General features: G+C 42.6%; 1 protein-coding gene across 5 annotated transcripts; it reads right to left on the bottom strand.

The window, feature by feature from the left end:
- Positions 1-14,319: 14,319 nt before the first annotated feature.
- BRD1 (bromodomain containing 1) lies at positions 14,320-68,770 on the bottom strand. Of its 5 annotated transcripts, none has more exons than XM_073652133.1 (13): positions 68,571-68,770; positions 62,494-63,867; positions 59,329-59,485; positions 56,713-56,844; positions 55,725-55,853; positions 55,282-55,594; positions 54,679-54,942; positions 39,405-39,899; positions 26,361-26,496; positions 21,293-21,423; positions 18,943-19,052; positions 18,653-18,807; positions 14,321-15,911 (listed from the first exon to the last, which is right to left on the bottom strand). In XM_073652133.1, exons 2-13 carry the CDS (start codon positions 63,855-63,857, stop codon positions 15,728-15,730), a joined length of 3,570 nt encoding a protein of 1,189 aa, XP_073508234.1. In that variant the 5' UTR covers positions 63,858-63,867; positions 68,571-68,770; the 3' UTR covers positions 14,321-15,727. The 5 variants fall into 5 exon arrangements, with proteins under 5 accessions (XP_073508237.1, XP_073508234.1, XP_073508233.1 ...); XM_073652132.1 differs by having other exon boundaries at positions 14,323-15,911; positions 68,411-68,769; XM_073652136.1 differs by lacking the exon at positions 39,405-39,899 and having other exon boundaries at positions 14,320-15,911; positions 68,411-68,769.
- Between the last annotated feature and the right edge of the window lie 3,319 nt (positions 68,771-72,089).

The following is a 72,089-nucleotide window of genomic DNA, read 5'->3' as shown; positions in this document are numbered from 1 at the left end:
TGTACTAAGTCAGGAAAGAGTTAATTGATCAAGACTGTAAGAAGAGTAATATTGACCCCCTGATGTGTCCTTCTGCACCACCCCAAGAGGGGTGTACTAGTGTGCCACAATCCATCCAGGGGGCGTGGGGGGTTCCCTTACACGCTGTGCACAGATTGCTCTTATAAAAAGGTAAATAAGTGGAATCATAAATGTATTTATATTAAAAATGGTATGGTTTCTTGTTACAGAAATAAAAAAGAAAACCAAAATATTCTATTAAATTAAATGGTAGCCATGAACTGGAGATTAATGATTTGGCTAGTACTCGCTGACAACATGGCACCTGTAGTCTGGTGGAAAGTGAATTTTAAGTCTGTATTAGTATGAATCCAGTCCTATATTCTATACCATTGTTATAGATGCAGAAATAACGGGTATCAGTGCTTTGTAAGAACACTAATTGAATTCTGCATTTCGAACACTAGAGGGCAATAGTGTTCTTGTACAGAGCTGACTTTTCTCCATTTTCCTACAAAGATGACCTACAGCTTTGCAAACTACATTAACATTGCACTATGGAACCTTACGAAATTAATTATTAGTCCAGGCTTTGAGCAGCATTTAGCCGGAAATTTAAAGCCATAAATCAGACATGTTCCTAATATCAGGGAAAAGCAGATTACTGGGAATTAGAGGGCTGCTGCTCTCTATGCTATACAGCCGAGAAGGCTGCAAAAAAGTGAAAGTCCCATAGTGTGACAATGTGCAAAAGTAATAAAAAAGTCAGAAAGTGAATTTTTTTTTATAATATATATATATATATATATATATATATATATATATATATATATATATATATATATATATATATATATATATATATATATATATATACAAATACATACATACAGTACAGACCAAAAGTTTGGACACACCTTCTCATTTAAAGATTTTTCTGTATTTTCATGACTATGAAAAATGTACATTCACACTGAAGGCATCAAAACTATGAATTAACACATGTGGAATTATATACTTAACAAAAAAGTGTGAAACAACTGAAAATATGTCTTATATTCTAGGTTCTTCAAAGTAGCCACCTTTTGCTTTGATGACTGCTTTGCACACTCTTGGCATTCTCTTGATGAGCTTAAATAGGTAGTCACCGGAATTGGTTTTCACTTCACAGGTGTGCCCTGTCAGGTTTAATAAGTGGGATTTCTTGCCTTATAAATGGGGTTGGGACCATCAGTTGTGTTGTGCAGAAGTCTGGTGGATACACAGCTGATCGTCCTACTGAATAGACTGTTAGAATTTGTGTTATGGCAAGAAAAAAGCAGCTAAGTAAAGAAAAACGAGTGGCCATCATTACTTTAAGAAATGAAGGTCAGTTAGTCTGAAAAATTGGGAAAACTTTGAAAGCGTTCCCAAGCAAGTGCAGTTGCAAAAACCATCAAGCGCTACGAAGAAACTGGCTCACATGAGGACTGCCCCAGGAAAGGAAGACCAAGAGTCACCTCTGCTTCTGAGGATAAGTTTATCCGAGTCACCAGCAACAGAAATCGCAGGCTAACAGCAGCTCAGATTAGAGACCAGGTCAATGCCACAAAGAGTTATAGCAGCAGACACATCTCTTCAACAACTGTTAAGAGGAGACTTTGTGCAGCAGGCCTTCATGGTAAAATAGCTGCTAGGAAACCACTGCTAAGGACAGGCAACAAGCAGAAGATACTTGTTTGGGCTAAAGAACACAAGGAATGGACATTAGACCAGTGGAAATCTGTGCTTTGGTCTGATGAGTCCAAATCTGAGATCTTTGGTTCCAACCACCGTGTCTTTGTGCGATACAGAAAAGGTGAACGGATGGACTCTACATGCCTGGTTCCCACCGTGAAGCATGGAGGAGGAGGTGTGATGGTGTGGGGTTGCTTTGCTGGTGACACTGTTGGTGATTTATTCAAAATTGAAGGCATACTGAACCAGCATGGCTACCACAGCATCTTGCAGCGGCATGCTATTCCATCAGGCTTGCATTTAGTTGGACCATCATTTATTTTTCATAAGGACAATTACCCCAAACACACCTCCAGGCTGTGTAAGGGCTATTTGACCAAGAAGGAGAGTGATGGGGTGCTACGCTAGATGACCTGGCCTCCACAGTCACCAGACCTGAACCCAATCGAGATGGTTTGGGGTGAGCTGGACCGCAGAGTGAAGGAAAAAAGGGCCAACAAGTGCTAAGCATCTTTGGGAACTCCTTCAAAATTGTTGGAAGACCATTTCCGGTGACTACCTCTTGAAGCTCATCAAGAGAATGCCAAGAGTGTGCAAAGCAGTCATCAAAGCAAAAGGTGGCTACTTTGAAGAACCTAGAATATAAGACATATTTTCAGTTGTTTCACACTTTTTTGTTAAGTATATAATTCCACATGTGTTAATTCATAGTTTTGATGCCTTCAGTGTGAATGTACAATTTTCATAGTCATGAAAATACAGAAAAATCTTTAAATGAGAAGGTGTGTCCAAACTTTTGGTCTGTACTGTATATAGTGCCCATAAATAAATAAATAATCTTCTAAAAAAAATAATAAAAAAAAGCAATAAAAGTATACGTATTTGGTATCGCCGCGTCCGGAACGACCTGACCTATAAAACTGTCTGACTAGTTAACCCCTTTAGTGAACACTGTAAAAAAAAAAATATTTTTCCACAAAATAATATTTATTGCATAAAAGCGCCAAAACATTAAAAAACAATATAAATGTGGTACCGCTGTAAACGTACTGACCCGAAGAATAAAGCTGCTCAATTTTACCACACGCAGAACGGCATAAAAAAAAAAAAAAAACAATTCCTGAATTGTTGGTTTTTGTTTATTCTGCCTCCCAAAAATCGGAATCAAAAAATGTCACGTGACCGAAAATGGTACCAATAAAAACGTCAACTTCTCCCGCAAAAAACAAACCCTCACATAACTGTCGGTGGAAATATTAAAAAAATTATAGCTCATTATCATGTTGGAACGAACGTCCAAGTACGTTTCATGCACAGCTTCCGGGCTGATGAGTACAAATTTGCCTCAAGTATTTGCTGATAATGTGCTGCATTAATCTTTCACCAAGTTTCCTGTGCCTTTGTAGCTCACACATCCCCAAAACATAGATACTTTGTGGCATTTGTGCAGTAATGGCTTTCTTCTGGCGACTCGACCATGCAGCCCATTTTTCTTCAAGTACCTCCTTATTGTGCATCTTGAAGCAGCCACACCGCTAGTTTTCAGAGAGTCCTGAATTTCAGTTGATGTTATTTGTGGGTTTTTCTTTGCATCCCGAACAATTTTCCTGGCAGTTGTGGCCGAAATTTTTGTTGGTCTGCCTGACCGTGGTTTGGTTTTTACAGAGCCCCTGATTTTTCATTTGTTAATCATAGTTTGAACGCTGCTGACTGCCATTATCAATTCCTTGGATATTTTTTTTGTATCCCTTTCCTGGGTTATACAGTTCAACTATCTTTTCCCATAGATCCGTTGACAATTCTTTTACTTTCCCCATGACTCACAATCCAGAAACGTTAGTGGCTGGATGCAAGAGTCTGTCTGGATCCCAGAAACTCACTCAGGTTTTATGCACACGCACTGATTACAAGCAAACAGGTCACAGGTGAGGATGTTACCTTTAGTAGCCATTCAAACCCACTTGTGTCAAATTCTGTGCATGTTATCAGGCCAAAATCACCAGGGTATGTGAACTTTTGATCAGGGTCATTTGGATGTTTTTGGTTGTCATTAAGATTTAAAAAGAGAAAACACAGTAGTTTGACAATAAATGGCTTCACCCAACCAATAACCATGAGTGGAGAAAAAGGTTTTTGTTATCATTCATATTCTCTGACACAAGGCCAAGAAAGTAACAATTCTGCAGCAATGAACAGACTCAGACCCTATCGTTGTGTATTGAAGCATTTATTGATCTGTGACATCATCTATCACAAATGGCAGCATTTCGGGGGCCAGCTGTGTATAAAACTGTTACTCGTCACTGTAATCCTGCCTGGGATTATAACTTTTCCAATATGAAAAGCGAGTAGGAGTCTTTCAAGAAGGGAAAAAAAATGCCAGATTACCATTTTTATTTTTTTAATAAATATATGAAAATAAAAAAAAATATTGCCAAAATAAAAAAAATTCTACATAAAAATACATTTAAACAAAAAGTCATTTTGTGATGACTCGTACAAGTGTAATCCGTGGTAGTCACAGATAACACTCATACCTATGATATTCTATGGGGCTGTGCACGTCCGATTCTTTTCTCGTTCTGAGTGTTCCGCAGAAAAACTCACATTTTTCTCTAAGTGCGGTCAGATTTTCACTATGAGTGGAGAAAATTTTTTTTCTCTCTCCATGTCCGAGAAAAAACGATTCCAGTCAGAGCACAATAATTTCACTGTTTTTCTCAGATATGGAGAGCACAGTCGTGGGACCTTACCATCATCGTGGTTACGGCAACGCTTATTCAGTCTGGGCATGGAGACCTAAGTGGCTTGTGAACAAAGTGAAGTGAAAAAAAAAGGGAGTAGTTGCATGTGAATGTGCATCTGTGGACCGGATGAGCGCTGTGTTTTAACACTTTTCATTGTGTTATTTGACAAGATTTTTGTTTTCTGCAATTTGTGTTATAACTACTGTCACAGTTTAAAACTTTTTTTTTTCTGTGCGCTGTGTGTAAAAGGAACCGGACATCTGGATCAACAGCTATAAACATATTACACGGCTGTCTGTAGATTGAGGCCAATTACAGGCAAACCTATAGTTTCAGGAAAGTTTACAGCATAAAGGGAAACTCAACTTTTTGGCATATATGCTAAGGACTTTGATCCACTGTTTTTTTTTTTACCTGTATAAAACTAGTGAGTGGCTGAAGGAGGGTCAGGTCATTGCTTCACGGCTTTTGAAACGAAGTGTTTAAAAAAAAAAAAGCTTATGAAGACTGAACATATGCACAGCAAGTTGTTATGACATTACAGTGCACATATTGATTCTTTTTAAAAAAAAAATGTAAGTGCTTTTAAAGGCAGAATCCATCTGGAAATGGTTGTTCTGTGCACTTACCCTTCTAGGTGAAAGCCAGCACACTTTTACTGAGGATCAAAGTTATTAAACTAACCTGATTAATTTTTATGAAGCGTTAAATAGAAACCCAGAAAGAAGGCTAGCTGTGGATATAGCGTTTTTTGGACCTTGTAAAGGTATTTGATACTGTCCCACAGACTCCTAATGGGTAAATAAAGTTCTAAAGGCTGAGAAAATAAGGTTTGTAAGTGGATTGAACACTGGTTAAAAGGAGTTATAGCAAATGATTGTTACTCTAAATGGTCTCATTATAAGGAGTTCAGTGCGGTGTCCAAAATTATTCGACTTACTGTATTTATTAACAGAAGATGGGATTAATTGTATTGTTTCTATTTCTGCAGAAGACAGTTATGTAGTATAGCTCAGTCTATGGAAGAAGCTCATACGTTACACGCTGACTTGGACAAACTGAGGGTTTGAATCTCATCTGCCAAGTGGATGTCCAATGTCGATATACGTAAAGCGATGCATCTGCGTACTAATAAATTGAGAGCACCATATGTTTTAGGTGGAGTAAAAGTAGAAGTCACTTGTAGAGAAAAATCTAGGTTTACTTGCAGATCCCAAACTAAGGCCCCCTTCACACATCTGTTGTTTATATCCGTATGCGTTGTTTTTTTTTTTTAAGGACAGCCGATAAGGTCATACGCACACCCATTGTATTCAATACGCACACGAGGTTTTAAAAACCCGCAGACATGTCAGGTTTTTTTTGGGGCACAGCACGGACAAAATGAGTGCTGCACACATGGACACTGATGACATCCGTGTGTCATCAGCGTGACACGTACCGGTACCCGGAGAAAAGGAAGTACAATTTGCTCTCATCATTGCCGCCTGGTCTCGCTGAGATCAGTGCAACCAGGAGACACTGATGGTAGTTGCATTCAGCACCCGCTGTGTAAAATTAAGAATTAAAGGGAACCAGTCATGTCCTATCTACTATGTGAACTGCCCTCATAGGGTTGTTAGTGATGCAGTGTGCTTTTTTTCATTAAAATTGGTGGTAATATAATGAGTATACTTATATCCTACTTGTTCTTTCAGTAGGTAGGATTATAAATATATAAAATGTTATATACTCATTATATTACCACCAATTTTAATGAAAAAAAGCGTATTAGTGATGCACATTGCATCACTAACAATGCAATGGGGGCAGTTTACATAGTAGACAGGACATGACAGGTTCCCTTTAAATAAAATAAATGGTGCGGGCTTCCGCCGATTATCCATAACCAGAAGAGGGAAAGCCGACCGCCGGAGGCTGATGTTAATAGCCAGGGAAAGTGACTATTAGCCAAAAAATGTTCCCTGTCCATTAATATCAGCTCACAGCTGTTTGATTAGCATTTACTGGCTAGATTACAGGGGACATTGGCTTCAATGGGTTAAGCGTAAAGGTGAGCATAATTGTTTATTTTTTTGTGTAAAACAGGGTGTTGACTTTTCTTTCAAATAAAGGATTTTATTCTTGCTGTGTGTTTATTTCAAAACTTACTATGGGTTAGTAATGGGGACGTCTTATAGACTTCCAACGTTATTACCCACTTGCCATCGGACCAGGGCAAGTGGGAAGAGCAAGGCTAAGCGCCAAAATTATTGATGTGCCATTTCTGGGGCAGCTGAGGGATGATCTTATTAGCCTTGGGGAGGTGGGCAAAATCCATGGCTCCTTCCCTGGCTATTAATATCAGCCCACAGCGGTTTAGACTTTGCTGGTTAGAATTTATAAGGGGACATTGCGTCAATTTTTTCTGGGGTCTCCCTGTAATCTAGCCAGTAAACACTAACCAAACAGCTGTGGACTGTTATTAATAGCCAGGGAACATTTTTGGCTAATGGCCCATTTCCCTGGCAAGAAATATCAACCCCTAGTGGTCGGCTTTCCCTCTGCTTGTTATGAATAATCGGTGGGAGCCCACACCATTTTTTCTTTATTTATTAATTTTACACAGGATGTACATGGCAGGTGCTGAATACAACTGATCTCAGCGTGACCAGGGAACAATGAGAGCTGCCTTTATCAGGTGGCACCTGGGATTAGCGCCAACTGTACCGCCTTTGCCAGGCGCCAGTATGTGTCATATATGTACATACAGATGGCACATGGACACGAACCTCACCAGTACTGTTTTTTCCTGTACAGGAATCACCAGGACATGTGATGGAGGCCTAAATAACAGCATAAAAGAGGTATGAAGTTGCGGGACAGGGATGTAATACTACAACTTTATGAAGCGTTAGGGAGACATTATCTGGAACATGTTGTCTAGGTTCTGGGCACCAGTTCATCATAACAATGTCCTAACGTAGTTAGAAGTACAAACAAAAAAGCTACAAAACTGATAACTTCGATCCTCCACGCCCCTTATGAGGAAAGATTAAAAGAATTACATTTATTTAGTCTTGAGAAGAGACAAATAAGGGAGAACATGATTAACTTCAAAGCTGTTTCATGCAAGACAAGTGGGAACTTCTCTATCTGGAGAAAAAACAAACAAACAGTTCAGTCTCAATAACAGGAAATACTTCATTACAACTAATACTATTAAACTGTGGAATGGCCTCTTCTCAGGAGCTAGTTGACCATTTCAAAAAGGGCTTCGATTTTTTTTTCTTTAGAATAGGGGTGGGGAACTTTTTTTCTGCCAAGGCCATTTGGAAATTTCTATCATCATTCAGGAGCCGCATAAAATTATAACCATGAAAATTACCCTGCTATATTTGGTAAAACAATTAATTAACTCACTCCTAATGTGGTGGCTGGAGCTCCTTCTCTTTGGTGCGGCTTTGATGTTATGTGATATTGACCATGCTGTTTCGCAGGACTGCTTTTCCAGGTTTGCGTCGATCTGGAGTGCAGTCAACGCTTTGTAATAATATGTTTTGTAAAGCACATACATCACATAGGAGACACTGGGACTGCAGTATATACATCACATAGGAGACGCTGGGACTGCAGTACATACATCACATAGGAGACGCTGGGGTCATAGGCATCACTGGGGAGGGATAGGAAGCATAGACGTCACTGGTGAGGGCTGGGAAGCATATACATTACTGGGGAGCATGGACATCACTGGGAGCATATACATCATTGGGGATGGCTGGGGGGCATATACATCACTGGGGACAGAGGGGCTGCTGCTGCCCTCTTCATCTGTGGGACAGGAACATATTGTGCACTAACCTCCGCCCACAAAGTACATCCTCACGGTGCCAGAGTGAGGATGTAATCCTTTAATGTATGCACACGCAGTGTTCAGTAGTGAACGCTGTGTGTGTCACAGTGCAAGAGGGAGTTTTAAAAGGAAGGCAGCTGGCACAATGCAGCTGCCGGCCTGAGCACTGCTGCCCCAGGAATCCGACAAAGCATTTGCAAAATGCGCATTGGGTCCTTGGTGGGCGAGTAACTAACTTGAAATGTTCTTTACATGATTGTCTTAAGTATCCCCCAGTCAGAAAACATCTTATTTGTGTACGTTTACTTACCTGATAATAGAATGCACTATTATACACTGCTCAAAAAAATAAAGGGAACACTCAAATAACACATCCTAGATCTGAATGAATGAAATATTCTCATTGAATACTTTGTTCTGTACAAAGTTGAATGTGCTGACAACAAAATCACACAAAAATCATCAATGGAAATCAAATTTATTAACCAACGGAGGCCTGGATTTGGAGTCACCCCCAAAATTAAAGTGGAAAAACACTACAGGCTGATCCAACTTTGATCTAATGTCCTTAAAACAAGTCAAAATGAGGCTCAGTATTGTGTGTGGCCTCCACGTGCCTGTATAACCTCCCTACAACGACTGGGCATGCTCCAGATGAGGTTGCGGATGGTCTCCTGTGGGATCTCCTCCCAGACCTGGACTAAAGCGTCCGCAAACTCCTGGACAGTCTGTGGTGCAACGTGACGTTGGTGGATGGAGCGAGACATGATGTCCCAGATGTGCTCAATCGGATTCAGGTCTGGGGAACGTGCGGGCCCAGTCCATAGCTTCAATGCCTTCATCTTGCAGGAACTGCTGACACACTCCAGCCACATGAGGTCTGGCATTGTCCAGAATTAGGAGTAACCCAGGGCCAACCGCACCAGCATATGGTCTCACAAGGGGTCGGATGATCTCATCTCGGTACCTAATGGCAGTCAGGCTACCTCTGGCGAGCACATGGAGGGCTGTGTGGACCTCCAAAGAAATGCCACCCCACACCATTACTGACCCACTGCCAAACCAGTCATGCTGAAGGATGTTGCAGGCAGAAGAACTCTCCACGGCATCTCCAGACTCTGTCACGTCTGCCACATGTGCTCAGTGTGAACCTGCTTTCATCTGTGAAGAGCACAGGGCGCCAGTGGCGACTTTGCCAATCCTGGTGTTCTGTGGCAAATGCCAAGCGCCCTGCACGGTGTTGGGCTGTGAGCACAACCCCCATCTGTGTACGTCGGGCCCTCATACCACCCTCATGGAGTCAGTTTCTAACTGTTTGGGCAGACACATGGACATTTGTGGCCTGCTGGCGGTCATTTTGCAGGGCTCTGGCAGTGCTCCTCATGCACAAAGGCGGAGATAGGAGTCCTGCTGCTGGGTTGTTGCCCTTCTACGGCCCCCTCCACGTCTCCTGGTAGCGCCTCCAGCCTCTGGACACTACTCTGACAGACACAGCAAACCTTCTTGTCACAGCTCGCATTGATGTGCCATCCTGGATAAGCTGCACTTCCTGAGCAACTTCTGTGGGTTGTAGAGTCCGTCTCAAGCTACCACGAGTGTGAAAGCACAACCAACATTCAGAAGTGACCAAAACATCAGCCAGAAAGTATTGGTACTGAGATGTGGTCTGTGGTCCCCAGCTGCAGAACCACTCCTTTATTGAGGGTGTCTTGATAATTGCCAAAAATTTCCATCTATTGTCTATTCCATTTGCACAACAGCATGTGAAATTGATTGTCAATCAGTGTTGTTTCCTAAGTGGACAGTTTGATTTCACAGAAGTTTGATGTATTCTGTTTAAGTGTTCCCTTTATTTTTTTGAGCAGTGTACATTTATTATATGAAATGTTTATCACTCAGCTTATGTACTCTCTATACCATATTACTCTATTTAATGTGGGGTCCCCCTCGGCTATTCACCCACCATTGTATGTATTTTTGTGTCTGTATTCTGGATTTTTATTAAACCTTTTTATTATCTATTAAAGTAAATATCTTTTTAAATTTATTAAGATGACTTTAATCCTGGCATTTTTTCTTTAGAATTTATGCATAGCTGTAAATGCCTTTCGGGGCACTTTACCCATACCAGGGGCCGTTTTGCAGGTTTTTGATATTGAAGTATAAGCAGGTATTAAGAATCACCCCCAAAGGGCAGAAAGGTCTTACAAGTTAAATTGAATGTGTGCAATGCCATCTGTATGTAATTTGAAGATTATAACGGGGTTAGCAGGGCCTTAACGTTGTGTTTTGATGGTACAGCAGGCTGTTCAAGAGTCAGAAACAAAGGTTATCAAGGGTCCCCATATCTCATGCAGAGTGTATCCTATGTCAATAGTGCAGTTTTAGTTAAAAGGGAGTGCTCTTACTAAAAGGAAAAAAAAAATGCATAAATTTGGGGCTAAAAATCATTTTTGCAATTGGGTCTCAGTAAACATTTTGCACCGTTGGCCTCCTATGGCCGATGGATTACACTGTCTATTGCTGGCTGAAAAATTACCGTAGTTAACGGGGTTGGCCAATTATCTTTATTTTAACAGATGTGTTGGGGACATGATTTTATGGCACTTACTATTACAAAATTTAAATTAACAAGAATTCAAAGACAGATAAATCTAATTATTAAACAGTTGTCCAGCTGACAGTTGACTATAAAATAGCGTTATTTAAAGAACACTTCTTCCCATTTCATGCTGTCAGCAATGACACTACATAGAAGGGAAATGTCATAAGACAGAGAAAAAAATTTAGATTTCTCAAGAAAAGGTGAAAGTTACATGAAAATCAGCAAAGCTTTACTTACCAGAATATTGTAAAAAAAAAAAAAAAAAAAGTGATACATTTTGACAAAGATGGAACAGCTATTATCTCACAGCGACATGTAGGCCAACCACAGAAGTCAACACCTAAACAAGAAAATCTGATAGGGGTTGAAGAAAATCGACATGCAAGTTCACTGAAGTTAAAGTAGAAAGCCAAACCGGAGTGTGCGTTTCACGTGACACGGCATACACTGCACAGGAATGGTATGCATGAGTGTCATACACAGAGAAAGCCTCTCACAGCCCATACACAAAAAGCTCACCAACAATTTGCCAGCGCCCATGCTGAAATATATGAAGGTAAACATAAGATGGTGGCGCTTCAGGTGGCCCTTTGAACAGCAGCAAGAAGGACAACTACCACAGTTGTCTATTGTCAAAGGAGTGAAAGAGTAGGTAGACTTGGGCTGGTATCAAAGGCAGAGCGCAAAGATGGACCAGATAATAAGGATAAAAGAATATTAAAATAAAAGCTCTAAAATAGATCAATAATAGAACACTGGATAAAATTAAGAGAGGATATAAAGCATTAGGAGTCGAGTGAGGAAGAATCATCGTGGTCCAACGTGGTCCTGATATATTGGAGTGGAGGCTGTTTGCGCAGAATGATTGTTCTGGGAAAGAAATTGATATAGGTAAAATGGCGTATCTAATAGGAATATTTATGGTCTTTTGTAATGCCACATTACCTGATCGTAATGAAGAAGGGAGGGATGGGTCCAACCTGATTAGGGGTCCCCGGCGGGTGGTGGAGCTGTGGATACCAGGCAATACGTAATGACGATGGATAATAGGGAGGCCAATAAGTAGAACCTCAATTACCTTGTGGAGGAAGGTTTCGATGGGGTTCGGTGGTTAATTAGGAGGAATCATATTTGAGTTGTTCATACAATAGTGGTGGTATCCTGTGGAAAAAAGAAAGGAGGGGGGGGGGGGTTATAGAATGCACTCAGTTGATATACATTTATAAGACAGACCAGTTAGTCAAGCAGGGATAGTTACCTTAGGTTGTCAACTTATGGGATTTTGAGGGGTGGCCCAGTGTGCAGTAGGAGTCAGAGGATGGTATATCATAGTTCGGGTGTATATGACACCCGGTGGAAACAGACTCGAAAGCTCCTCGGTGCGGTATATATTGATCCGAGCGGCAATGAGGAGGCACCAGTTGGTGCTGTCCTTAGCAACAGCTTGTGGTGGGCTGTTCGAGGTCTCCCCTTAGGGAGTTAAATACTCCCTTGCAAGTGACGGTAATTAGGATGACTGGCAGGTGAGGCTGGTAGAGCGCAGCCGTGCTCATCTGTGACCCGTGAGCGGCAGAAGGCGGTGTCTGCAGGCTACAGTACCTTTGAGTTCCCAGTCAGTGGAAGAGTCGAGATTGCCAGAGGTAGGCAAGGGCTGCGGTACTGGTGTGCAGCGTTCCTTGCGGCATATGTGAAGAAGCGATGTGCCGGAGGCAGGCAGTGGCTGCGGTCTTGGTGTGCAGCGTTCCTTGCGACGACGTGTGGAGAAGCGTAGAAAGAGGAGGGGAGGAGCCGGGTCCCGACCAGAAACCTGCTGCTAAAGCCAGTCCTCAGGGAACTGCGTGCCGTGAAGGACCTTCGTAGCTCCCGAGGGTGGTCGAGGACCTGAGTGACGACATGTCACGTGACTGAGTATGGGTAAGGCAGCCTAGGAGGGTCAAAGTAACTGACACGTTTTGGAAACGACGGTTTCCTTCCTCAGAGTATGTTCCTAGGGATATATTGTTTCATTGTTCCAATATATCAGGACCACATTGGACCAAGAAGATCCTTCCTCACTCGACTCCTAATGCCTTATATCCTGTTTTAATTTTATTAAGTGTTCTAGTATTTATCGATTTTACAGCTTTTATTTTAATAAAAGCTCATTTATCCTTACCATCTGGTCCATGCCATCCATCTTTGCTCTCCACCTTTGATACCAGTGCAAGTCTACCTACTCTTTCACTCCTGAAATATATGAAGACTACTGGGACTCTATATGCTGAAGTGATGAGACCAAGATAAATGTTTTTGGAACCAATGACTTCAAAACTGTATGGCGTCAAAGGTGAGTGAGTACAAAGAAAAATGCATGGTGCCTACAGTGAAACATGGTGGCGGCAGTGTCCTTATGTGGGCCTGAATGAGTGCTGCTGTTGTCAGGGAGCTACACTTCATTGATGGCATCATGAATTTATAGATGTACTGCCACATATTGAAAAAGAAGCTGCTACCACCATCCCGTGCCCTTGGAAGACTACCACGTTTCCAACCTGAGAGTGAACGTGATTTTGTGGTCAAGTATGTCTCCTGATCTGAACCCAATCGAACACCTATGGTGAATTCTGAATAGACAAGTTTAGCATCACTCCATCTAGCTTCTAAAAGTATGAGTAATAAAACTTTCTTTACAAAATCTTCAGTTTTACTCAAATTAGTTGATGAAAAATGAATACACCCCACATCAAAAACTACTTCATCTAGTATTTTGTATGATCTCCACATTATTTAAGCACATCAACAAGTCTTCTAGGAATGGAATGAACAAGTTGGTGACATATTGCAGCATCTATTTCCTTTCTTCAAGAACGACCTCTTTCATGTTATGGGTGAAAAAAATGTTCTATGAAATGCAGTCTTGTTGAACTTTTGGAAATTGTTCTGGAGTTGAGCGAGACATTGATTAAAATCTTACTTACGGGGGTGCCCTCGCTTAATTGTAATGTGCTGCAGAATGTGTTGGCGCTTTATAAAAAAAATATTTATTTTTTAACAAAAACACCAAGTCATACATACAAACCTGGGGCATAACTTGAGTTTCAATAATGTTGGCTGGGAGTCCATAAATTGGGATCCCCATCGATTGCCTGAACAATGGCTCCAAAAAACTCAAACACACTTTAGTTGCCGCAGTAATTTCGGTGGTGACAACGCAGTAAAGAGTCACTAAAATCAATAGTCCTACAGGTGACAAAATAATATACAAATATTGCATGTCACCAGAGTAAAATTACATTAAGCGCACAGAAGTATTGAGGGTCCATTTGTTTAAATTGATGAGAGCAGAAAGTCTTGAATATGATGAACACAGACAACAAGGAAAAGGTAATTAAGGAACAGATTAGCAAAGATTCAGAACAGGAGCAGGAAGCCAAGGTACATCAAATTCTTGACTTTTTATTTTAATATAAAAATGCAGCTCTGGAAACCCACCATACATATATGTCCCTAACATAATGCTTTAGGTCTTAAAAATAAAGTACTAATTCTATATACATCACATGTACCATACAAAATGTATCCAAAGGTTTCTATTGCTACCAAGCTTCTAAATTAGAACAGGTTACCTCAACCCATTTCGTTAAGGGAGGGAAAAAAAAAAAAGAAAAAAACCACAGAAAAAGCAACCTCATGTTCCATTACAGATTTTGATGCATATTTCTTCGAAAGCATGTTGATAGTTATGTGCCTGAAATAAAATATGTTAATAGAATTTGACAAAATTAAATGTTCATTTAAAGCAAATTAAAGGTTTTTATAAACAACCCAGGCACATATAAGTAAACGTATATATATATTTATGTATATAAAAAAAATAAAATCTATGGGAGAAAGGTAGTGGGAATTTAAAGAGAACAATGTGCTGAAATAACCCTCTTCTCCAAAAGATTAAAACGTATATAAAAAGTGAGACCTTTTAAAATAACTAGGGGGAAAAAAAATGGCTGCAATGAATGCAACAAGGAGACACCATCTTTCGAAAGGAACACATGTTACCCATATTTCCTGCCAAATTAGAAAGCTCTATTGGCAAAATGTACTATGACGCAGGGAGGGGGGGGGGGGGGTAGAAGCTTCTTAAATAATAATATACAGCATGTTAACTGCATGGGGAATGACTAACAACTGTAAGGATCTAGACATCAGCCTTAACCAAAGGCCTGTGGATTTTTCCAATGCCCGATAGAAATAGTAAAAAAAAACAAACATACGTAATAGCACATTGTCCTCTTTGCCAGGGTAAATACATTAAAAATACTTATATAATTACAGTAGTCAAAATAGGAAAGTGGACACGCTAGGCAGCAGTATATTATTAAATATATTTTAAACATAGCTGTTTTCCAATCTAGCATATTAAAATAAAAAAAAAAAAATAAAAAGGTAAAGTGGTGCTAAGGCTCAACCAGTAAAAAAAACACAACCAAAAAAAACCTCTAAATTTTAAATCAAATTAAAACAAAAAAAACAAACTAGTTGCCAGGCTTTAGCCTGAAGGGAATTTATGAATCATCTCCAAGTCAGAATAAGTTAAGTGTTTCCCAATATACAATTATGTACACATTATGAACACTATAAACAATAACATTTAACAACTTTAGTGGAAGCTCCTCCAAACTACATTAAAATCATCCAAATGGCAGCAATAGGTTCATGCTCCTGTACAAAAACATCTTCACCCATTCAAAGGTTAGGAATTGTGTCTTCAATACATTCTTTCCGAGGAAGAGGTTAGAAATAAAGCTTAGAGTACATGAGGCGTGTTGTGTCTTCGTAGCACCTTCCTTAGTCAATATCACTGAAGTCGCTAACGGATTCCCCTTGAACCCTACTTAAATGGTTTAATGCGCGATCATATGCCACACGCACCGCCTTTCGAATGCTTGAGTTGCGTCCTTCCATCATTTTCAACTTGTCAATTGTTTCATCAATGCCAAGAGGAACCATTTTGGATTTTGGAAGCCATTGCCTAGAACGTAATAAAAAGAAGTTAAATGTCAACCAACAAGTATATAAATATCATGACATTTTTCTTCCCATTAAAGTTTTCAAGTAAAACAAAAAACAGACAAAAATAATATATCCCCCTTATTCCCATATGTGAGAAATGAGTCATTACAAAAACAAAAGGATCAAGTATTTTGTTAATAAAATGAACAAGAAAATTATGTTCAGTTATATATTAACACAGAAATAACTATATAATGATATGTGGTGTTGACATACCAGACTACCAAAGGACACATATCAAGTATCTTGCAAAAGTAAGAAGCTCAATAAAGAAAAATGCCCTTATTAATTCACCAATTACTAAATTATCTTAAATTAGACACCAAACCACTCCATAAAATTCTCTCTGACGAGCATGTCAGGAACCAACCCTGGCGTGTCTAACCATGGAGATCATAGTTCATCGTATTTAGCCAAAGCTCCTCTTTTATGATGGACATGTTTTTCCACTAATAACCACTTCACTTTGTGTGTAAATTCAGCTATTCTAGGTGGCAAAACATTAATCCAATGCCGAGCCAATAGCTTCCTTGCTACATATAGAAGTCTACACACTCATGTTGAGAAATATCCCCCACATACCCAAGAATACACATGAATGTGATTTTAGCTATACAATCTCCTATGAACACCAGCTAGAGGCTGGCTTTCACAGAATTGTCATGACAAGCACAGGGGTCTTCAGCAAATCTCCGGCTGTCATGGCAACCCATCGGCACCCCGTGATGTCAAGGGCGCGCCAATGGACATGTGGAATGATGCGCCCCCCTGCTGGCATGTGTTAATTGCGGCTATCAGATTGACAGCGGCATTTAACATGATAACAGCTACGGGTGGAGCGGGTTAAAGGCACATGATGGCTGATTAAATCGGCCATCATCTGCCAGGAAAGATACGTTTGGCGTATGAGCCTCCATCAAAATCAGGGACACGACATGTGACATCAATGTACACCATATTCGTGAAGGGGTTGAAGAGGCAATTGCTGAACATGTTTATTGATTAGTCCATTGGTAAGGTATACCTTGCTGTTCATGCTAGGAGCTCTATTACTTCAGTTGTACCACATAAGTTAAATTCAGAGAAAGTGAGAGTTATGTTTCTCTATGCATTTCTATGACACGAGGACCATCATAGGAATTCTCAGAGAAAACAGACTTGTGGACCGAATGAAGAAGCGGTGTTATTTGGAGGGCCAGAGTGCAGGTCAACATGATGCAACTTATGGGCCAGAACAGAGCTGATAGTGAAGGCACAACCATAATTCCGGAAGTTAACAGCACAACTGGGTTTACATTACTACGGTATTTTTCGCTTTATAAGATGCACCTGATTATAAGACACACCTAGATTTTAGAGGAGAAAAATTTGAAAAAAAATATATCTGTGGGTGACACTTATGGGGGATCTGTGGATGTTGAACTGTTATGGGGGATCTGCAGATGACAATGTTATGAAGGGGGGGATCTGCAGGTGACACTTGTGGGGAGGGTGGGGGGGATCTATGGATGACGAACTGTTATGGGGATCTGTGGATGACAATTATGGGGGGGGGGGAGAGGGTTCGGCAGGTGACATTTGTGGAGGGGGGGGAGGAATCTATGAATGATGCACTGTTATCGAGGATCTGTGGATGACGCTGTTGTGGGGATACAGTGCTTGGGCAGTATTTCTGGGATATTAAATGTGATGACAGCCCCCCTCATCCTTCAGAATACACCTACCGTATGTACTGCACGCTCTGGATGCATTCTTAAGGATGACTGGGGTCATCTTCACCAATTACTGTACACTACAGTCCCTGTTTGACTATCACCCCTCTCAGCCTTAAAAATACACCCACAAACTCATGGGTGTATTCTGAAAGATGAGGGAGGTGGTAGTCACATTTACAATAAACATTGCAGTCCCTCCCTGGAGTGATTATACTAAACAGGACTACAATCCCCATCATCCTTCAGTATACACCTATTGGTACTGTATATTCTGAAGGATGATGGGGGTTGTAGTTATATTGCACTTCCCCTTCAGTGTCTCTGCTCACCTCTTTATGACGGCTGACAGGACCTTTCTTACAAGGGACACAATTTTGTCAGTGATAGATCACCGATTGGTGGGGGCAGCTCAGCAGCAGCTCCCTCCACCAATCAGTATCCAGCCCTGCAGAGGGGGCAGAGAATCGCTCTCCTCTGGCTTAAAGAACATCCCCGGCAGCTGCAGAGCAGTGAATGCAGTGTCATCCGGCCCTGCAGAGGGGAAGGAGAATCGCTCTCTTCTCTTCTCCTCTACCTTAAAAGAGGGCCCCGACTGCACTGAATGGAGGATTGACTGTGGCCCTGTGACTGCCCGCCACCACCATCCACAGACTGGCGCTCCCACCAGCATGATTCACCTCCTGTCTCTTCACATGACCGCCCGCCACACAGCCTGTCCGTCACAAGCGTCTCCTGGGCCTTGGAGAGTGATAGCGCAGTTTGCGCTTTCATGAAAAGGTCTGTTCGCTTTATAAGACGCACTGAGTTTTTCCTCTCACTTTGAGTGGGAAAAAAGGTGCGGCTTCTAAAGCGAAAAATACAGTAATTAACCAAATCATTGAAAAAAATAAAAATAAATTCTGAGCATGCCTAAAATGTCAAAAAGGAGTCATACGTAGTGACGGGTATTACAATGGTAAGCACGGCTGAGTACTACTGAACTTACCAGCTCCTTTTAGTGTCAAAAAACAGGACCAAAAATAGCTTCTCTTCAGCTCTTGTTTGCATCTGTTCTCCAGTTTTTAGTACATCGAGAGGAGGAACGGGTATTGCAACACCATTGTGATGACAACCGACACGTGGCATCTTCGGGTCTATTATCTAACAACAGAGGACATGTATCAGATTGTGCCGAAATAGCAGGAATGAAATATACTACTTCTACAATGACAGCTACATGATGTACATGACATTATGGCAACTGATGTCTTCTAGAAAAATAAAAGCAGTTCTTACCAATGCTGGATAAGAAGGATAACCACTGCACTTGGCCCACACCACTTTTAAAGGTTCAAGAAAGGCTGCAGTTGCACTTGTAGATACCCACATATTTGTTTGTCCAACTTCTTTAAAAAATAAATAAAAAAAACGAAGAAAAAAAAAAAAACAAAGAAATTGGCAGGTTTTAGCACGCGTTAAAAATGCAGCAAAATAACAAATTTTTGATTACACTAAGACTACACATTGTGGTTGTATAATGGCAAACCTCAGTAAAATTGTGCAACCAAAACTGTGCACATTGCTATTGCAAGATTATTTTTGGGTTGTGATTTCGCTGTGAAAAAAACAAAAAACAGCCAAATCACAGCTGCACATGACTTACACTGCAAGACGCATGCAACCAGAGACCAAAAATCTAACTAGTTAAGATTGCAACATTACAAATGAGTCGCAGTGTAAAACTGCAATTTCATACTGCAAGATACAGTATTCCTAGCCTTAAAGGGCACGTCTCATCTTGTTAAATGGGTAAAATTGTAAAAAACAAGCAACTTTGCAATTTATCCATTATTAAAAGGGAATCTGTCAGCAGGATATTTTCACCTAATCTGAAAAGATTTGTTTATCAGCAGATTATCAATGAAGGACTAGAAAACATGCTGCCATGTAATCGGCCACATTCATGCGCTCTGTATAACCCTGTCCCCACCACAGCATTCTGTGTACACTGTGCCTAGGCAGAAAGCTGCCAATCAGTGGTGTGGGCGGGGTTATACAAAGCTCACTGTTCAAAAAACTAGTAGATCTGCACCAGATAAAACAGTGATTTTATCAAAACTGCAGCAAGCAGCCCAGTAAGTGTTGCATCGCTGGAATCAGTATCTCTGACCCTACATTATACCACTCTCAGATGGGGGAAGCAAAAACCTGGTGACAAATGCCCTTTAAAAATGCTCTTCCTTCTCAAGGACAGAGGGATTTTTCTTTGTGTACTGTTCATTGTCTAGGTTACCAACCACCTCTACAAGCTATCAGATGTGGCTGATTTTCTAGGCAAGAAGCGTGCCTGCAAGAGCGGCTCTGAAGCTGGCAGGATGACTTGATCTGGTCAGCTTCACTTCCCCTACGCTTCTCAGCTGCTGAAGAGGCAAAGCAGCTTCTGCTTGCAGCATCCGGAAGCGCAAAGTTCAGAGCAGCTGCCCTACCAAGCAGCTGGTCAAACTTGTCAATCTTCAGGAGCACACCACACCCGGTTAGCAGGAAGCTGGGAGACGGAGTAATGATGCGCTACTAAAATTAGATGATAATACAAACCCTTTAAGAAAAAGATTTTTATTTTTTTTAAATAGTATGGTTTGCAGCATTTTTTGGGTACACTCTAATATGAAAGTCGAATTTAAATGGTCATGTGTGACTATAGACTGAATTGCAGTCTGACAAAACATTGAGCAACTGTTACTCTATTAAAGTTAGTTTAAGGGGTTCTCCAATTATGTAATAAAATGGCCCAGTCACGTAATTCAAACACAAGCCCGTTCTCGCAACGTTTTTCAGCATGGCCTGCAGTCTGAAGAAAACTCCTGAGAGCAGTGTCTCAACTGACAGAGCAATGTGTTCTAAATCCCTTGGGAATTTAAATATGCAAATAGTTATTTTCCTTCTGAAGAGGCTATCTCTAGCACAACCTATTGGATGTAGCTATCCCTAAAGGTTGATATCGACTCTCTAGCTACATCCAATAGGTGGCGCCAGAGATTAAGTCCTATTCCTTCTGAAGAGGCTATTTGCATATCTGTCACAGGTCTCGGGAGCTGCGTTTCTTTAGACTGAAGCCCGTCCTGAACATGTTAATGAGATGGACTGCTGTTTGAATTAAATGATGGGGCCATTTTATTACATTTTTGGAACATTCCTTTAATTCGCATGTATCAAATTTAAAATTTTCCTATATCAAAAACACCAAGTCCAATTTTATAGATAAGCCGTATTTAACTACTTTAAGTGATCACCTCTATGGCAGTCACAAGCCACTAAACAGATCTGCATGAGCGAACAATGCTCCATTTAAACAAGGCACTCCAAAGCCTCATTCTTGGGAGCAGAGTGTGGGAGACATTTTTGGAGATTTGGAGGAAACTAGATGATTATTAAATAAAGCTACCTCCCACTAGGGGTAGAACACAAACAGCATACAGGCGTTGTCCAGATTCAGCCACAGTACTATCCTTCGATCAGTTCTAATATGAACACGATAGGCATATTGCATCAATTACTGCTCTCCCCAAGATAAAGCCAATCCCTAGGGCAAGTTCTAGAGCTTAAGAGAAGCTGAATAAGATGAGTATGAGTATATGGTAAAAGATACCTGCTGCAATTCTTGCTGCCCTTGCATAATTCCCATTCTCTATGCAAGATATAAGCTCACTGCGATCTTCTATTGTGTGTCGTCGTACAAGTGCAGGTTTACCTTTGCCGCACTTTGGCAAAGTAAAGGTGCTAAAAATAAAAATAAATAGAATTAAAGCAGCAGTGCGTAAATATATCTCCCAACAATTTAATCAGACAGTTATCATAAGAATAACAATAATAAAAAGAAGATTGATGCCATGAACATTTCTTAGCTCAAAATAAATTAAGAATCAGGTGTAAGTATAGAAAGTTTGACTACAGCAGCTCTGAGGAACACATTCAAGAAACAGTGTCTTGGATGTGTTATGTTTGGACACTTGCACGTATTTTTTGTGTGTAATATTTTTTTATATTGGGTTGTTAAAGTAGCCCCATCAAAATCTTTATTCCATAATCCGTCCTAATTATCTATGTAATGACGTGCAAACATATTAAATATACTTATTGATTGTGGCCTTCCCAGGCGTCCAGCATCGCTCCGATCCAATGCTGGCTCACACAGCATCTAGCGTAGGGTGAGGGAGCTACTTCCCAGTGTAAAGCCCCCATCTCACATAGCGAGATCGCTGCTGTGTCACGGTTTTGGTGACGCAACAGCGACCTCACCAGCGATGTCGCTATGTGTGACACTTTGCAGCGATCAGGCCCCTGCTGTGAGGTCGCTGATCGCTGCAAAGTGTCCTGGACCATTTTTTGGTCGTTGCTCTCCCGTTGGTCAGCACACATCGCTGTGTGTGACCAGCGGGAGCAGCGATCAGGCTGGTAACTATGGTAAACATCGGGTTACTAGGGGCACACGCGCACCGAGTAACCCGTTGTTTATTATGGTTACGAGCCTGCTAAAGTGAGCGGTAACCTCCCGCTCACTGTAGCAGAGTGGTAACCATGATAAACAACGGGTTACTAGGAGCGCGTGTGCCCCTAGTAACCCGATGTTTACCATAGTTACCAGCCTGCTCCTGCTTCAGCAGGCTAGTAACCAGGACATCGTGGAAAGATTCTTTCCACGATGTCGCTGCTCCCCTGATCGTTGGTGAGCCTGCCTGTTTGACAGCTCACCAGCGACCACATAGCGACGCAGCAACGATCCCTGACAGGTCGCATCGTTGTCGGGATCGTTGCAGCGTCGCTAAGTGTGACGGGGCCTTAAGTCTATGAGACTCAGGACAAGGCACCATAGACTCACATTGAGAAAGAGACTTCAGGTCCACACAAATCCCTGTGTGATCCAGCTAGGATGATTTCTGGTCACGGGAGCCAAAGAGGACCGGAGAGGCCCTTCAATCAAGGGAAGATGGAGATGGGCAAATATTTTATACTCGTACACACTATTAAATACATATTTAAAATTGGATTATGGAATAAACATTTTGATGAGACTTCAGGTTATCTAATTCAGGTTTGACTAATTTGCTATGTAGGAAGATTTTAGATGGATGCTGCTGTCGTAACCATGTTCTAGGGATGCAAACTTGTGGAGTCAAGTAAGCTTACAGGTGGAGAAATGTACCTACACCAGCTAAAAAATAATTGTATAGATGCATTTTAATACAGAAAAGTTTAGAAATGTACTGTTTCATAGTTTGGAAGAGTCTTCCTGTAATGGGCCAAGACGCTATTTTCACATTCTGCTTGATCACAGAGAGATCCTTTCCATCTCCTCCTGTCTGACATTGATCAGGCTGATCAGTGCAGGGCAGGAGAGGACGCTGCCAAGACCAGCAGAGGATGCACAATGTCCTGAGCAGCTGAAGGACCTTCCAGCTTATGTGATCAGTCACATGCCTGGAAAGGGCATAAATCATGGAGCTAAACAGAGTATGCCTGTCGCAGAGCTGTGCATGTGTGTGATCTACAGATTGTACATAATGTACATGCTGTAAAGCTATATGAATAGACACACTGCAGAAAAACACTAATACATCTATTACCTCCCTATTCTATTCTACTGTATTAAAAATAGTGATACTGACTCCACAATGTCCTCACACACTCACCGAAGTTTTAATTAGTACGCAACATTTTGTTTTTCCATTTTCTGCTGTCTAATACTGCGGTGTCTTATAGCAAGGTGCGTCCTATAATTCACACAGCTTTAGTCTTTTGTGTAGTAATAGTTAGCCTTTCTTTGAAGGTCTAACACATTTGCTATTTGTTGGCAGTGGTATACTGCAGTTCTGACCAGGTAAAATACAGTACAACACAAGTAACACTATCTTAAATAACTAGAATAATACTGTAATTTAAAAGCTTAAAGATCTATTCAAAACCATTATCACCCATGTGAGCAAGTAACTGCCCTGCTTAAATAAATTGTCAAGTAGTTGACAACTCTCTATGGATGCCTTCAGGGTGCTGAAAAAAATATATAAAGAACACAAGCCTGGCAGACCGGAATCACTCTTATGTTCTGAGCGGTTTGTCCCATGGCGATCTTATGACATCATGTCACGTGAGCTCTGCTGCCCATCAGCGGTCATTGATGGGCTGCAGGCTTCACAGTTCCGTCAGAGTGGAGGCGTAATAGGTACCGAAGTTTAAGAGACCCAATAAATTAACTTTGGGGTCCACACTAAGGTCAAGTAATAAACATTTATTGTCTACAATTGATTTTTTTCAACAAATGTTTTTTTTAATTGGCCTTATCGTGGATCCCTATATTTTTTATTGGGTGTACTAACCCTCTGTACCCATTAGCCGGGAGTGTGCTCCACATGAGACCATCGGCCTAAACCTCTGCTGCTTGTATTGGAATGGATTACATCAGGCTCTTATATGTTGTTGTGGCACGCAAGACCACAAGGTGAGATTCTCACAATTACTACCCTATGTGATGTGCTGCATATTTCTACCATCACGTCTTATCTAGAGTGGAGGAGTGCTATTCCGGAAAGTGTCTTTTTTCCTTCTTCATCGAGAGCATTCAAACGAGGTTGTCCAGTAATGGATACCCCTATAAACCTAATTGGTTGTGCCATCTCTGACAACTGCACTTAAACTTTTGTGGTAACTTGCAATAAGCTTCTTACATCGCTGTGGAGGAATTTTGGCCCACTCTGTTTTACTTTGGTTAAACTAGATGGTTTTAGAGTATAAACTCCCCCATTTAAAGTGGTTGGCCACTTTCTATAGTTACCGCAGCTTTCTTCACAAACTGACCAGCACTTCAGTCCATAAACTGGCAAGTGACCAGATCGGTCCATCAGCAGCCATTTTTTGGACAGAAGTTCTGGTCAGCTTGTAAGCATAGCTGCAACAAAAGAAAGTGACCAACTTCTAAGATTTTGCCACAGCATCTCAATGGATTTCAAGTCAGGACTTTGACTCAGCCACTCCAAAGACCCAATTTTATTTCTTTAGAGCCATACAGAGTTGGACTTTGTGCTTACAATCATTGTCTGGCTGCATAATACAACTGTGTTTGAGCTTTAGGTGATAATGTGACAGGTGGATATTCTGCTGCAGGATTCCCTTGAGAAGCAAAGTAACCTCCAATAACACTGGTACCACATCTGGTGGTTTGTGGTGTTACCCAGATTTAATGAGACCCAGTTCCATCTAGGGATCATGAATCCAGATAATATCATCCCAAGAGCTTGGGGATTATCTACACTTTTTTTGGGTGACTGAGGCAAGCTTTTGGTTTTTTTTATGCATCCCACAGATGACATTTTTGCTCAGTGTACTTTATTGTGGAATCGCCTTACATTGATGCTAACCGAAGCAAGTGATGCCTGCAGTTCCTCAGATATTTGGCTTCTTTAGTAACCTCCTGGAAGAGTCATCAATGTGTTGTTGGTGACTTTTTGGTAGAATGACCACTCCTAGGAAGGTTCAACACTAGTGTTGAGTGAGCATGCTTGTTTAACCTTTTAAGCTAGCACCCTCGGATACTCGCCAAGTAGTTTTGGCGTGCTCGGCATCTAGGTTTGATCCGCCGTGGCTGTTAGACAGCTGTGACACATACAGGCATTGTCTGTTTGTCAGGCAAGCCCTGCATGTGTCACAGCAGTCTAACAGCCACAACACATGCAGCGGATCAAACCTAGATGCCGAGCATGCCAAAATTACTCGGTGAGTAATCAGAGCGTGACAAAATTACTCAGCGAGTATCAAAATTAGCATGCCAAATCTGAGCGTGCCAAAATTACTCGGCGAGTATTCGAGCGTGCTAGATAAAGGGTTAAACAAGCACGCTCACTTGCTCATCACATTTCCGTGTATTCTCGATTTGTTATTCCTGGCTAATGGTCCTCACTTTGGTTCACATGAGTCCCAGACCCTTAGCTGTCTTTGTAACCCTTTCTAGACAGGTCAAAGTCAACTACTGTTTAGCATCAGCATGCAAGCCTACTTAGAATGTGGCATCATGCTTTGCATTTTGAGACCTACCAGCTGCTTCATGTTGTCAGACAGCTTCTATTCAAGTTGTAATTACATTCAACAGGTCTGGCAGAGATTATGGCAATGTGTGGCTAGTGACCTTAGAACTGTCGACTGAATTTGGTTAACATGATTTAGTAGTTAAAGGGACAATTATTTTCGTCACACAGGGCTGAACAGCTTTTTCCCCTTTATTTTCAAGAAATAGTATTAACAGCATTTTTTGATTACTTGATTTATCTGTCTAAACGTTAAGTATTTTGATCATTTGAAAAAAGTAATTGTGACAAATGCAAAAACATAAGAAATTGAGCATGTTTTGTGACATCAAATGCTAATACAATATATATTTTAAATATGGCCCCCTTTCCATTGCAAGTGGTAGAACTACAGCTGTAGTTTGAGAAAGTGGTGGCCTTGTTTGCACAGTATATACGATAGACAGGGTAGAGATCCTCACCTATTGCAGCAGACATCATAGTTAAGTGTGCATATAGTCTGTCATCACCTTTCATTTCCCAACACTTTTTTGCAACAAACCAATAAGAAAAATTTAATGACTGAACAATCACACCATAGCTACAAGGGAAAATGTCTAATTTATTACTACATGCTAGGCACAAAAATAAAACCACCCGTACCTTGAATTACAAAGCATGCTGCTGTTGGAGGAAATACTAGATTCTGAAGCACATCTTCTGCGTGGTTCCATTTTCCGTACTGGAGCTACTTCTATATCTTTATCCTTATCACCTCCTTCAAAACCATTTGGAAGACCTAAAAATAAGCATAAAAAAGAAACACTCAACATGGCCACAAGTTCATTCAAGATGAGCACATGTTCTAAGAAGTTAAGTCTCCGATCTATAAGGAAACAGACCATACATTGCTAAAATCTGGATTTAAATCCTACATCTGCTCTATTCAATGCATACACAGAAAGCAAGGAATACAAAACCTGGGAAATGCCCCACAACTGTATTTAAAGGGGTTTTCCCACAAACAAAAGTACATTTTAAAAATTGTGACCGTGTACGGAACATACATCTCCTGGGCAGGGGAGGAAGCACAAGACCATACAGATATTACAGCAGGGGATCACAGAGGAGTCATTTTGTGAAGTAAAATATTGTTTAAGAACAGGCAGCGATCCCCTGCTGTAATGGCTGTCTACTCTCTTCTGCGTCCCCCCTGCCCAGGAGCGGTGGTATGATCAGATCATGTTCCTGCACGGTCAGACACAGACAATTTTTAAAATGAACTTTTGTTCGTGGAAAAACCCCTTTAACCAACTTTTATCCCTGGCAGAATGGAGTGGCAGTGCACGCATTCATTCACTAAAGGACTATCAAGTTCTGCTTTTTCCATCAGCCCCATAGAGAATGAACAGAACAGCGGTCAAGCATGCACACTGCCACCATCCTACCAGGGATAAAAGCATCCTGTTGTCCTGATCAGTTGGGGTCCCTTTGGTTGGACACCCGCTGATCTTTAAGTTATCACCCATCAGATAGAGGTTGTCCGCTAAAACTAAGTATCTGTGTAAAACCTATTTAAAGGGGTTGTCCACTACTAAGACAACCCCTTCTTAAACTAAATGTTCGGCCACGATAAAATAAACCTATACTCCCCTCCCGTGCCGGCACAGTTCCAGCGGTGTCTGCACGCTCGGTCCTGGGGCTGTGATGCCTGACGCCCAATCAGCTCTGGCATCACTGTCCCAGCCTTCTGTCGAAATGAAGAGGAAGTCCAGGATCAGCTGCAGCCCTCGCTTTCGCTTCATGTTCAGTTTGTACAAATGCGGGGAAAGTGATGCCAGCGCGGATTGGATGCCGGGCATCACACGTCATTCCACCTCCTCACAGCCCCGGGGCTGAGAGTGCAGACACCACTGGAATGGAGCCGGTACGGAAAGGGAGTATAGGTTTGTTTATTGTATCGTGGCCAAACATTTCGTTCAAGGGGTTGTCCCAGTAGTGAACAGGAGGAAATTAACTTTATTCATCCCGGCAGCCTCGGGCTATCAGTCATAGGGATGCGGCCAGAGTGGCTTCAGTACATAGTGGGCGGTGGCAGATTCACAGCTGGCTCAGCAGTGCATCATGATGAGTGGTGGTCATAACGCACCAATCTCAACCCAACTGAGAGCCCCAAAATTTATATAATTTGATGGATGGATAGGGCCCTTGGTCTCATCTCCACTGGCGTTCCAATAATGGTCTCAGTAAATACATGGAACAGCAATATGCATTTTTTTTCTTTTTAGTCTTTTTCTAAGCTGCCATCAAGGTATAACCACACTCCCTAGTGTAAGGGTAGAGAACCTTTTGGGAGAGAGTCGCAAAAATATTAAAGGTGTTTTCTGCTACTTTTGACAATATTACAGAGGGTAGAGCACTATACAAAATAAAGAACGACTTCCACCTGAAATCCTTCTCCTGCTCTAGTGCTGCCATTATAATGACCTCCACCGGGACCACAAGAGATGATGTCCCAGCCACAAGTTGCTTAAGTGATGAGGCCACTGATTGGCTGCAGTCAGGCGACTGACTTGTCATCATTTCCAGTACCAGGAAAGCGGCAATGCTGGAGTGAGAGAATGGGGTTGTCGACAGAGAATTTTAGGGGTATTTGTTCTTTCTTAAATATATACCTATCCCTAACCTCTGAACATTGTCAAAAGTAGAGGCAACCCCTTTAATATCCTGCCGCTATCCCACTGCTACTTAATCTGCTTCAGGTCTTGACATTCAACATACTGCTAATTTGTGCTGATGAAAAGTACAAGACCTTTTGGATTATCAGAAGCTACAGGAACTGTTGTGAAGGATATCATTGCACATGGGTCACTGACTAGAATAGGCGATAGGGGCAAAGACATTCCTAAAAGCTAAATTAGGAAAGCAGCAGTTAGTACACCATCACAAATTCTGAAGAGCAAGAAAACACAAAGCAAACACATTGTAAAGAAGAAAAGCCGCACACAACCAAGATGTAGAGAAGCCATACATAGGTAGAGTACTCATCACTACTACAGAGTATACTGTATCCATATATGAAGACTACAAACACTTCACGTTTTACCAGCCCAGTAATGAAGTACAAAGCATAATCCAAGCGTTTGCCTACCATAACAGTGCAAGATGGAAATTGATGGAAAAAGGTAGTATCATAGAGTGGGATGGGAAATGTTCTTTTATGCACACTTTGCAGTAACCGATTGCAAGAAGGGTTGACGCGAGTCTGGCATAGCCTGAATAGTGATGTACAAAGCTTTCATATGATTGTCCTAGGCCTCATTTACTGATTAAGAGATATGTACTACTAGACAGTATTTGTACCAAATTCCTATATGTGTGTGCCATGTTCAAGAATATTGTGTAAACCCTCAACTCGGACGTGCCAAGATGACGTTATAAATGGGACTCTGCTATCAAAGCGCCGACATTGCAGAAATGATCATTTCCCCCTCCCAGCGATGGTTTATACATCTCATGTACTGTATAAAACCCCATCTAGGCAGTAAATCTAGAAGAGAATCAGAAAAGCGACAACTCAAGAAAGTTTAGATCAGGAAAAAATACCAATGAACCGTAGATATATAGAAGTTAGTCATTTTTCCTGTCATTTAACTACTTTAGTCACAGTCATGCCTTCCCACTTCCTAAAGAAAGTTGCCACTGTCCATTAGGATGTGAAAAAGTCATGCATCTTCATCCCGGGATAGCAATCCTGAGACTCCCTCTGTCCAACAGTGCTCCCATCCTGCCCTGCTGCAGGCACAGACTTCAGGACTCCAGTGTCACTTATTTAACTCCTTACAGGCTAAAAGTGACTATGGCCTGTCAGGAGCTTGACAGAGTGTGTGCGCTCTCTTCTGCCCTATCGGCCCCCCCGCAGTGCTTTCATAGGAAGACAAGGGGTTACTAAGGCAATCGAAGGCCTAACAATGGCCTTGGGGCTAGAAGTAGATCTATAATACTTAATAAATAAAACTATAAATTTGGTATCATGATTAGCCACAGAATAAAGTCAACACGCTTTGTGCAGCAAATAAAAAGCGTAAAAAATAAAAATAAAAATGCAGAATTGCTGTTCTAGGTCTCCCCATGAAGAGTTAAAAGGTATTATCTCCTTTAGACTAAATTCAGCACATACTGTGCTTTAAGAAAAAAAAAAAACTACTGAGTTTCTTATCCTCTAGACTGGTCCAGGACTTTGTCTCCATGGCTGTCCTCGTATCTGTTGATCGGCTGCAGTAGTGATGTCACCGACAGCACTGCAGCCAATTACTGAGCTCAGAAGCTCACGCCTTCTAGATCATTAGCCCGGAGGGTAAGTAAAGCTCAGTTTTTTATTTCTTTATCGAACAGTATTAATGAGCAAAGAGAAATGCCGTTTGTTGTTTTGTTCTATGATGTAACCTTGTTATGTTGTATAATCTTCATTAAAAACATTTAAAAAAAAAAAAGAAAAAAAAAATTTCTTAGCCTATGAGAAAAAAAAGTTTGATGAAACGGGGCATCCACTTTAATAATACCCAAAATGGTGTCACTGGAAAATATAACTCATACCACAAAAAACAAGCTCTCATTACACCTACGTCGTATGAAAAACTAAGAAAAAAAAATTACATGCCGTAATCGCATGATGGATAGTAAGCCAGAGAGTAGAACCTGCACCTATGGGAATAGGGGTCCCCCTTACCTCCAGTGAGTACTTAGGGGAGGGAAGGACCACGCACAAATGTGGCTCCAATCATTGGAAACCTAAATGTCCTTAACTACAATGTGTAAAGGGACACCTGTAAAACTCCTCCATCTTTCTGGAATAACAAAGAAAAGGGAATCCATGCTCTTAAAATTGATGGGGAATGCATGACTGGGTGCCACTCCTTTTTCCAATGTAAACTACGAGCAACCAGCCACACACAGGCAAGCATTTCTGTGGCCAGATTGTCGGAGGCCACGCATGTTGCCCACGCCGCAGGTGCTCTAAAACTAGATATTGACACGTTTTAGTTGATTTTCTAAATGGATGATATTTTTTTTTTACTTCATTTTTTTGAAAGACAATGAGGTCGGCCAACTCATCTGAGCTGTTAACTGCAACTAGAGATGCTTTATAGCAGTCACATGGACCAGGGAAGCCTGAAGGACTTGAGATGACCTACTGACTTCATTTAATATATATACATTTTTAGATGGTGCCCCTATGAAAACCAGCTTGTGGCTGGGCTTCACAGACTGAGATTTTTGTTATAAATGGTACAATGCTATCTCAGTATATAGTACAAGCAAACAATCTCAGACTCAAGTCGCCTAAGAAGGGGGAATTTTTTATTTTTTGGGAGTGCGTGGGAGGAGGGATGGTGAGGTGGTTGGGTCGCCACAACATCACAAAATAAAAAATGCAAAAGGAAGCAAAACGTATCTTCCACAAAATGGTATCAATAAAAAAAATCTCACCACTCAAAAAACAAGTCCTCACACAAGCTTCATTGAATGAAAATATTACTGGTACCGGAAGAACACATTTTGTTCCACAAAATTATTTTTTTTTTTTTTCACCACATAAAAAAAATCTATGCCTGCTTGATAATGGCCAAAATCTTCCAAACCTGGAAAATAATATTGCCAAAAAAAGGGTGAAAAGCAATTATAGAGGAGTTTTTGCAAAATTTTGCCACACTTGGGATTTTTTTTTTCATGTTTTACAGTACTTTGCATGGTTGAATGTATGGGGTCATTTAAAAGTACTACTTGTCTAGCAAGAAACAAGAGTTCATTCATCTGTTAATGGAAAAAAATAATAATAAAAAAAAAAGTTATGGCTCTTCGAAGGTGAGGGAAAAAAATGTAAAAATGGCCATGATGGGAAGGGAACACAGAACAATGTATATACCGCAGCTCTGACATCCTGCCTGTACTGCCAAGTTTCCAGTAAACCAGATACAATTTCCTTCCTGGTGAGTTAAATAACCCTTTTTATCTAGAATACCAATTTTTATTGAATCATATCCCAAAAAAACAGTGGCCCGTCAGTCCAGCAATGACAAGTCAAATATTTTAAAAAGGATACAGATTTTACAGTTCTTTTTCAGGACTGGGAGTGAGGAGGCCTCTAAACACATTTGATCTGCTGGTCCATTGAATTGGGCAAGTTTGGCAGACTGAAAAGGGTTGTCTACTCTTAGGACAACCCCTTCTTGCTCTAAATGTTTGGCCCCGATAAAATAAAGAAAAGCTTATCCTCCCCCCTCCTGTGGCGGCGCCTTCGGATGAATTGAACAGGAAGAGGAAGTCCGGGCTGTGGCTGCTCTCTTCACTACTTTTCATGTTCAATTCGTACAAAGGTCAAGCAACTGATGCCAGAGCTGATTGTGCACCGGGGTCACATGTCACAAGAGAAGCTCCGGGGAGTGAGTGCCAACATTGCTGGAACGGCACCAGTACGGGAGGAGAGTATAGGCTTTATTTTATCGGGACCAAGCATGGGGTAAGAGAAAGGGTTGCCCAAGTAGTGGACAACTTTAATGTGTATGGGGGCTTTCACAACACCCACCATTACACAGTACCAAAATGGCCAACCAATCTGATCTGTGACTTTCCACAACAGAATGGGTTGCCTTGATCTGCTCACGTAAGCACTGAACCTGCCAAAAAAAAGTGCCAATGACCGTGAGGGTACATTCACATGGCCATATTTTAGAACAGACTGGCATCTGTGAAAGAAAAAAGAAAACTTACACGGACAGCGCTAAGCCTAATGATATGCAATTGCAATGTTCAGCAGACATTAGGTCTATATATTGTTTAGAAACAATTGCAGCACACATTGGTCTCTTCATATTTCAGATGAGACTATTCAAGACTATGAGAGTGCAGAAAAATAAATCGGATTCCATACAGATCAACCAAATGGCATGGGATTTTTATAGATACATTATAACTAACTTAGGAAACTATTTTGGGTCTTGTAAATTTCATTAAATGCAAATGTATAAAAACAATTATACACATGACAAACGGATGGCATACAGATGAAAATAGGCATAAAAAAATAAGTTATTCTGGATGAGAATCTGCCAATTTTTTTTTAAAAACCGCATGTGTGAATTTAGCTTCACAATTAAATGAATTATGCCATCTTCTATCGTTACATTAAAGTGTTTTGTCCAGTCTTCTGATAAAAGTCTGCAGATGTCTGAATCCTGATGCGCAAGCTGTCAGGATTGACCAGTATTGCCGGTAAGGGTGGGTGGTCACGTGACCGTAGGCTGCCCCCTACTTCCAGCCACATTCCAACTAGATGCATCAGGCTTTTAATGCAACTGAATTAAAAGAAGCCAAGCACTTTTAATTACACATGTCCGCATGTATGCAAATCATATTCTTACAGTCATGTGATCGCCAACTCTCACCAGCAAAGAGGCTATGTGCCCACGATGCGGAAATGCTCCGGATTTTTTTCCTGAGCGTTTCTGCATCTCCCTGGCAGAAAAAAAGCATGTGGATTGTACATGCGTTTTTCCTGCCAGGGACATGCGGATGTGAAGCGTTCTTCACATGCATTTCCGCATGCGGGTTGTCAAGCGCTTTCCAAGCGATTTTAGCATCACTTGGGAAGTGCTTGACAACTTGGTCACACTATATAAATCCATGCAACCGGCATGGATTTATATAGTGTGACCCCAAAGAATGGTAAAAAATAAAAAACAAATATATACTTACCTTCTGATGGCCCCCGGTGTGCTTGTCTCTGCTTGCCGGCAGCTCGTGGTAGATTTAAGGACCTGCCGACGTCAGAGGTCGCATGACCTGTCACATGACTAAATGACGCCAGCGCAGGTCCTTTAGTCTACTGCAAGCTGCCGGCAAGCAGAGACAAGCACACCGGAGGCCATCAGAAGGTAAGTATATATTTTTTATTTTTTAACATTCTTTCGGTCACACTATATAAATCCATGCTGGTTGCAGAAGGCAGCCATGGGGTCCTTCACAGGCCTCCACTGATACTCCATGATTCTGTGGTGCGCAAAGAGGTGGTGTGGGGCGCCTGAATCCAGCCACCTTAAAGGGGTTGTGACACAAACAAATTACATTTTAATTAATAGATCTTAGAATAAAAATAAGTTCCACAATTGGAGGTGTTTAATAATAAAAAAAATATGTTCCTAAAGAGCATAATATAATATGAAAATGGAAAACATGATTGCACATGAGAAGCTTCGAGGCGATTGTTACCATCGCCAATGAATATGCCGGATATTATTCAGTGAAGGGAACGACTTGCCAATTTGACGGACAGAAAATACTTAAAATAGAGTTGTAGTAGATGCGAGCTCCTCTGAAGTGCTGGCTTTAGTCATGTTTTGGTTTCGTTTTTTTACACACCTCTTTCCACCACCCTTTCTTCTTTACATTTCTGTAGCACATACACAGATATTTGGTTTATGTGAAAGCATATGTTCGTACTTCATCAAACTGATTATACTCAAATTCTAAAGTTTAATGATTACTAATATTAAGTTATCAACTTTTTTTTTTTTTTTTTACTATTATTGAATGTAATTGGAATGTTCCATTTTCCCATCAATGTTGTTAAAACTCAATAAAACATTTAAAAGTAAAAAAAATTATGTTCCTGTGCCGAGATAATTTTATAAATGTGCCCCTGCTGTGTACTGTATAATGGCTGTGTGTGACCGTGCAGGAACATGGTCTGATCATACCACAGCTCCTGGGCAGGAGAAGAAGCAAAAGAGTATACAGACATTACAGCACAGGATCACAGCTGATTCTTTCTGTGAGGTAAAACATTTCCCTGCCAATGAAAAAAGAAAGAAAAAAAAGGTAGCACTCACCGGTCTTCTTGTTAAAAAGAGATAAATTATTCCATTAAAAATGGTACAGGGGGAGAATGGAAGGAAACCTCCGGATGGCCGTTATGCACCTTCTTGCGCTTCAACGGGTCCTTACCAGTTGCACAGGTGCGGACTTTCCCTCTTTGTACAGACATAAAACATTTCCCTGCCTGTTTGTAAGCAATGTTTTCCCTCACAGAAAGAATCAGCTGTGATCCTGTGCTGTAATGTCTGTATAGTCTTTTGCTTCCTCCCTGCCCAGGAGCTGTGGTATGATCAGACCGTATGCCGTACACAGTCAGGCACATTATCTCAGCACAGGAACATTTTTTTTACACATCCAATTGTGGAAACTTATTCCAAGATCTATTAATTAAAATATTGATTAAAATTACCTTTCGTGGGAAAACCCCTTTAATTCCCAGTCAGTGATTGACAGTGGTATTTAAGGGGTTACACAGCAACAAATGGTGCTTGCTCCGGGCACTGCTGTTAGATGGTTGGTGGCTGTACAAGACAGCTGGGACCTGCCAAGTGTGGCATCGATTACGGTCACTGCTCTTCTACAGGTAACAAATGCACCTGAATTAGAAATCTAGCCATGTCATTGTCCTCCATAGTTATAGAAAATGAATGGTTTCAGAACCACAGCAACGCTTTATTGGCTATAGGGGATTGATGAGACATTGTAAAGTGTATGAAAAATTTATTTACATTGTTTGTATCCAGTAGGATATGGTAAAACTTTTATTGAGTCTTAATTTTGGGAATGGGGTTCCACACACTGAAGATGGTGGAGATGAAGCATGCACACCTCTGCTCTACTCACTCTAAGAGGGTCAGAAATAGCTGATGCAATTAAGACCTCCTTCTCTACCACATATCTACCAAATACTCCAGAAGGCAGAGAGTCTCGTCCAAGGAAATCTGTCAGTGGGATCAACCATCCAAAGCAATCTAGTGATCTGAGGTCTTATTCCAGAGAAATCCACGTGGTTTTTTTTTTATTATACATAAATGAGCTGTATAAACCCCTTTCTGACATGGCCAATTTTTCACCTTGTTTTTTCCTCCAGTCCTTCCAAGAACAATAATCTTTTTTTTCTGTCCAAAAGGATGTTTGAGGGCTTGGTTCTTGCGGGACGAGTTGTACTTTTCGGTTGATGGAATTGTGCGAGGGCTTATTTTTTGCAAGGCAAGACGATGTTTTTATTGATACCATTCTGGGATAGATGACATTTTGATGGCATACATCATTTCTTTTGGTATGGTGGAGACAAAAAAAAAAATAAATAAAAAAATCAATAAAAAAATCAATTTTGGCATTTTTATTTTTTAAACTGTTTACCAACTAGAATAATTATTTTATATTTTGATAGCTCAGACTTTTCTGGACACAAAAATATTAATGTGATATGGATATTATCCTCATTTAACAGAGGAAAAGGAAAGTGATTTTTTTTTTTTTTTTTTTTTTTTTTTTTTTTTTTTTACACTTTTCACTGTATTAGTACCCTTACGGGACTTGAACCTGTGATTGTCTCATTGCTTCTACTATATGCTGCAATACCACAGTATTGATGGATAAAGGAAAAATCACGGTCTTATTTGAAGCCCGGCCACAGGCTAGGTTTCTAAGGAGCTCTGTAATGACAAAAACACAGGTCTTCAACAGCTGATGGGGGCACAGAATGACGAGCCCCCATTCCAGCGCGCTGTTAATGATGCTGTCAAAGTTTGACAGTGGCATTTAACAGGTTAACAGTTGAGGGCGAAACTCCACCCAGGGCTGTTAGAGCCAGGTCCTGGTAGTAACAAAAAAAAATCCAGCTTGCTAAAGTGAAAAAAAAAACAAAAAAAAAACAACTTTATTGGATAAATAAGTTAAAAAGATTCCATGTCACAATTATACATACACAGCGTGTTTCAAGCGCGCACTACATTCTTTGTCAGCGCTAAATGACAAACTCCCACAATTCCTTTATACTGCAAAACACCAGGGCTGTGGAGTCGGAGTCTGTGTCCATTTTGGTGGCGTCGGAATCCAAGTCGGTATAAAATGGACCGACTCCAACTCCTAAAATATATAATAAATTGGGTACAGTAGTTCAATGCTGTTTGTGGGGAATATTTTTTCATAAGAATTTGGGAAAGTTATGAAATGTCCTATAAATGTCTGTCCTATTCCTGATCTAAGGGTTTAGACTTTTAGCTGAGATGAATCTGTGCTACAGTAAATTTATCACTTAAACATGAGCCATGTATGAGGGAGTCAGAGTCAAGGAAAATGAGGAGTCGGAGGTTTGGCTTACCAACTTCACAACCCTGCAAAGCACCAATGAGATATATATAGATATATATCTATCTATCCATCTATATATTTATATATAGATATATATCTATCTGTATCTGTATATACACGCACACACATACACGGCGCAACTCTGAATATCAAAAAAAAACAAAAGAAAAATTGAAATTTAAAATAAATACAAGAAAAAGTGTGACGGAAGATAAATATTCAATAATGAAACATAATTTCTTTGCGTAAATAGAGTCCATGCAGGCAACAAGTGCTAAGGTTGTAAATCCAAAACTGCTTGTGTGGTAAGCAGGTGTCTTAGTGCCTCCACCTCCGACTGCTGTGTTGACCCTTTCAATTACAAACACCTGCAAAAATGTGTTCGGTCACTGGTGTTGGTGAATGAAGTGTCTAGACACATGTGTAACGGTACAGTGTCAAACTTTCCACTGCAATTCAGTCCCCAGTTCAATCAGATTAAATCCATTATCATCCAAAGATTTCTACCAATACTATATGAGGACACTATTCTCTCTACTCTGCTTAAGCCTGTTCCATTGTAGCCAAAAGGGGAAACAAATAGGCAGTATACTGCCACCCCCCCAAACACACACCTCCCCCTGCCCCAAGTATAATTCTATATAAACCACACAGAACTTGGATGGACTGTGAGGGTTTCTTCTAATGTGGTATAAACAGATGTAGAGCATGTCAACATGCATGTGTCACTCGACCTTTTACTAATCGTAACACTTTCGAATTAAGCAATTCATTATTTGTAATTCTCAGAATGTAGTCTACATCATATACTGTTTGTGTAAAAATGTATGTCAGCTGTACCACTAGAAGATTAAAACGGAGCATCTTTCCAATATTAGCAGTGTGACCAAATCTCACCGTACCGCTTCGCATCTTTCCAATATTAGCAGTGTGACCAAATCTCACAGTACCGCTTCGCATCTTTCCAATATTAGCAGTGTGACCAAATCTCACCGTACCGCTTCACATGCATCCAGACACTTCATTCACCAACATCAGCGACTGACCACATTGTTACAGGTGTTTGGAACCGGAAGGGTAAACACAACAATCAGAGGGGGAGACACTAGGAGACGCCTGCTTACCACACAAGTTGTTTTCCAGATTAACTCATTTTACCTAAAGAAATTATTGAATATTTTTCCCCTCGCCTCACTTAGTCTCTTGTATTTAGTTTTAATTTCCATTTTTGTATTTCAATTACAATTCAGCGTTGCCATGTGAGGTTTATACATATTCTCATTGGTGCTTTGCAGTAAAAATGAATTGTGGGAGTTCAGGTCATTTAGCTGTGACAAAAAGCCATGCGAGAGCGAAACACGTTGCTTATACATAATCTTGACATGAAATCTTAACTTATTATTCCAATAAAGCTTTTTGCATCTTAAGCTGGATTTTTCTTCCTTTGAATCTTCACGTTTGATCCCATAGTATACTCTGCTTCAATACGCCTTGAGCCTTGGTGAGCTGGTTTCTTTTCTTTTACCCATACCTGGTTGTAACACAGCCATTGCCTGCCAGGTATGGGGCAAGCCCGTGAGCCTGCTCCATAAACCCCGCTACCGATTTGCGCCGTACATGTATGGCATATGTCGATAAGGTGTTAAGTTCACTTCCACTATACTGTGCTAGTTCTGATCTCACTGCAGAGCCAGCCGTGTGTGACTGAGAGCAAAGTATCCGTGATTACTTGGTTCACACTGGTAACTTCCCCTTTCATATAAAATAAGCTCTCTGGGCAAAATCTCATGCAGATCAGTGTCCGGCCCATAGATCTTAACCGTTCATTTGCATATCTGAAAAGTGGATTTCTCTGGAATAAGACATGGGATTGCAGCTATCAAGGTATCACTTTATTCAACTTTCTATGACCTACATACCCATATAGACAGCTTAGGAAGGTTGTCCTACTGACAGATTCTCCAACTCACTGTTCCAGCAAAAGAAACCTTGTAAAGAAACCTGAAAACTATTCTTCACAACACAAATATGGAAGCAGCTTGCCTGGCGACAAAGGTCTATACTTCTGCTGTAGCAGTCTTATTTAGTGGAGTCATGTTTCTTGTACTTGTGGTCAATATTGTGCATGCATATTATAAATTCGACACCTTTTTGATTTCATGTGTACAGCACCATGGACGTTAACAGCGCTTTAAACATTAAGAAATAAGGAAGTGATGAGGATGAACCAAAGTATATTACATATAGATGTAAAATAAAGGGAAAAGTCACAGAAAGACGCCATATTTCATGCACTTGGGCTGCGGCTTTAATCAGCATGTAAGGGGCAAGAGATGAGAAAAGTCAAGTCAGAAAATAGCTTGTCAAACATGCAGGCAGCAACGCTCAACTAAAAGGCTAATGACATCAAGAACATAAAAGGAAAACTATAGAAATCGCATGTTTGTAATTGGTCAATAGCATGCATGATATAATATAACTTTAAAGGTTATGGGAAAAGTAAATGAATGTATTTACCTGTATCCAAACGCTTTACCGGCGACTCGTCGTCCTGTTCTGAATCTCCACATGAGCTCTTTGACCTTTTTCTTGGCTGCAGCAGGGTTTCCAACCTTGGAAGGACTACAGACAAAAAGGTTTTGGGCCCTAGCTGTGGTGAAGTTGGCTGGGTTTCATTGTTCTTTGCCGGCTTTTGGGGGCTTACACTTTTTGCTTTGCGGAAGAGAATGGATGTACGTCTGTTTACATCAGCTGAGGACTCCGCTACTTCACAATCTGTCGAATCACTTAGATTACTGTCCTTAAGTAAATGTTCTGAAGTGTGTCCATTTACCATTTCATCCTGAACAGTAGTGCTATGTAATTCATTATCAAATGTGACTCTTTTGTATAGTTTACTCTGCTCTGGATTGAGTTCTATTGGTTTGAGAGTTGGCGGTTCTGAATTAGTCTCCGAGTTGGACGGTAGAGGTAATGCATCAGATGGTTCAAGTTTAGGGGGAGATTTATCTCCTGAAAAATTATAAATAAAGCGCCATTTTTGAAAACTGTATGAAATGATAAAACGTTCTCTATGACACAAATCTAATCTATTAAACTTTAGAAGGTTCACTTAAAACAGTAAAAAAATTTACAGAAAACAGTAAAAAAACACTTAACACTACTGGACTGACAATCGATATATAAAAGGCAAGGCACAACCAAAATTGGAGCAAAACCCAAGCATGTTTGCAGGTTTTTCTATTTAGTCAAAAATACAGACAATTGGAACTTTAATTTCATTTTTCCTTGTGAATAAACCCGCCATCTAGGAAGTCATACTACACCAAATAGAAAGCATAAGTCACCATCAGTTGAATAGGCTGTCAGATAAGCGGCTGTACTGACGAGATGCCACTTTTCTTCACCATGGGTGGGATGAAACGCATGCAGGAATGTTTACATGATAGCAAGCAAGTGATGGCGTATGATTAGGATCTAAGTTTTGTGAAGGCCAACGACATGTCCCCTCATTCTGAGAATTCGTGGGTATTTTCTGCATGGCAGGTCTGTTACATGTGCTCGAGAACATGGTGACACTTAATTCAGGTAGACTGGAAGGATTCCAGGAGGTCTGATTTCTATCAAGCATATGCTAAAGATAGGATCTCACTTTCTATAAAACAGGAAAACCTCCAAGGTAGAGTCCCATAAAATGAATTCAGAAGAAGGTTAACACCCAATGGACTGAACTACAAAGAGCTAATAAGTCACTGAGGAGTGTATTGCATAGTAATAATGATGAACTAAGGGGCTCTCCAAATAAATGTTTGTTGACCTTTCCAAAAGGATAGGTCGTCAATATCCGATCGGTGGGGCTCGGACACGCGGCAGCACCAACGACTGGCACTGTGCAATAGTTACACCTGGCCACTGTCAGAGCTGCAGCTCATCAGTGTGGGTGTAGGGTGTCAATCTGATAATGATAACCTATCCTGAGGCTAGGGCAACAATATCTTTTGCTTGAAGAACCCCTTTAAAAGTAAAAGCTGATCTATGAGAAAAATAATACATGCCATGCTACTCTCAGTACGGGGGTTCTGCGGACACATGCAGTTAGCCCTGATTATGATGCAATTACCATTTTCTACCTTGAGGGGGCCTTTTGTGAACGTAGTAACATTCTGTAGTATTACTGTGGTAGGGCATCACACAGACGCCCTAATGTAACTTGGCCAGTAGCAGTTAAGAGGGGTTATCGGTAACTTACCTGAAGCTGCTCTCATGACATTTCCAGCATGAACAGTCACCTTTTCACAACTTTTTACAATTTCAAAGTGAAAAGTAAGTTGAGAAACTTTGTAAATATTTTGCATCAATTTCAAGATCTTAAGCATAGTAAAAACAAAAAAATTATGTGCTCAAGTCACAATTCTGCTGTCTTCCTTATAGAAGTTGGTCTTCACTTTGCCATTTACTATGCAAATACACAGCTCTGTTCTAAATGTGGAACGTTCATTTGAGCTCCCACAATGCATTGTTGTCTGGGTAGCTGGAATCCAGCAGAACTGAGGATGTAGTTTTTCAAGACAGAAAAGTGCAATTAATAACTGGAACCAAATAAGTAAAGCAAGCTAAAGTGATTTAAAAAGGGATCCAGTCATGTTCCCAGGCTCTGCTAACCTGCTGTGCCGGGATCCGGTTACAGCCGCCACTCACTACAACACTGAACACTCACGCACTGACTTAAGCCATGCCTCTGACTGAAAGCTGGAGGACGTTGGGAGGAATATAGTTAATTTCTTCCTAGTAGTTGGGCTTTTAGTGCGACGGCCGCACAGATTTAGAAAGTTATTAATCTGCAGATTAACCCCATATTTGCAGATTAATAGCATTTTTGTCATGACCGTTCCCTTTAAAGAGGCTCTTACACCAGTTTGAGCATGTTAAGCTGGCCAAAGCATGGAATAGTAGCTGCAGAGCTGAACTAAACAAAATTTTTATTTTTTAATTCCTGTTATAGTTTAATGGGGCCTTTGAGATTTGTCTCTGGTAGTGTGTACTTCTTCCCTTGCATGAGGCTGACCAATCATACAGGAAAATAAAACAAAAACAAAAAACAAACAAGCCCTCCTTTCTGCTCACTGATCCCCGCAGCTACTGTGTAGGGAAACAGCAGAGCTGAGTTAAGTGAAGAAAAAAGAAAAAGCTGTTGGGATCATAAAAATTTCAATCTTTATTTCGTCCATATTGAAAATTACACGATACCGAGAGAGAGAATTTACGTATCATTGCCAGATCTCATCTCACGGCAATCAGTGTGGAAGGAGGGTGAAAGCGGACATCACAGAGATGAGATCTGGAAGTGCTTGTAATGATGCATAACTCCGCTCTGCTGTAACTCTACACAGAAGCTTAGGACATCCAGTGAGGAGAGATGGGTCTTTTCGCCCCTGCCTGTTTCCGATTGGTCAACCACACATTATAAGCTAAATTTTACAAGCTAATATTTCCACATTATAAAATAAATCTATGTTTTACTTAGCTGTGCAGCTACTAATCCATAATATGGCCAGTGTAACATGCTGAAATGTTCTCTTTACACAGAGGATGTATTTTTTTTTAAATTTATTTTGTTTTAAGAAGAGTGCATTGATCCTCATTTGCTCGGCCATTATGCTTGCCAAAAGCAATGCGCGCTTTAAGGCTATGTGCCCACAATGCAAAATGCTCCGGGTTTTTCCTGAGCGTTTCTGCATCTCCCTGGCAGAAAAAAAGCATGTGGATTGTACATGCGGATTGTACATGTGTTTTTCCTGCCAGGGACAAGCGGATGTGAAGCGTTCTTCATATGCATTTCCGCATGTGGGTTGACAAGCGCTTTCCAAGCGATTCTAGCATCACTTGGAAAGTGCTTGTGACAAGTAGGTCACACTATATAAATCCATGCAAACGGCATGGATTTATATAGTGTGACTTTAAAGAAAAGTAAAAAATAAATCTATACTTACCTTCTGATGGCCCCCACAGTTTTGCTTCGCTCCGTCCTGGCTTGCCGGCAGCTCGCGGTACACAGAAGGACCTGCCGTCACATGACTAAGTGACATCAGCGCAGGTCCTTCAGTCCACCGCGATCTGCTGGCAAGCGAAGACAAGGAGACCGGGGGCCATCAGAAGGCAAGTATAATATTTATTTTTTATTTTATTCTTTTTTTACAGGTTCTATGGTACCCGGGTCCGGAGGAGAGTCTCCTCTTCTCCACACCCGGGTACCATCCGCACATTGAAACGCTTGGATTCCGCATGTACAGATGCAGTGATGTGGATTCCATGCGTTCCAATGCAAGTCAATGGCGGCGAAAACGCAGCGCTTCCACAAAATAATTGGTAGTGCTGCGTTTTTTTCCGCAATGATAATTCACAGCAGAAATTTCCGCAGCATGTGTACAGCACATGCAGATTATCATTGGGGAACATGGCAGGCCTTCTACCATGCATTTATTAAGCGTTTCTGCAGCGTTTTTGCCACTGTGGAAACGCTTGAAAAACGCATCGTGGGCACACAGCCTTAAGCGAACCTGTCACCAAGAAAATGCAATGCGATCTGCGGGTAACATGTTATAGAGAAGGAGGAGGTGAGCAGAATGATGTGTGATTTTGTGAGAAAAGACTCAGTATAACCTGTGATTTTTTTCATTTAATCCTCTGCTCTTTCTGGGACTTCCGGTCCAGTGGGCGGTCCTATCAGTGACTGACAGTTATTTCTGTATGCACACTTAGCTGACAGTTACAGATAGCCCAGCCCTCTGGACCAAAAATGCCAGAAAGAGCAGAGGATTAAGTGATGAAAATACAGGTTATACCTACAACACTGTACATCAATCTGCTGTGCTCCCCCTGCCTTATAACATGATGCCTGTAGATCATACTATATTTTCATGGTGACAGATTTCCTTTAAGATTGACAGTTCAAGTTGGTGGTATTGGAGAAGTGTAGAGGAACCGAAATTGACCAGATGCAATGAAATAGCTTGATTCAGAGCAGCACTTAAGCATGCAGTCTTTCCAGATGCACCGACAGTAGTTTTTGGCCCGAGTATGAAGCCACATGACATCTAAGACGACTGAATCCTAAAGGGTTGTTGGTGGGCAGAATTTTTTTTTTTTTTAAAGCAAACACCCTACAAATTGTTCAATCAAGGCTAAAGTACAACTAGCAAACCTGAAAGGTTTAACCAAAGAAAGCAAAGATCTAACCCTCTATAGATGACAGAGCAGAGTTTATGAGGATAGTCTTCCATCACTGTATTTGTATAAAAAGCTACTTTGCTAGGATGTTATAAAAAACAAAAACACAAAAGTGTCAGAATCCCAGATCAATATAAGCTAAGAAGTTGTAGGGCCAAAACCAAGACATTAGTGGGAAATGATTCACTGAGCACATCATATTGTATTGCACGGTTTTTGGAGTTTGCTTACAAAAAAGAAAAGAAACAAATAGGACCGTCATGGCTTCCCAAGTTGGGCTGAAGGGTACAACATATGGCCCATTCATTGCTAGCTGAAGATGTGAACACAATAGGATGCAAGTGAACAGCTGCTGGACATGGGAATCACATTATCAAAGAACAAAAGAGATACGCTTCTAAGACAGGATCCTGGAAATGATGCTTTGGTGCCACAAAGAAAAGAATGAGGATAAGAGAGCAAAGACAGGACTTCAGGGGAAAACAGACAAAAATTACCAGCCAAATTGCTGTTTTGTACGCAATCATGCACTATTGCAGGGCTGAAACTTCTAATGCTTTCTCTATAGCCTGACGCACTACAAAAAGTTTGTTTGAAAGCCCAGCCTCGCTTACATTAATTTTTTAATACAGGGTTAACAAAGCCAGTAATCTGACACATAAGATACTATTACAGGCTTTAAAAACAAAGAAAAAAAAAACGAAATACATCTGGTCACTGCTCATAAGACGCCTGATCTTATGGTTTGGGAGATTCACGCAAGCACAATCGTTAACCACTCAATGACCACGACCGAAAAAGGCCTTAATAGCAACTTTATTTTTTGTGTTTCTGCCTCTCCACATTTCAGTTTGTGCAACTTATTTTGTGTCCACTGACATAGCTGTAAGAAGCCTTACTTTTTGTTCATATCAATTACTATGATACTAGTATACTATTATACCATTTTCTGTTATGACAATACATAACATTCATACTGTTGACAATGTGCTCAGTGTTTCTATCTATCCAGCCACTCGGCCTTTGTGTTCTCTAATGTGGCAGTTGAAACGCTAGAGGGAAACGGATGTGGGAACAGATCGGATCCCATGGGTCGCTGTGGGACGGTACATATTAGCAGAGCCAGATAAGAACATGTAAAGCGCCATGGAATAAATTAGATAATAAGACATGAATTTGATGGGCGGACACAGCCACACGCCATCGCCAACTGTTCCCCAGCTCCACTTTCTTCAGAGCTGCACAAGACTGGGGTGAAAATGCCAAAAGTTTAAAACATTTTGAGCAACTTTGAGAGTGTTCCCTGACCTACGTTTCCAACAGAAGCCTTTAAAGAAGCACTCCCATCAAAAGGTTCATCCAATTAATATATTGCAGTCATCATATTGTACACCACTGTGTACTTACAATTGCTCCTTTTGCCTTTCTATCCAGAAAATTCTTCTGTTTTCCATTTAGTTGTATGACATCATGTGATTAAAAACTGACTAGCTGAATCGTTCTACGCTCTATATAGAAACAGGAGGTCAATGTTCCCTGTACGAGTCATAATCACCGCAAAAGCCCTGGCATTGGGGAGGAGCGGAGCAGCTGGATCAGGAGTTGGAGGGGAATGATAAATTCAGGGACAAGAGACTTCCTGTTTCTACACAGAGCAGAGAAAAGAGAAGAATTAGCTGTGTAGACAGGCAAAATGAGCAATTCTAAGTACACAGTGCTATATTATATGATGATTGCAATAGATTAACAGGATAAAAACTGATGAGAGTGTTTCTTTAACATATACCACAATATAAGCAGGGAGGCACACAGCCACAGACCCTGTATAAATGTATACCACATGATAATGATAGACAGAAAATGTATACAAAACGATAGTTTTTTAAAAAAAAAGAAGCAAGCATAGCTGACTGCAGTTGGCATCACTGCATGGGAAGTGCAGAGTATGGCAAAAGGACACTAGGCATATAGTCATGGCTGAAAGAGTTGGCACCCCGTTTTGCTACATACATGTTTATTTCCTTTGTGGGTATTGGAACACCACACAAAAAAAAAAAAAAAAACTGAGAAAGAAAGGCAAATTGGACATAATTTCACGCAAACCCCCCCCCCCCCAAAAAAAATGGCTGGATAAAATTGTTGGCATCTTCCAAAATTGCGGGTTCACTTTGTTTCAAGCATGTGATGCTCATTTAAACTCACCTGTGGCAAGTAACAGGTGTGGGCAATATGAAAATCACAACGGAAACCAGATAAAAAGAGAAGTTGACTCAATCTATGTGTGTCTGTGTGTATGACACTATGATGGTGAACAGAAATAGGAGAATAAAACTGAGAACCAAAATTGTTGAAATATATCAACAAGCTCAAGGTTACAAGTCCATCTCCAGAGATCTTGATGTTCCTTTGCACACGATGCGCAACAATCAAGAACCTAATCTCCCTGGACAGCAGAGAAAAAATGATGAACGTTTGCAGCGCAGGAAAGTCTGGATGTGGGATAAGCAGCCCCAATCAGGTTCCAACTAAATTGAAGTTGTCCTGAAGGCTCAGTGCGCATCAGTGTCAGCGCAAACTATTCGTCGAAATTAGAATGAAATGAAATGCTATGGCAGGAGACCCAGGAGGACCCCACAAACATAAAATAGCTAGACTGCAGTTTGCTAAAGTGTACGTGAGTAAGCCAAAATCCTTCTGGAAAAGAGTCTTGTGGATAGATGAGGCCAAGATCGAGCTTTATCATAAAGCACATCATTCTACTGTTTATCGAAAATAGAATGAGGCCTACAAAGAAAACAACACAGTACCTACAGTCAAATATGGTGGAGATTCAAAGATGTTTTGAGGTTGTTTTGCTGTCTCTGGCACTGGGTGCCTTGACTGTTAGAAAACTGTGTTTGCGTCCAAGGTCATGGGTCTTCCTGGAGGACACAATGACCCCAAACATACTTCAAGAAGCACCCAGAAATGGATGGAAACAAAGCTCTGGAGAGTTCTGAAGTGCACAGCAATCACTCCGGATCTAAATCCCATTTAACACCTGTGGAGATATCTTAAAATTGCTGTTGGGAGATGGCACCCTTCAATATGAGAGACCTGGAGCAGTTTGCAAAAGAAGAGTGGCCCAAAATTCCAGTTGAGAGCTGTAAGAAGCTTGTTGATGGTTAGAGAAAGCAATTGATTGCAATTATTTATGCCAAAGGGTGTGCAACCAAATATTAAGTGACAATTTTGTCCAGCCCATTTTTGGGGTTGTGTGAGAAATTATGTCTAATTTGTCTTTTTTTCAGTTTTTTGTGTTGCTCCAATACACACAAAAGGAAATAAACATGTGTAATTGCAATAAATTTTCTTGAAAAAATACTTCATTTTCTGGAACAATTTCAAGGGTGCCAACACTTTTGGCCATGACTGTACGTGTTCATGAGGGAGTGGATGGGTGGACTTGGCAAAGTTTTGAATCATATTTTTCAACACTGACCAATAATTTGAATTACAGATTTACTGTAGTATCAATTTTTCATTGATAAATTATGGCTTTACAATGATATGTATATATATTATTTCTAAACAGATATGAAAGTTTAAGGGGTAGTCCACTATTGGAACTAGTCTGTCTGATGAAAATGTGTAGGCTGCAGCCAATCAGTGTTCTCTTATAGGCTACAGTACTCACGTGACAAACATTGTCAGAAGATCGCCAGGGACACAAAGCTCTAAATTGTGCCGGTCCAGGGGGTACGGACATTAGGGACAATGAAAAGGGAATGTCCATAAGTAGATAACCCCTTTAATTATACAATATTAATAGCTAATAATTTTCTTTAAAGCTGGGGTCTGTACATTTTTACCAACTCCGGGTCCAAGTGCGTTGAAATTGCAAAAAAGTGCAATTCCACAGTTTTTGTTTTTTTTACCACGTTCAACGAATACTAAAACTGACCCGCCATTATTATTCTCCAGGTCCAGGTCATTACAGATTTGTAGATACCAAACATGTATAGGTTCTTTTTTATTTAAGTGGTGAAAAAAAAAATTCCAAAAGTTTGCCAAAAATAGGGGAAAAAAATGGCGCCATTTTCCGAGACCCATTTTTAGGAATCTGAGGCCTGGTGATGGCTCATTTTTTGCATGTTGAGCAGACGTTTTTATTGATACCATTTTGGGGTAGATCCGATATTTTGATTGCCTGTTATTGCAATGTTGCAGCAACCAAAAAAACGTAATTCTGAAGTTTAGAATTTTTCTCGTTACGCCGTTTACCTATCGGATGAATTTTTCTTTTATATTGATAGATCGGGCGATTCTGAACGCGGCGATACCAAATATGTGTTTTTTTTATTTTATTTTGAATGGGGTGAAAAGGGGGGTGATTTAAACTTCTATTTCTTTTATAGTTTTAAAAATATTTTTACGTTTTGAATGCTTCAATAGTCTTCATGGGAGACTTGAAGCTGCAATTATCTCAATGCCTCTATTACACACAGGCGATGATCAGAACGCCAGTGTGCAGCAGATTTGCTCACTTGCTATGAGGGCTGACCACTGGGCAGCGCTCATTGCAATCTGGCAGTGACAACCACAGGGGTCTCCTACAGACCCCAGATAGTCATGCCAACCCATAGGCGACCCATGATCATGTGATGGGGTCGCCGATGGGCGGGGCCACTGACACGCTTCCCGAAAGCGCAAGTTAAATGCCGCAGTCAGTGATTGACAGCGTCATTTAACTAGTTAACATCTGCGGGTGGATCGAAATTCCACCAGCGACTGTTGCGGGCACATGTCAGCTGTATAGATCAGTTGTCATGTCCCCGGAAAGGTGCGGGCTCCTGCACTGAGCCCACACTAAACAGGGGGTTATGACGTGTGTCGTACTATTACAGCACACGTCATAAAAGGGGTTAAAGCACCCCTCCAGTGTGTGTTTGTTTTTTTTAAGCACTGGAATGGCGCTTTAAATGTAAGCCCCAGTCATATACTCTTTCCCGTTTTTTCGGTGCCACTTCGGCCTTGCGGCACCATCTTGTGCCCATAACTTCTGTCTGGCCAGAAGTTACGTCACAAGCTGTCAATGCAAGTATATAAGAGCCAGAACGAGGCTATCAGACTTGTATTGAAAAGTGACCTCTGCACCGCTCAATGAATCACTAGAGCAGCAGGTAGTACACTTTTCGCTGGAGACCGGAGGGAGCGGCGACGAAAACAGATGAAAAAGCCAGAAGGAGAGTATGAGACAGGGGACTTGCATTTAAAGCACCACTCCAGCTGTGCAAATAAAAAAAATAAAAAACTCAGCGGAGTGGTGCTTTGAAGGATATGGACACGTTCAGGGAATTTTTTTTTCTCAAATGCATGTATCTGTGGCTTAAAAATATTATTTTTGCAATTGTGCATCATTAAAAAATTGGCAGTTTCTTCTGTAGCCCCTGTGTTGCAGTCTATTGCTGACTGCAGAATGAGTTATCTGAGTGTTGATCAGCGAGTGGTATTCTCATGAGAGACTAAGGCTGTGTGCCCACTATGCGTTTTTTAAGCGTTTCCGCAGCTACAACTCTGCTGCAGAAACGCTTAAAAAAACGTCTGGTCGAAGGTCTGCCATGTTCCGCAATGATAATCCGCATGTGCTGTACACATGCTGCGGAGATTTCCACAGCGGATTATCATTGCGGAAAAATACGCAGCACTACCAATTATTTTGCGGAATCACTGTGTTTTTGCCGCCATTGACTTGCATTGGAACGCATCACTACATCTACACATGCGGATATCATGCGGTTCAATGTGCGGATAGTACCCGGGTTTGAAGAAGAGGAGACTCACCTCCAGACCCGGGTACCATAGTACCTGTAAAAAAAATAAGTAAATAAAAAAAATATATAATATATATATAAATCCATGCTGTTGGGATGGATTTATATCATGTGACCAAGTTGTCGAGCACTTTCCCAGTGATGCTAAAATCGCTTGGAAAGCGCTTGTCAACCCGCATGTGGAAATGCATGTGAAGAACGCTTCACATCCGCATGTCCCTGGCAGGAAAAACGCATGTACAATCCGCATGTACAATCCGCATGTACAATCCGCATGTACAATCCGCATGCGTTTTTTCTGCCAGGGAGATGCAGAAACGCTCAGGAAAAATAAGGGGCATTTCTACATCGTGGGCACATAGCCTGACTTTGATCTTCCTTCTTGAGAGCTCCTCTCAGATGATTTATAATGTGATGTTGAGATGAACTTTGTGGTCAAAAATCAGTTCAAAGGAAAAAGGAAGGTAAGAGTTACAAACCCCCATGAGAACCAGCTTACGGGCCATATCTGTTAAGGTTATCACATACAGGTCATACATTAGTAGCAGGATCTTAGTAGTAAAGCATTTTTGTAGAGATCGAAGTAACAAATAAATAGGTTGTGTGTAAAAAAGAGAGATACATAAAGTCTTAAAGGGTTGTACCACGGGACCCCCACCAATTCAGAGAACTCTAAATGGAGAGGGTGCAGAGCACGTGCTCCTGTGCTTATTCGTTCGCTATGGGACTGCCATAGACCATACAGAGCTCAGCCATATCCAGCAGCCTCGTTCTTGGGATCAGTGGGAGTCATACCCATGGCAAGCAGTAAGTTCTTCTCTATTCTATAGATAGAGGCTATTTTACAAACTCTGTACAAACCCTTTCAATCCTAGAAGTGAAGAAGTATAGGTAATTCTCCAACAAGTTCAGAAGCGAACTGTAGTTGGAGGTTCTGAAACAGGCAAGCATTCGTCCATACACCAGGTTCACGCTTTACCTCTGTCAAGAGGAGACAAGAGAACATGAGTGCTAAAAGAGTCAACATGGGTCACGTCAGAGAGCTAGGCTCTCCCAGTAACAGAGGGCTGGAAAAGTGTGGCATAAAACCAAAGCAAGATTAGAAAAGACAGAAAAAGTGTACCGTAAATTGAAAAGAAGCATTTTCTTGCCCAATTGATGTCACAAAAATTGTTAAGCAAATTCTGTACAGCCGGGTCAAAACTATATTGTTCAAATTTATTTTAAGTGACCCATATAAAACTTCTTTATCGGTACTCATAGTATTTAAAGCCCTTTATACCTCTAGCAGTAGGCGCCTGTATTTCCCCAATTATCGCAGCCACTGCTCCCAGGAGTCACAGCAGTCTTACTGCCCCCGAGTAATCGGAGTAAGGCCTTCTAGTTACCCAGCGGTCACAGCCACTGATTCCTCCCACCGGCCCCAGGAGTCAGAGCGGTCTTACTGCCCGAGCAGTCGGAGTAAGCCCTTCTAGTTACCCAGCGGTCACAGCCACTGATTCCTCCCACCGGCCCCAGGAGTCAGAGCGGTCTTACTGCCCCTGAGTAGTCGGAGTAAGGCCTTCTAGTTACCCAGCGGTCATAGCCACTGATGCCTCCCACCTCCTCCAAAAGGCCCCAGGAGTCAGAGCGGTCTTACTGCCCCCGAGTAATCGGAGTAAGCCCTTCTAGTTACCCAGCGGTCACAGCCACTGATTCCTCCCACCGGCCCCAGGAGTCAGAGCGGTCTTACTGCCCCTGAGTAGTCGGAGTAAGCCCTTCTAGTTACTCAGAGGTCAGAGCCAGTGATCTCTCCCACCTCCCCCAAAAGGCCCCAAGAGTCACAGCGGTCCTACTGGCCCCGAGTAAGGTCATTTTAACGAATAGTTGGTTTTATAGTATCTACAATATTATAGTCTATTTCCCTGTCTAATGCAATTGAAGTAATTTAAAATTCAATAATAAAAGTCAAAATTTTAATAAAAGTCACAATTAGAGTTTGATTAAAAACTTAATGTCTAGCACTACTAGAGATGGTTAGTGTAGTAGTTACTATTCAATTATTTGATCAGCCCTATATTAATATTATTGTGCGCTGCAACAAGGTGTCTCAATTCTCAAAGTTTCTTCCTAAATCAGACTGTTGAAATTTCAGAATTGAGACACCTTATTGCAGCGCACAATAACATTAATATAGGGCTAATCAAATAATTGAATAGTAACTACTACACTAACCATCTCTAGTAGTGCTAGACATTAAGTTTTTAATCAAACTCTAATTGTGTGACTCTGGGTTTGAAGCTCGGTGTTTATGCAGCGTAAATCCCGCAGTGGCCAGATGTTTCAGCATAGTGGATGGATTTCTAGAAATCCCATGTCCACTATGCGTCTGTGCACCTGCGGCTCACCCGCAAAAACTGACATGCGGTGTGTCTTTCAGATCCACAGCATGTCAATTTCTCTTGTGGGTCCGCATGTGGACTTTCCCCATAGACTTGCACCAATGAGGAAAGTCCGTATGTGAAGAACAAAAATAAAAGTTTGTGCCGCTCATTTGTATAGTGAGCACACAGCGGCTCCGGATCGTGGGAACATACCCTTAAAATTCAATATATTATATTTTAATAAATTACTCCAATTGGAGTAGACTGTGAATCAGCATGGTGATGAAAACACATTCAGTATTTAGTATTTCTAAGCAAAAACCAGGAGTGAGTGATATATACAGAAGTGGTGACGTGTTTCTATTATACTTTTCCTCTGATTGTTCCACTCCTGGTTTTAGCTCACAAATACTGATGTAAAATGCTGACCAAATACTGAAAGTATGCACGTGGCCCAAGCTCTTCTATTTTCCCAGTTTTCACAGCCACCGATTCCTTTCAAGTACCCCAAAAAGCCCCAGAAGTCACAGCTGTCTTCCTGCCCCTACAGTAGTTAGAGTAAGCCCTTCCATTTCCCCAGCGGTCACAGCAGTCCATTGCTCCGGCACCTGGGGAGAGCACTTCCTACAGTTTCATCTTCTCAGTTTCTTTGCAGATTTCTTATTATTAATCTATGTAGATTTAGAGCTCTGTATCATTAATCTTATGACACATTAGTAATAAAATGTATTACAAAATTACCACACAAAATAGTATTCAATGGTGGACACTAAGTTATTTTATACTGTCAGGCTAAGTGCCCACGATGCAGAAATGCTCCGGATTTTCCCTGAGCGTTTCTGCATCTCCCTGGCAGAAAAAATGCATGCGGATTGTACATGCGGATTGTACATGCGGATTGTACATGCGGATTGTACATGCGGATTGTACATGCGGATTGTACATGCGGATTGTACATGCGGATTGTACATGCGGATTGTACATGCGGATTGTACATGCGGATTGTACATGCGGATTGTACATGCGTTTTTCCTGCCAGGGACATGCGGATGTGAAGCGTTCTTCACATGCATTTCTGCATGCGGGTTGACAAGCGCTTTCCAAGCGATTTTAGCATCACTTGGAAAGTGCTTGACAACTTGGTCACACTGTATAAATCCATGCGACCGGCATGGATTTATATAGTGTGACCTTAAAGAATGGTAAAAAATAAATCTATACTTACCTTCTGATGGCCCCCGGTGTCTTGCTTCCCTCCGTTCTCCCTTGCCGGCAGCAGTACACTGAAGGACCTGCCGACGTCAGCATCGCGTGACCCGTCACATGACTATGACGTCAGCGCAGGTCCTCCAGTCCATCGAGAGTTGCCGGCAAGCGAAGACAAGGAGACCGGGGGCCGTCAGAAGGTAAATATAATATTTATTTTTTATTTTATTCTTTTTTTCACAGTTTCTATGGTACCCAGGTCCGGAGGAGAGTCTCCTCTCCTCTAGACCTGGGTACCATCCGCACATTGGAACGCATGGAATGCGCATCTACATATACAGTGATGCGTCATCCATGTGATCTAATGCAAGTCATTGGCGGCGAAAACGCAGCACTTCCGCAAAATAATTGGTAGTGCGGAGTTTTTTTCCGCAATGATAATCCGCAGTGGAAATTTCCACAGCATGTGCACAGCACATGAGGATTATCATTGGGGAACATGGCAGACCTTCTACCATGCGTTTTTTAATGCGTTTCTGCAGCGTTTTTGCCGCTGCGGAAACGCTTAAAAAACGCATCGTGGGCACACAGCCTCAGAGAAACAGTTTGAAGCACAAGGGCAGCATTTATAAACTCCGATGTATACCTACCCTAAGGCCTCATTCACATGTCAGTGTTTAAACACGCATGTAAAAAAAAAAAAAAAAAATGGTACTTGTATCACTGTTTTTACCATCAGTGTGTCATCCGTGAGTCCGTTTTTACCATCAGTGTGTCATCCGTGAGTCCGTTTTTACCATCAGTGTGTCATCATTGATTTTCACAGATGGATAAATAAATGAATTAAAGCTTCTGTTATTGAATGCAATGATGTTAAATACGTTCAGCACACTGATGCGTTCCGTGTTTTTCATGAACCCATACAATTGATTTGTCCCATTTAATCGGTAATACTGGAAAAAACACAAACATGTCTGTGTTTTGCATGGACACAAGGCCCATGAAAAAAATACAAATCTGTGAATAATAGCACCATAGATTATAATGTGTATGTGTTGTGTCAGAGAAAAAACGGATACAACACATCTATGCAACACGGATGTGTGAATAAGGCCTTACTTGAGAGGCCCATCCAATACCACAAAAAGCCAGCTACAGATAACAGACAAAGCAGCATCTTACCATCTTCGTCGCCGTCGTTCTCCACTATTGACCCGTTCTCCTCTTCGAAGCTCCCAATGCCAGATTCTATCTGCGGGGGCTGAACATGCTGCTGTGACAGTAACTGACGGACGTTACTAATCTCCCTCTTTAACAATTTTAAGCGTTTACTTCGGGATCCACTTGATTTCATAGCATAAGTCAAGTCTAGTTTCTCCAGCATCTCTTTCAGTTGTTCTTCCAAGGGCATATGGACACGATTACTAGGATTCAGCAGCTTATCAACTGCAGAAAACAAGGAAGAATTCAGATCACCAACAAAGAATTCCTATTCATTGTACTTTCCAGCTACACCAGTAAAACACAAAATAGCCAAAACCCAATTCAGGTTCCCCAGCTGGTGATCAATATCATGGCTCATTCAACCCATCGTCAATACAACGTGCCGCCTGTACAAAATTTACTCCTCTCTAAATTGGTCAAACGTGCTGAGAGTTTTAGAGTAGATCCTTAAGGGAACTGGAGCGCCATTTTACTGTTACAAAGCCCCCAATCCACTACATATCCTTAGGGTTAAACTAGTTGCACAAGAAAACATGCATTGACATGCAAAAAACACCTTACCATCTTCCCATGAGAACGGTGGTGGTGGTTCAATTTTTGGTGGCTCTGGCAAATGCATCCCCGTCTCTTCATCAAAACCAACGGCATAGGCATCTCGCCTTGCTTGCCGTAACAACACACCACCTTGATCCCTCAACCGAACGGCAGCACGATAGAACATGGTGTCCTTGGCATTATACTTCATGCAGTTCTCAATGATAAGATTGAAGTCCTCTTCAAACGCATTCAGATTTAGGTACCTCTGCTCCTCTAACTGTTTCTTCATGGTAGAAAAGTCCATGGGATGTTTGATGTGATCCAAATAATCAGGAACCTTGAATAAATATATTGTGAAAGGCTCATCAGAAACATACCTGTTTTACCCTGAGTAGTGATGGTCTGTAGGGGTGGAAGCAGGATGGCACACATTATATTACTATCAGGCATAAGCCGCATACACCCACCTCTGAAAGATTAACGGGCTGCGCAAATATATGAGCTGGATCCTTCTCCTGTAGTTGTTCCAGCAGCGATCGCAGTAGTACTGTCACTGGGGTCAACTGCAGCTCCATTGCCACCTGCTCAACTTTTACCTAAGAAGCAAGGAATTTTACAAACTAAATATCCGGGGTGAAGAGGGGGTGGGATACTTATTTATATGCCACCTATAGCACACTGGAGAAGGGTGTCTCTTAATTTGGCCTTTTTGGGCAGTCCACGTGCCAGAAAGCCGTGAGCCGCCCCAGATTTCAGTGACAATGAATGGCAGTGCTCTGGTGTACATTATAATAATATTGTCAAACTCTTTGCAATTGGTGTAGCTGCTTTTGACACCAGAAAGCTCTCATAGTGGGGATGATAAATTACCACCCCCCACCGGGTAAACTCATCTACACAAACTGCATAGAGCCGCACACCTAGCCCAAAAAGGATCACTTAAAGAGAACCTAGAGGAAAAGAAACTTGGTGGAGAAACCACAAGGACAACACTATGAGGCAGAGAGTAACGATCGACTAGAATGACTGAAGAGGCACCAATTTTATAACCGGGGTTCATGCAGGGTGAGAAATTTGGTGCAGTTTCAGGCACTTACTTTACATCAATTTTTGAGAACTTTGTTGTGTTTAAAGCCACTCCTCCTTGGCAAATGAGTCTCAAAAAAGATTCTAAAGCACATCGCAAACTAAACACAGAAACGCATGGTGGTCACACTTTTCTGTACAGTAGAGGGAAAAAAGCCAATAGGACAGTGCTGATCTATGCTGTGTACATGGGGGCCTACGGACATAGGACAGAGTAGTCACGGCACAAAAGGCCTGAAAAACACCATGTGACAGTACAGACTCGCACGTGTGCACACAAGAACAAGCAGCGTCACCAAGATTGTGCACAACCAAGCCAGTAGTAGTGGACGTACGTTCACCCGCAGGGGTAGAATATAAAAGCAGCACCTGTTCACGTTTTAATTTTTCCCTTTTTCGGATGAGTTCAATAAGTAACCGCGCTCTCTCAAGGTCATGCCGCAACCGCTGCCAGTATTTTAACTTCTTTTTCAATGCCTGAACCTCCTCATCATCTTCTCTCTGAAACAAAAATGAATATAATGAAAAAAAAACATATAAAAAGACAATCTACATGAAAAATATTTACCTGCAGTCAATATCAAAAGACACAAAAGTATTGGTAAATCCAGGCAAGGACAGACGATTCTGCGGGGGAAAATTAGTCAGCTCTATGACGGGAGTGTACAAAAGATCTTTTTCAGGACAATATGGCCTCCAAATCTTTTGCCATTACTGGTCTATTTCTATATTTTTGCAATTTAGCTCAAATCTGGACATCCAATTTTCTATCATCATCAACTAATGTAGATACTACTGTTCACTAAACCCAAGATGCATCTTAGGAGCTGAAAAAACCTAAGGGGTAGAGTTTTAGGTTATAGCCATAGAAGTTAAAGAGCAGCTGTTGGCCCAACGCTCGCTCAATGTATCCCTCCCAACCCCCCAAATACAGTCTGTTCAGCCGATTCATGTGTTCTGTGTAGGAAGAGGGAAGCAAGCCACCATCAGACACTTCTGGTGGCAGAGTATCTCTTCTGAGAACAGACCAAGCGGACATTCTTACAATTATTTTCCCCAATAAGGGAAAAGTCAGGGCAGCATAATATACTGTACAATAGATCAGGAGAGGGCTATTCATTTTTCAGAGAGGCCACAAGAAAGACCGTGAATGTTGTGGAGGGCCGAACCAATAGGCTGGAATGATTCTGCTCAATATTAATATTCGTATATTAGTTTTAAATTAATTGTATCACTTTATATTGAGCAGCATCAAATATGTTGACAACCCCTCTATATACAGTATGAGCCCACAAATTGTCCTCCTATACGCTGTATGAGCAGTCACTTAGTCCATATAAAAGAACAAACCACTCATCTCGCTCCTGTTCCCACTGATGCGCCACACAGCAGAAGCGATGACGTCATGGTCCCAGCCGCACACGCTGACTGGAGAAACAAGGAGCCGGCGGCTCGCTCCTCCATCATTATATACACCGCTATGAGCATCATAAGGGCGGCCCATGGACCATTGTTTTCAGTCCGTCGGCTGTCTTGGTCCACAGACCGGGTTGGAACAGCTGGTGGAGGCCAGACAGTCCCACAAAAAAATTACTTTTGATGGACATGATTACCATAAACTAATTCAGGATCACCCATAGACTTAAAATTTCTGCAGTTTGCATATAACTCTGCAATGACATGGTAAATTATACCTGCATAGAAAGTGTGACGGCCACACTGTGCAAAATAAGATAAATGACAAAAAGTCAAATTAAAAAATAAATAAGGCTGCTGCCAGTCTGAATAGCTGCTTCAAGCACCAGGTTGTTGTTGTTGTTAGGAATAATAAGAATAATAAAAGTGTCCAATAAATAAAAAATTATGAAAATGGAAACTCAATTTAAAAAAAAAAAAAAAAGAAGAGGAAAAACAGACTTCTTATTAATAAATAAAAATGACGTAGAAATTAGGTTCTATGTACCACAAAAGGGAAAAACTATGAAGACTCGAATGAGATAAATAATTTCAGAGCTCTTGAAACGCATGTATGAAAATGTGTCTGCTCATTAGAGGAAAATGGCACATTCTAGAACAGGTTTATCAGATTCCTGAAATAAGAACTAGTCCGGGGGTCACACCAGCATATGCTGTCTCGTGCGAGACAATCGGGGCAGATTATGCAAATAACACTGGGCTCAATCTGTCAGAGTTTGACCCGAGTGTCAGTGCTCCGAGCCTCTCGCATGAGAGAATCACAGCACAGGAGCAGAGGAGACGGAGAAAGTGATATTTCCATCTCCTTCATTGCAGACATCCGCGGTAATAGGACTCCGATGACATCCGAGTGCAGTCTGATGTTTCACACGCGCCCATAGACTTGTATGGGTGCCTGCGATCCGATTCTTGGGTGCACCCGCTGCATGCTGTAATTATTTTCTCATGCCAAATCAGCGTGATAAAATAATCGTGGATCTACATTGCCCCATAGTATAACATTGGTCCGAGCGCAATTCGACTTAGAATCGGATTGCACTCGTCTGATTTATACGCTCATGTGAGCGAGCCCAAACAGAGAAGCACAGCTGGCCTATAACCTCACAAACTGCATTTGAGAAAACCATTGTATTGATGTAAGCAGACAGGATACACATGGCAGCTCTCTCCCACTTGGAAAATCAATTTCACCGGTATCTACATCCTGGGGGCGCAGAAACCGTTGAAAAGAATGGTGGAGGAAGGAGCTGTAAGTTCTCTCTTCCACCCTTCAGCCTGTGCGACTAGAATTTAGCACAGCAGGCACGAGTACTCCACTAGATGGCGCCTGCTGAGCTGAGCCTTAGTGCGCACTCAGACTGAAGCAGCAACCTGAGAGAACAAGGGACAGGTGTGTAGGTATTTTTCTCTCATTCACTTGTGGGGGGAATATGTGGGGCCAACATACTATATATGCGAGGGGTGTGTTGAAGGGGGGTTGGGGGGGCAATCATACTGTGTACTCTGTACCTGTTGTATATTCCTCTGTGACTGTAAACTGGACTGGAGCCGTCTGAGTAAGGGAATGCCATTTCTCGAGAGTCTCTTTAGTAGCCAGTAACTTTGTACCCGCTCAACAAATTGCTTTTTCCGTTGAATTGATACCTGGTTTATTATTTTGTTAATTCTACAGAAAAACAGAAAAAAAAAAAAGTGTTAATTTAATATCAGAACAAAATATATTTCCGTGATCAGCATTGAACAAAAGCTTACTGGAGTAAAAGAAATTCATTTTATTAGAGGCACATTGCTTCAATATATCTGAAAACTCCACTTAGGCATCATTCAGATGTCCGTCTGCTTCAGAGGAAAAAAAAGACAGACAGTTTCATCGCATGACACCCATTATACATTTTCTTCAGAGACCCAATGATATGAATAGGAGTGTTTGATCCATGATTCAGATTTCAGATTCAAATAGACATGTCTATTATTCTTGCACACACACTTGGTCTCAATAAATAAATAAGCCCCCAAAAAGTTGTCCATATCCTTTAAACAAAGGTCAGACATTTATGAATAATTAGAACTTGTTCATATGTAGCTTTTATGCGTTTTCTTTCCGCACACAAAAATAACATGCCATTTTTCAGTAACTGCAAATTAAATGATATTTCTAAAATCTAATTCACATTGTACGTGGTTTTTTTTTTGTTTTTTTTTTAAAAACAGCAGCATGTCAATTAAAGGGGTTGTCCGATATAGAATGACAAGTCTCCAGTCGGTGTGTGACTGCAGACTTGTGAATCCTGCCATCGCATACACTGCGTGCTGCGGGGATTCACCGGCGTCTGTGCCGAGGTAGGCGGTCAGGTATGTGATATACATACTCCTGGGCAGCACCCGTCTTTGTGGGCACAGCCACTCAATACGCAGCGCGTGCGCTGGGAGGATTCGCAAGTCTGCGGTCACACACACTGACTGCAGACAAGTCATTCTAGACCGGATAACCCCCTATAATAAAGCGTTTTTTACTGCAGTTTTTCCTCCCATTGCAAACAAAATAGCTTGGCGCCTAAAACCCAATTTCTGCAGTGATTTTCTGGCAATAACCTACATTTTTCATGTTGAAAGAAAAAACACAAAATAAAGCAATTCATGAACCTACCCCTAAAAATACTGATATATGTCCTGTTTTGTTGTGGGGATCATTTTCCAAAACTGACAGCAGGATGCGAACCGTACTGGCTGTCCTCTTGGCAATAGTTTCTGGGTAAATGGTCACTTTGAAGCCAATGAAGTAGCAAAGTGGCATTTACCAAACTCCACAGCCACAGTGTGAAAGCCTAAGCTTAAATGCCATGGCTATTCAACATTTGCCATTTGTGCCACTACTCTTCAAGGGAACCTGTCACCAGAAAAACGCTATTAACCTGCAGATATGGGGTAATCTGTAGGTTAATAGTGTTACTAACCTGCCCAGCGCCTGCACTTAGGGGAACGCTGTGGGGAGAAAATTAACTTTATTCTCACAGCAGCATTCGGCTTGGAGTCACGGTGGGACGCGTCGGTGTGGGCTTAGTCACTGCTCCAAGTATAGAGCGCAGCGCCGGTAACCTCGCCCCCGGCCTCAATGCACTGAACTGGTTGGGGATAGGCTCATCATAACCTCTAAATATCTGTCCCGGATATGGAAAGCACCCCGCCGTGCAGGCTACAGAGACATATCGATCAGCCAATGTCCTGTGGGATAGATTGGTGCCACTTGACACGATCCTCACTTCCCCTAGAATCCAGGCTGTCATTTCATATGTAAAGCATAGTCTTGGATGTGATGCAAAAGCATGCAAACATATTCTCTCCGGCAACATCTACCACCACACAGGGAGCATGACGCACAGCGTTCCTGCAGACTGCAATGTGTGCACACGGTCACTAGTTGTGAAGACATTTCTTTTAAAGGAAAGCAATCTTTAAAGGGAACCTGTCACACTGAAAGTGCTGTACAATCCAAGAGCAGCATGCACAGAGCCAGAGGTGTTACAGGATGGTACATAGGATCCAGCAGCTCTCCCTGCTCTACAGTATTCTGCAGGCACGTCAGGCACCGTGTTTAACAGGGGATAAAGCAAAGGCTGCTCCAGAAGTGATGCCTGCTCTGCTCAGAACATCGGCTGCAGAGGTCAGGGGAACCTCTGATGACGTGCTCTCCTAGTCACCGCTGCAGCAGTCCTGTAACACCTGAACGGAGTGGGCATCGTTTCTGAAGCAGCCTGGGGGTGTTGGAAGGCGAGTATGCCTCATTCTTGTTTTTTTCAATCTAGCAATGGTGGTCCATAATAACCCACGCCACAGATGTGGACGGAGCCTACTGCCGAGCATGGTAAAATAATTCCCTGAAGAAAGATACATATGAAGGCTCAGTTCACACCATGCTTTGTGCATGTGATGGTAGATTTCCTAACCAGGATCACACAGCCAAACCGCTCCAGCTAGGCAACTATACACCGGTATTCCCTTTTGTAACTGCATAGAAAAGTGCCCTAGCTGTGTTTCCTACACTTAATTTAGACCAAGCCTAATAACTCTGGACCAATAGAAAAACTGTAATAATGAAATGCATTAAATTCAGGTCTGTCAGTAGATTTCACAATACAAACTCAATACACTATTTAAATAGATCTTAGACCTGATGAAGCTGCAGTACTTACTCCAGAATGGCTATATAATCCAGATATTACAATCAGCATTTTATGAGTGAGTGGGGGAGCCCAAGTGTATTCACTCTCTGCCCAACCAACCGGACAGCTGAAGCTTGTACTGAGCCACGCGAGTTCGCAGTAGCAGGGAAGAGGGTCACTGAGGAGCTGTCTATCAGGCTAGGTGGCGGAGATTGAGGTAAACTTTCCTAAAAGGATTATAGAGCTATTCTGACATTGTTATCACAGTAAGTAAACCAGCCTCCAAGTCTAAGCTCTAATAATAAATGTAGTTTGTATTGTGAAATCCGGTGAGACACATTTTACACTACTCACCTTCTGATCTCTGTGGATACAATACACAGGTATCAGAAAGGTGACAGTGTGCATTAATAACTGACCATACACTTCTAAAACCCTAAGCTGAATCCTACCAGATAAGAACCATGTGCCAGGATGGCAGAACCGGGCATCATTACAAGGCCGCTCCTCTTACCTCTGCGGTGGAATATCGGGCACACTGACGGTTGGGACCACTGTACAGGTTTCAGTCACTGCTTTTTTGGTTTTCTTAGCTTTTTTCCTCACTTTTGAAGTTGACCTCAGGGACTTCTCATTGCCTTTCCTACAAATGCCGTTTTTAGCTTCCGGTTCTTCATATATATTTAGTGGCCTCCTGATACACCCTGAAGGAGTATGAGCATCACAGTATGCAGTCTTTTTTACAGAAAATGTTGTGCCACTGACTGTCACTTCCTTCACAGGCTCCATTCTCATGTAGAGCCCAGCCTTCTGGGCACAGGTTACATGGAACGCTGTATAGCAGTTCGCCTTATGGCACTGAATGCAGGCACCGACACCTTTCTTCTTGCAGAGGTAACAAGTTAATTTCCATCTAGCAGGGGGAATGTTCCGAACGCCGTCAATTGGTTCAATAAAAACGGTGTTTGCAAACCCGACTTCCGGTATCCATAGCGCACAGACAACGTGTCCCCATCGATCATCGTCCGTCTTTTTAAAGGCACCTCCCTTGTTTGGGCACAATACACATTCGATAGCTGTATTTCGTGACTGTAGACAGTGCCTGCATAGCCACTGTCCTTCTGGGATGTATGGCACGCCGTAACACTCTTGATGTACTGCTAAATTACACATATCACAAAACAAGATTACATTACTGTTCTGACATTCACCATCCATGCAAATACAACAGACCGCATCCTCATCGATTAATGACTGCTGGTCACCCTGCTTTTGGTTTTCAAAGTAAGATTCTTTTTCAAATCGGTCCATGAGAAATTCAAATATGTCTTGAGACACTACGGAGAAACCCTCACTTTTCCTTTTCTCATTTATCATTTCCAACCAGGCGTAATCCTCCTCATCCATGTCATACTCCACTTCTTCATCCAGCTCTTCTGAGGACTTTTCCTGAAATGTGTAGTACGCAGCAGACCTACTGGGAGCAGGTGGGGGGCTACATTCTATGACACGGACTTTGGGCTCTGGAAGGGTGCTGGTGGTCGCATGACCATGGGTGGTTGGAAGAACTTCACTTTTCTTTTTTGCCTTGCTTGCTTTGTGCCTTTTTGACCGCAGACAAACTTGGGGAGGCTGCTCACTGTTTTCTTTATTGCTGTTGCATTCACTCATTTCTTGAGCAGTGGGGTCATCATCGGAAATAATATCTAGAGGATCAAATATACTTATTCTGTGCAAGCGGCCTTCGATTTCAATTTCAACCATTCTCTGTGCCTGGGCATATGTCAAGGTCTCTCGAGTAGGGGAATGTTTAATACTACACGGCGACGTAGAAGTTCTGGGGGCAGAAACCCTATGCCAACGTCCTTTTCGCCTCATCTTGGGAAATCTAAAAAACAAAAGTAAAAAAAGCAACAAAATGCCAATTAAGAAAAAAAATAGCATTTCAGGCTTAGTTGTATTTTACTAAAGGAACATTTTGGTAAAACAAGAATCACACATTTGAAGTAAATCACTATGTGGCTATCAAGGCCCAGCCTTTCCATAACATACTCTCCATTAAAGATACACAGAATACAAGCATAATCTGAATTGAGGAAAGGGAACACATGATTATCCAAAATGTAGAGGAAAGTAATGCAGACAAAAAAACCCTACCAACTGCTTATTACCCCATGAAACCAAAAAAGAAAATGTGGGTTATGGCCGATAATTATTTACACCAACAGAGTAGGGCTCCTACATGTTAGTCTGTCGATCTGCCAAAATCATCAAATTCATTTTACATAAAGTGTATGGCCAGCTTCAGGTATCAAAGACGGCCAAGTATTATTAGGGGTAAACACATAAATCTAGGGAAGGCGACAATTACCCAAAGAGAATGAATGAAGCTACAATTTCAGCAATGTGCTACTGACTTAAAAAAAAGAAAAGTCACTGTAGAGGCGGTTTTCCATAGGCATAGTCTAAGGATTTTTGGCATGCAGGCATATAATTATGGAACATACATCATTACAGAACGTGACAAGCTTAAAAGGAGAAACTCAGCTCATAAAAATGGTCACTAGCGAGACACTAAATCCCCGCTGGATGACTGTCACTGGTCCGCCGAATAGTCATACAATCAATAAACAGATGCTACCACAACTGGTTTACTTTATGGAGGGCTGCAGGACCAAGGTAAACCGTGTGCGCCACCACTGAAGCCGTGGTGCCGAGGCAAGCAGTGCGCGCCACCACTGAAGCCGTGGTGCCGAGGCAAGCAGTGCGCGCCACCACTGAAGCCGTGGTGCCGAGGCAAGCAGTGCGCGCCACCACTGAAGCCGTGGTGCCGAGGCAAGCAGTGCGCGCCACCACTGAAGCCGTGGTGCCGAGGCAAGCAGTGCGCGCCACCACTGAAGCCGTGGTGCCGAGGCAAGCAGTGCGCGCCACCACTGAAGCCGTGGTGCCGAGGCAAGCAGTGCGCGCCACCACTGAAGCCGTGGTGCCGAGGCAAGCAGTGCGCGCCACCACTGAAGCCGTGGTGCCGAGGCAAGCAGTGCGCGCCACCACTGAAGCCGTGGTGCCGAGGCAAGCAGTGCGCGCCACCACTGAAGCCGTGGTGCCGAGGCAAGCAGTGCGCGCCACCACTGAAGCCGTGGTGCCGAGGCAAGCAGTGCGCGCCACCACTGAAGCCGTGGTGCCGAGGCAAGCAGTGCGCGCCACCACTGAAGCCGTGGTGCCGAGGCAAGCAGTGCGCGCCACCACTGAAGCCGTGGTGCCGAGGCAAGCAGTGCGCGCCACCACTGAAGCCGTGGTGCCGAGGCAAGCAGTGCGCGCCACCACTGAAGCCGTGGTGCCGAGGCAAGCAGTGCGCGCCACCACTGAAGCCGTGGTGCCGAGGCAAGCAGTGCGCGCCACCACTGAAGCCGTGGTGCCGAGGCAAGCAGTGCGCGCCACCACTGAAGCCGTGGTGCCGAGGCAAGCAGTGCGCGCCACCACTGAAGCCGTGGTGCCGAGGCAAGCAGTGCGCGCCACCACTGAAGCCGTGGTGCCGAGGTAAGCAGTGCGCGCCACCACTGAAGCCGTGGTGCCGAGGTAAGCAGTGCGCGCCACCACTGAAGCCGTGGTGCCGAGGTAAGCAGTGCGCGCCACCACTGAAGCCGTGGTGCCGAGGTAAGCAGTGCGCGCCACCACTGAAGCCGTGGTGCCGAGGTAAGCAGTGCGCGCCACCACTGAAGCCGTGGTGCCGAGGTAAGCAGTGCGCGCCACCACTGAAGCCGTGGTGCCGAGGTAAGCAGTGCGCGCCACCACTGAAGCCGTGGTGCCGAGGTAAGCAGTGCGCGCCACCACACTCTCATTCTGATATCTATAGAATCCAAAGAAAGGATGATAGTGGATTCCACAAAGGAAAACTAAGCCATTCAGTAGGAAAGCATGAGGCTATGTTCTCATACGACAGATTTGTTGCAGAAATTTATATGACAGTCTCAAACGTCTGAATGGGTTTTGTTAAAATATAATGCCCATACTGCAGTGCAATGCCAATTCACATGTAGTCAAAAAATCTGCTACATATGAAACAGTGCCCCTCCATCCCCGTACATGAAATGACAAAGTTAGAAGTCCATGGCAGAGGCTGAAATGCTGACATTTTGTGGTACCACCCTAAGGACATGAAACCATTTACATGGTGCTCTCTGTGACTGTATGAGTAAAGTTAGCGGAATAAAGCACTTGCTGTAAAATTTTCCACACACCTTAGCCAGCTGTGGATCACATCGATAAAACGTGAATGCTCGGAGGACAAAACACTCAAGGAAAAACTATAGCAAGTATTTTGGGGGCTGTTAGTCCCCTCCAAAAAACAAGATGCAGAGTTTGGATTAAAGTGGCCAGTGCTTCTCTGCTGCCATTATCTGTCGGGAGGCCGGCAAACACATCAGATGGTCGTTCAGTCCTGCTGAAATCAGCAGCTTCAGACGAGTTTTGCATAAATGAAGCTCTTGTTTATACCCACATTAATTTTTTGGGCATGACAGTCTAAAAACCCAGCACATGATCATATGGGCAGGGATCTGCTTCCTTTTGACTTCTCTTTTTTAGCTTATCACTCTGACATGTAACGTGCATTTTTTCCTGTTTTCTACACTTTATTCAGATGACAACAGTATATATAAGAGGAAATGCCATCTCTAAGAACAGCTATTTTACAGCTACATTACTTTAAAGAAAAAGCTGTCAATCACTAAGTAGGACCGCCCACCGGACTCCTAAGATCCCAATAAGCAGGGGTTTAGATCAATAACTTCTCTACTGAACATCTTTTGCCATCATCCTACATATCTCCTGCTCTATAACATGATGCAGGCAGACCAGACAAAGTGACTGGCTGCCATTAATCATTAGCCAACAGCTGCACTCCGTATTAACCTCCAGGCAGATCTGTGTCTATGGCAAGCTTTGGGAAGAGACCTCCATGCCCAAGTGGGACTGTGTAGTTCGGGTCTGGTAACGTGGCAATAATTGTGATCATTCAGATGTCAAATTTTTTTCACGTACGAGAAAATTGGAACGATTATTTTTCTCCTACGTGGAGAAATTAAAGGAAAAAAAATTCTCCATGTTCTCCATTCTGACGGTCCGAGAAAATCGGACTGCACTCGGATCAAAATTCGACAGGTCTCCAATATTTTCCGCAGATCACTCGGTCCAAGGAGAAAAATATATATATTTTGGATATGTGAAAGGCGCCATAGACTATCATAGGTACGAGTGCTATCCGTGAAAATCACAAATCGCACTAGTACACAGAAAACGGACGTCTGTATCAGGCCCAACAATCAGGACTTACAGGGGACCCATCACCAGGTGAAGTGGCCCGGTTTGTCTTATTTTATTCCTGCCGCTCTCCTGATAATTCAGTAAGGTCTGGCTTTTTATAAATTCACCATATGGATCCAGAGATCTGTGCCTTTTTATTTAGTGCTAGTTCTTACTGACATTGCGCCAACCTGGCTAATAGAAGAGCCAGCGGTCACTGATCACTGACCTGGCCCACAGACCGCAGTACTGAGAATCATGGCTCCCATCTCTACTTACCATGTATACACTATGGATCACGTGTTATCAGACCTCTGCGCTGGTCACACAGCCATTGCCATGTTCTCTAACCCCCGGTAATGCTCAGTCCCTGCACTGATCATAGTCACAGAGGAGCCACACGTTCAGTACAGCGCTCAGAGCGCCCCTGATCTGTGCAGGGATAACCGCAGCACAAGTCAGAGGCAGAGATTTCTCTCATAAAGTAGACGACAACCTCAGGGAAGTGTGGCCTACATGCCAGGCTGCGGTGAGCAGGTGGCACACAGCCCTGGGGTGACGGGGGCGCCCCAGTTATCACAGCACGTGTCATCATGTCATAGATATGTCATTCAGGAAAGTCTACACAAACCTTAGTCTGAGACACTGAACCGAAACCCAAGCCATGCCAGTCCAGCATGGATCAGACAGGGTCAGCCCCGGTCACATGGGTGGTGTATTGGTGTCCTGCGCCTTTAAGGCCGTGCAGCCGCACAACACAGCGCTGATAGGCAGCTCACTCATGTTTGATGACAACACACCGGCTCAGCTGCCGTCCCCCCCAACCCCCACGGCAGAGAAAGAGTTAAGTGTCCCCCCCAAACTTGGGCCAGGAGCCAGCCCCGTGACGTCACTGCACCAAACACTTTTCCCGGGCCCGTTCAAATCAATGGGAGGCCGTTAGAGCGGCCGGGAGCGGGGAGCAGCGGCGTCAGGGCCGAGCGCTGCAAACATGGCGTCCAACAAAACAAGCGCACAAAGCAGAAGACACAGGAGACTCGGAGCCGCGGTCCTCCTTCCCTGACGCCGGCTGGAGATGGGGGAGGAGAGAGGGCTGTGCGCAGCCACAGCACGGGGATGGGCGCCGTTACCTGAGCCCGCCGAGCAGACGGCTGACAGTAGGGGCAGCGCCTAATGGCGACCGATCGCTCTCCCAGTCTGACCGCGAGCTGTGGCCACCGCCACGGAGTGCTCACAATAGCTTCCCCTCCTCAGTCTCCAGACCTTCCGGTTGTGACTCCCTCCCCTCACCAGGCGAGTGGAGGAGGAGGGGCCCCGGAGCGAGCCGTGCGCCCTCTCCTCAGATCCGTGCCCGCGTCCTGGCCTGTCCCCGGGTGCACGCACGGCGGCCGCGGCTCGGCCCAGATTCTTCCTTTGAAACAAACAATGCGGTTTCACCACAACGCGTGCCGCCCCTCTCCGCTGGACACACGCGACGGCGTGACGTAGGCTACGTGCCGCCATGATGGGGGAGGCAAGTGTTCTGCCCAGGCCAAAGTGTTGTCATGGCAACGAGGGAGCGCAGCTGCTTCCCTGCTGTAGTCAGAGCCCTCCCCTTCCTCCATGCTGATCATCTGGGCTCGTGGAATTACAGTCCTGAGATCTAATGCGACGTGACCCGTCACTGGTGGCCCAGAGGCTGCACAGCCATGGGGCCACTGCCTGCAGTAACTGTGTGCGTTACTGAAACATGGGCATTTCTCTATACTAGATAGAGGTGTGTATATATAATATATGCGCTAGAATAGTATATGTCCTGTGAGGCAGGAGGGGCTGCACTCTAAAGACGAAACTATAGAGCTACTTCACCCTACACCCTGCGACTATGGCCGCGGATTACAACATTATTAGCGGCTGAGGAACGTCCATGGTTTGGGACCGAAACCTTACTATACATTTCTAGATTGCCAAAAAAAATCTGATTTATCAATCTTCAACTTGTCATGCCAAGTATCCCTAGAATAGGTCATGAATGTCAGGTCAGGGGAGGGGGACGCCAGCAGCAGGCAGATGTGATGGAGCAGGGCGCTGTACACTGATTAGTGGCTGCTCTGGGGTACTGCACCTCAGACCCATTCATTGGAACATTGGCTGATCTGCAGTACCTGAGGCCAGCCACTACACAGTGTACAGACCTGCTCCGCATACTGGTAACTGCTGATCGTGGGATGTAGATATTGATGGCCAAGCTTAATATCGGTGTAGTAGAAGACCCTTCTAACTACTCCCAGACCACCTGTAGACTTTAAACATCAGGGCGGTCTGCATATCACTCTGCAATGACTTAGTAATACATCATTTCATAGTAAGCAGCTGCAAGATGGAGCTCAGAGCCAGCAGTCGCACACACAGACTCACAATAGAGAAGGTTTATTGCTAGAGTTGAGCGAATAAATTCGGAGGACCCTTACCAGCTGCCAGGGCAGTATTCTTTGGCCGCATGATGGGAGCCCTGCTAACCAACTCCTACCTCTTTCGGCATCTGCAGAGTACTGACCTGACTGCTGGACCAGGGGCCTGCAAAAGTATTCATCTCTAGTTATTACCATCCCTGCCTTCCTGATGGCTGTATACACAGCGCTGAAGGATGATCGGTGGGTGCAGAGAGGGAGCAGGAACTGCTAGGTCCTAACAGACCCGTGTCCACACTGCAGTGCAGCCCGGAGGCTGGCATTTCCATGCAATTGGGGCTAATATTCCATCCCAGTTAGGGTAGGTGCAAATCACAGCTTAATTTGGACGATGAGGTTTTCCAAGGCGAAGCCACTTCAGAAAAAAGCCGGTGGTCTCTTTCCTGAAGCGACTTCTCTGGTGGTCTTGCCATCATTGCTTGCAGAGGCTCCGCCGCCGGCGTATTGTCCCTATACTTTCAAATATAAGCAGCAGGTTCTATATGAGACCATCCTAAGAATGAACATGTTGCTTCTTAAAGCAAACCTGTCCTGTCATTTGTATCCTGTAAACTGCTCCAGGTTGCCTAATGCGCTTTTTTCATGAAAATCAGTGCTATAGTCATTTGCCAAAACCAATTTATATAGTTATATCAACTTGCTCATTCAGTCATAGGGGTGTTCTTCACTGCATTCAGTCATGGTGGTCGCTGCCCACTCAATTTGAATTCTGTCCCCGTGTTCGCAGCGACGTCACCTGAATATTGGAGTTCAGATTCCGCGTTTGCACACGGTGTAGTCTTAGCAACGCTTGCGCACTGTGTGTGCCTTTATCTGCGCTTGCGCAATGTGCATTTGTAAGCCATGCTTGTGCATTGTCCATCGGCTCCCCGCGTGTGCACAGTGAAGCTGTGACCTAAATGGAGAGCCGCTCATCACGGGGCACAAGCAAGGAGCCGATGGACAATGCACAAGTGCAGCTTAAAAATACACGTTGCGCAAGTGCGGCTAATGGCACACAGTGCGCAAGCGCAGAATGTGAACTCAAATATTCAGGTGACGTTGCCGCAAACACAGGGACAGAATTAAACTTGAGTGGGCAGCGACCAGCATGACTGAGTGCAGTGAAGAACACCCCTATGACTGAACGAGCAAGTAAGATATAACTATGCATATAGCTACAACCCCTGGCAAAAATTATGAAATCACCGGGCTCGGAGGATGGTCATTCAATTATTTAATGTTGATGAAAAAAAGCAGCTCACAGACATGGCACAAAACTAAAGTCATTTCAAATGGCAACTTGTAACATACCTGGCGGCGTTCTTGCATGGTGGTCCATCTCCCACTGTGCAAGAGCGCGCACTTGATCTCCAGTCCAGAATGTCTCTCTGGCTTCCCTCCATGCTGTCTGTTTGTGTCTGTTTCTGCTGCTTAAGGGCGGCGCCCGATCACTTCCTGCTTTTTGTACCTGCTGTGGGTCACACCCCTTGTGCGTCCTCAGCCTATTGCTGTCTGTCACCTGGTATATAGCTCAGCTGCTCCCATCTATCCCTGCCTGAGCATAGTGTTTCATTCAGTGTGTGCTTGCTCTCTGAAGGTGCCAGGTCCCGTTCTTTGTCTCCTGCTTTGCGGTATCAGTTCCCGTGTCTGAACTGAGTCCTGTCTATTTCTCCTGCTTTGCGGTATCAGTTCCCGTGTCTGAAGTGAGTCCTGTCTATGTCTCCTGGCTTGCGGTATCAGTTCCCGTGTCTGAACTGAGTCCTGTCTATGTCTCCTGCCTTGCGGTATCAGTTCCCGTGTCTGAACTGAGTCCTTTCTGTGTTCTCTTGTCTGCCTATCCTGGAGGCTGTATTTCCAGGCCTGTCTGAACTCGCTCCTAGCCTGTTCCTCCCGCCTTCTAGGGGCCGATTACCTAGACCTGTTCCTGTAACTTGTCTGTCCTGTCTGAACACGCTCCTTGCCTGTTCGTCCCGCCTCTCTGGGGGCCGTATTCCCAGACCCGCTCCTGTATCCCGCTGCAGTGTCGGTCTCCTCCGTACACTCAGTTCCAGTCTGAACTCTTTCCTATCCTTTACCTGTTTTGCCTCTATGTCCGTTCCCTTCCTTTTTCTGCAGAGTCTGAACTCGTACCTAACTCCTGCTTGTTATCTCTGTACTCCCGTTTGTGAGTTTGTGGTCCACTCGCTACTTCACTGCAAGTATCCTGTGGGTATCTGGCTCTGCCTTTCTCTTCCTGTCTGTTCCGTGTGAACAGAGCCCTGTCCCCCCTGCTCTGCCTTGCTTACCGCTCCGGCGGTTCTAGCCTGCTCCTACTCCTTTGTTCACCGCTCCGGCAGTTCTAGCCTGCTCTGACTCCTTTGCTCACCGCTCCAGGCGG

This window comes from Phyllobates terribilis, unplaced genomic scaffold, assembly GCF_046119375.1.
Source record: "Phyllobates terribilis strain yellow unplaced genomic scaffold, ASM4611937v1 Scaffold_11__3_contigs__length_659146591, whole genome shotgun sequence".
NCBI lineage: Eukaryota > Metazoa > Chordata > Amphibia > Anura > Dendrobatidae > Phyllobates > Phyllobates terribilis.
The sequence above is the reverse complement of the archived record's forward strand: the minus strand, read 5'-3'. Positions and strand labels throughout refer to the sequence as shown.

Coding starts and splice junctions, on each gene's coding strand:
- BRD1 (XM_073652133.1), bottom strand. CDS start 63,857: ATGAGGCGAAAAGGACGTTGGCATAGGGTTTCTGCCCCCAGAACTTCT. Junction 18,808..18,942: donor ATCCTTCTTATCCAGCATTG/GTAAGAACTGCT, acceptor CTCTGTTGTTAG/ATAATAGACCCGAAGATGCC. Junction 15,912..18,652: donor TTTGACACTAAAAGGAGCTG/GTAAGTTCAGTA, acceptor ATTACGTTCTAG/GCAATGGCTTCCAAAATCCA.